Source organism: Dermacentor andersoni, chromosome 10 (genome assembly GCF_023375885.2).
Source record: "Dermacentor andersoni chromosome 10, qqDerAnde1_hic_scaffold, whole genome shotgun sequence".
NCBI lineage: Eukaryota > Metazoa > Arthropoda > Arachnida > Ixodida > Ixodidae > Dermacentor > Dermacentor andersoni.
In genome coordinates this window covers 94773737-94845825 of record NC_092823.1, presented here as the reverse complement: position 1 = coordinate 94845825, position 72089 = coordinate 94773737, and the positions used below count along the sequence as shown (strand labels likewise).

At 44.2% G+C, this 72089-nt stretch overlaps 1 long non-coding RNA gene across 1 annotated transcript; it reads right to left on the bottom strand.

The window, feature by feature from the left end:
* Positions 1-30071: 30071 nt before the first annotated feature.
* LOC129380264 (uncharacterized) lies at positions 30072-54157 on the bottom strand. Its single transcript, XR_008608284.1, has 4 exons — positions 54041-54157; positions 52439-52477; positions 37991-38185; positions 30072-30185 (listed from the first exon to the last, which is right to left on the bottom strand). It is a non-coding gene; the product is annotated as an uncharacterized lncRNA (long non-coding RNA).
* Positions 54158-72089: the final 17932 nt, after the last annotated feature.

The window sequence follows — 72089 nt, the reverse complement described above, 5'->3', positions numbered from 1 at the left end:
CTGTTCTCTCTATAGTGCGCGAATTCAAAGCGAAAATAGCTTTCCGACATAACTAGCTACTTCAATGGTCTGATGTTGATGTTGTCGAGAACGTATACATGCCGCCTGGAACCACAGTGGGACAAGGCAGATCTGCCCAAGCATCTCGTTCCTTTACTGATTTTAAAACTTTGTTAAATCAATCAGTTACTGAAGGGTGAAAAGCTGAAATTTCACGCTATTACATTATTTTGAATGTTCTATCCTAGTGAAGTAGGACCTCGAGTGCCATGGAATCTACCTTTTCCGTGAATGCAAAGAGCACCTACGCGAAGCTGTTTGCGCGAACCACTCGATGGCGTCGAACGAAGAAGATGAAACAAGAAAGTTGAATGCGCGCCAACTGGTGGAAAAGAAAACACACGCGGTTGGTAAGGCGTATAACTCGATGATTTCGTGGCACTCAGTGGCACCACACATATTTCATGTCACATATCGCATAAAATCGCATGTACAACATTTAAATACTTTAATATTATCATGGTAGCCTCCACTGTGTTTTTTGATCGCGCGAACATCGGCCGCACGGCGTGTCAGCGGCCTTGCAGCAGCATGGAGTCACTCGATCCTGAAGGGAACAGCGCCAATCCAGAGTAAATTTTCGCCGATCCCACCGCCCCTCGTTGTTACAAGTCCGCTCAAACGCCATGTACTAGACGGCGTGGCGCAAATGAATTATCTTCGATTACAGTACAGATCGGATGATTTCGCGTCGCATTGTTTGGCGCTCATTAATAAGGCTAACTCAATCGGTGCTCGAACTCCGTATAAGAAATCGTGGCTTACAACATGCCCTGTTTTTGCTGGCACCTCATAGCTGCCTTACGTCACCACAAGCGGAGTGTGAAAATGAACCAGGACAAAACGACATGTTATATGCCACAAATCTAGTGCTGTACAACCAATTCTCGCAACGGAAGGATAGTACTAGGAATGAAAACTAGAAAAGTGGCATGCGGAACAGACGTACAGGCGTTGAACGCATTTCCACGCTTTCGTTCACCACGTCGCAATGGACGAGCAAGGGGAATTCGAAACACTCACTCACCTTTGATGTTGCTGAGTCGGAGGCGATCAAGGCGATCTTCGAGGCAACAAGCCCATAACAAGTGAGCAACACGCAGGAATATTCCAAAAAGGTCACAGCGAAGCACAGAAAGAACGCAGAAAACGCAGGAAGCTCTCAAGAAAACGGTGTGCACAAATACCCGGAATGCGCCATAGCATCAACAGCGCAAATGCGCTGTTGATGCAAAAAAAGTAGACGCTTATATTATGATAAATTGTAACATTTGATAACGAATGTTCTGATATCACGTTATTGCTGAACAATTGCTGCGATTTGCAAGTGTATGAAAGTTTTCTGCTTGCGTTCTTTTATGAACTACTTTCTTTATCGCAGTAACGGAGTGCACCGGCCGGAGCTAATTGAGTGCGCGCGATATGGCGCAAAATTCAAACGTCGGAAACCCCGCGCCATGTGTTCGCGTACTGTTTTCGTCATTTGTGTTTAAAAAAAAGAAGTAATGCGTGTTGCAACCATGCGAACTGAACTATTGACCAGAAAGATACAGAAATGTCGCTCTTTGTGCTTTTTAGTTGGACGTCATGGCAAACTGCAGACGGTCTATCGTCCTATTCTTTAAACATTGGTGAATGTGCTTCTGCGCTGTGCGATTTGTCACCGGAAAAGTATAGTAGCGCAGATTGTGCTTGGTGGCCAAGCAGATTCTCAGCACATTGGCCAGCAATGTCATAGAAAAAACTTTGGCCTCTATGTAAAATATGAGCACCATATCGTAGATATCGGCCAAGCTTCTATTTCGTTCTATAGCGCGCTAAGGGGTAACATCTAAGCGAAGCGCATTCTGTAAAAACAATGTTCACAACTTTCTCGGCCACACACGCCGTGGTGCCGTAGTGGCGCAGGTGTTGCGCTACTAACCCGAGTGTCTGGGATCGGGGCGCGTGTATTTCCATGGGGATGAAATGAAAAAAAGAAACGCCCGTGTACTGTGTGTTCGTTGCAGGTTAAAGAACCCCAGGTGGTCAAAATAAAGTTTCTTACTACGGCGTGGCTCACAATCAAAGCGTGCTTTTGGCCCGTAAAACTCCAGACTTGAATTTTCTTAACTTTCTCCGCCATCTTGACCATATTTGACATGTAGGCATGCAATGCCGTTTCCTAACACACAGCCAGGGCACTGACCAATTAGAATGGACGCCTTTGGAAATGTAGGATGCGTCCAACGATCGGTTGTTGGTCACTGCTTGTAGGGACGTTTTTGTCTTCTCGAACAGCATATATATATATATATATATATATATATATATATATATATATATATATATATATATATATATATATGTATATAGGCCGAGTTTAAACTATGCACCCTGTGACGACGCGACCAAACGCATGTTGCTCACTTTGTATGAAGCGTGTCACCCTTTTTTGTATTTTGCTTAATTAGCTAATACGTCACTGATAGTTAACCAAATTCCAAAGCAAGGAAGCAAGGAAAGAAATTCCAATTAGAAAGTTGCAGAGCAGTTGGCAACACGTCCAAATAAACAGTTTCTGTCTTTTTATCTGTTAAGTATTAGTATTTTTCAGGTTGCTGCGGATGCCCGCGAAATAAAAAATAAGACCACGTGACATGCCCTCCCGCGAGTCGTGATTGCACTGCTCCGAAGCATTCCCCGCGCAAACGAACATAGCATTTACCCGTCTGAACACCCGTCTGCTTACCATCATCATGAACCGCCACGTGGGAAGCACATCGCTGGAGTCAATACCACAGCCAACGCCTTCGTCAGTGCCCTGTCGCCTTTTAAACGGCAGCGCACCGTGCTAGATGCTATCTTCGTTTTGGAGCTCTGAAAGCACGGCGCGTAAGCGGTTATGTCACGTGATAATTTTGTATTTCGCGGGCATCCGCAGTAAGCTGAAAAACACTAACACTTAATAGATAGAAAGTTCCAAATCGCCTAATAGGACGTTCTTAAAAGTGCTCTAGAACTTTCTAATTGAAATGTCTTGCCTAGTTCTGTTGCTTCAGAATGGCTCCTTTCTTGACTAATTACCTAATTAAGAAATGTACAAAAATAGCGTGACACATACAAAAGGGAGCAACATGCATTTGTTCGCATCGTCTTAGAGTGCATCGCCACATTTTTTTAATTCTTAGTAAAGTTAGCTGGAACACTCGGTGTAAGAAAGAATGTTGTTTTCCGAGAAGTGCATCAACTTTTCCGATAGAACATATCTCTATCTTTAAGTCATATAAATACGTGTCTTTGTGCGTGCGCACGCAGGGTGTTTCACGTAACATTACGTGTCAATGAGAAAATTGTAGAGCGACATGAAACACTCCCGATACAGCTTTCTGTTGCTCAATACGTGCCACATAAAGGTATTTTTCCGAGCGTGAAAGAAGCCCGTGAATACACGCAAAGTGCCTCGACCGGCCAGTCGCGTGGCAATTTTCGGTGCATTTGCAGGCTACTCTCACGCTCGGAAAAACAATTTTATGTAGCACGTGTTGAGCAACAGAAAGCTGTGTCGGAATATTTTCAGGTTGCTCAACAATTTTCTCATTGACACTTTTCATGTATATTTATTATTCGAAAAGTAAGACAATTATGAATAATTATGCAATAAGGCTGAATGAAAGAAAATGATTTGAGTATCACCAAGCGACGGCAAACAAAGATTGCCTTGGTTCTATCCAGCTACATTGAATTCCCACATTTTTAAACTCTGGCTGAAGTTAGTTGGGACACCCCGGCAAAGAAAAGGTGTGTGACTGAGGGCGAGTTTTTCAAGAAGTGCATCAACTTTTCAAAAAAACCCTTGTGGCAGCCATAGATGCCTCTATTATGAAGTCATATATATATATATATATGCGTGCAAGGCGTTTCACGTAACTGAAACCACAACCGTATCTACTGGGTGGCCAGTGGGCGCCAACCAGTGACGTGATTGGGGTCATCCCCTCCCCCGCTCCTGAAGTGGGGGATAGACCAAATCACGTAGTTTGAACTGTAGGCATAGCTACATGGTGGGCAGGGGTCACTGTCCCCATGCCCACTCGGTAGATACGTCTGCCCTTCAAGTAACGTGAAACAATACCCTGTATATATGCAATGGTGATCAAGTGATCAGTAAAACAATATATATATGAAAAAGACACGCACAAACACATGTGCATATTTTCACATATACTTCGAAACTTAATATTCCCCAAGAAGACTCAATCTTATTCAACAATAAGTTAACCACATTTAGTCAACGAGTTTATTGTTGTAAACACTTAACAATTGCTCAATAATACTCAATATATTTCAACAATATATCAAAAGAATTTAGTCAACGACTTTATTGTTGAAAACAACTCAACATTGCCTCAATAATACTCAAAGGTATTCAACAATATATCAACGGAATTTAGTCAACGTCTTTCTTGTTGGAAACTACTCAACAATGGCTTATTAATACTCAATACAACTCAACAATATATCAACAGAATTTGGACAACGATTTTTTTGTTGTAAACTACGCAACAACTTTATTGTTGAATATTTGCTCTGTGGTTTCAATAATTATTGAGGTATTGTGCAAATACTATTGAGTCAACAATTCATCAACAATGTGCCAACAACATTTCATTAGTAGTTTCATAAGGGGTTCCTTGCATAAGCTTAGGTATATTCAGGTTCTAACAAGGCATGTTAGACCTCCATTTTTTAATTTCTAAGCCAAACTACGTGACTGGAAGCGCTCACTTTAGTGAGCGCTATGGCAACAACAAAATAATTCACCAAGAGGTGTGAAAGTAGCACGCGTTGTTGACCATTGCAATTTGCACGACAAATGCGGTCATAGCGTTACTTGCTCGCCCAGAAAGCTAATCACGTGAGTCATTCCCAAGTGGTATTACTTAATTCGGTTAATATTGCTCTTTTTTGCCACTGACGCATCATTTTCTAGAGCAGGACCATAGTGCGTTGTCATGACACACGTCTAAACCAGGACGGCGGCTACATGACGTTTTCAATAACGCACAGGCTAGGGCTGCACTTTTCAGCAGTCAGATGGCTGCGTCATGACGTTTGCAATGACGCACGGACTAGGGCCGCACTTATAATCAGTCAGATGGCTGAGATATGACGTTTGCCATGACGCACGGATTAGGGCCGCACTTTTATTCAGTGAGATGGCTGCTACATGACGTTTACAATGACGCACGAACTAGGGCCACACTTTTAATCAGTGAGATGGCTGCTACATGACGTTTGCAACGACGCACCGACTAGGGCCGCACTTTTAATCAGTCCGATGGCTGCGACATGACGTTTGCGATGACACACAGACTACGGCCGCACTTTTAATAAGTCAGAGGGCTGCGACATGACGTTTGCAATGACGCACAGACTAGGGCCGCACATTTAATCAGTCAGATGGCTGAGACATGACGTTTGCCATGACGCACGAATTAGGGCCGCACTTTTAATCAGCGAGATGGCTGCTTCATGACGTTCACAATGACGCACGGACTAGGGCTGCACTTTTAGTGAGTGAGATGGCTGCTACATGACGTTTACAACGACGCACCGACTAGGGCCGCACTTTTAATCAGTGCGATGGCTGCGACATGACGTTTGCAATGACGCACGAACTACGGCCGCACTCTTAATGAGTCAGGTGGCTGGGACATGACGTTCGCAATGATGCACAGACTAGGGCCGCACTTTTAATCAGTCAGATGGCTGCGACATGACATTTGCAATGATGCACGGACTACGGCCGCACTTTTAATGAGTCAGGTGGCTGGGACATGACGTTCGCAATGATGCACAGACTAGGGCCGCACTTTTAATCAGTCAGATGGCTGAGACATGACGTTTGCCATGACGCACGAATTAGGGCCGCACTTTTAATCAGCGAGATGGCTGCTTCATGACGTTTACAATGACGCACGGACTAGGGCCGCACTTTTAGTGAGTGAGATGGCTGCTACATGACGTTTACAACGACGCACCGACTAGGGCCGCACTTTTAATCAGTGCGATGGCTGCGACATGACGTTTGCAATGACGCACGAACTACGGCCGCACTCTTAATGAGTCAGGTGGCTGGGACATGACGTTCGCAATGATGCACAGACTAGGGCCGCACTTTTAATCAGTCAGATGGCTGCGACATGACATTTGCAATGATGCACGGACTACGGCCGCACTTTTAATGAGTCAGGTGGCTGGGACATGACGTTCGCAATGATGCACAGACTAGGGCCGCACTTTTAATCAGTCAGATGGCTGAGACATGACGTTTGCCATGACGCACGAATTAGGGCCGCACTTTTAATCAGCGAGATGGCTGCTTCATGACGTTTACAATGACGCACGGACTAGGGCCGCACTTTTAGTGAGTGAGATGGCTGCTACATGACGTTTACAACGACGCACCGACTAGGGCCGCACTTTTAATCAGTGCGATGGCTGCGACATGACGTTTGCAATGACGCACGAACTACGGCCGCACTCTTAATGAGTCAGGTGGCTGGGACATGACGTTCGCAATGATGCACAGACTAGGGCCTCACTTTTAATCAGTCAGATGGCTGAGACATGACGTTTGCCATGACGCACGAATTAGGGCCGCACTTTTAATCAGCGAGATGGCTGCTTCATGACGTTTACAATGACGCACGGACTAGGGCTGCACTTTTAGTGAGTGAGATGGCTGCTACATGACGTTTACAACGACGCACCGACTAGGGCCGCACTTTTAATCAGTGCGATGGCTGCGACATGACGTTTGCAATGACGCACGAACTACGGCCGCACTCTTAATGAGTCAGGTGGCTGGGACATGACGTTCGCAATGATGCACAGACTAGGGCCGCACTTTTAATCAGTCAGATGGCTGAGACATGACGTTTGCCATGACGCACGAATTAACGCCGCACTTTTAATCAGTGAGATGGCTGCTACATGACGTTTACCATGACGCACGGACTAGGGCCGCACTTTTAATCAGTGCGATGGCTGCGACATGACGTTTGCAATGACGCACGAACTACGGCCGCACTCTTAATGAGTCAGGTGGCTGGGACATGACGTTCGCAATGATGCACAGACTAGGGCCGCACTTTTAATCAGTCAGATGGCTGCGACATGACGTTTGCCATGACGCACGGATTAGGGCCGCACTTTTATTCAGTGAGATGGCTGCTACATGACGTTTGTAATGACGCACGCACTAAGGGCGCCCTTTTAGTCTAAGAGAACCGTGACCCCGCCGTGGGGTCGGGGCGGCGTGCTTGTATCGCAACCCCGATTCTAGATTTCTAATCCCACCTGGACCGAAATTTACAAAATTGCCTTTGGAAATCCACTCATTTATTTCTTCTTTTTCAGGAACCTCCATGAGAAATTTGACGTCAATTTGTGTATTTTTGCCGCGTTTTTACAGTTTCCATCATCCGTCATTATTGGTACAATCTTTCAGTCACGCCCACGCGAACGGATTTTTGCGCAATGAAGCATAATGTGTTTTCGCCTCAAAAATATGTTTTTGTTGGAGTTTTGCAACCTTTTGTGCGTATTCCTGAAGAGGTTGCTTTGGAGTACTCAACGCCTGTTACTGCTAGCTTGACTCGGCACACACTTATTACTCAAATATATCGATCAATAAATTTACTGGCACCAATACCGTAAACAAACAAGTTATTTTTTATATTACGTTTGTAACTACACTCGTCAAACAAGAGACACCCACCAGCATTCATGACTTACATTGAGGGAAAGGGCAGGAGTATTCGGTGTGTCTTCATGTGCAATATTAAAAAAAAAGACAGGAATATAATAGCATGCGCTGATTTAGATGGTTTATTTGTAAAACTCTTACAGCAAAATTGCGAAAAAATGATCGAGCTATATGTACAGTATTGTGCAGCTATATTGCTTTGTTCATTCTTTTTACCTTCGTAATCTTTCGTTTTTTGTGTAGTCAGGTGTACAGCAATTCAAGGGTAACATTTATTTTTAAGACATTCCGCAACAATCGCGCGTTTCTTTCTTCCTTTATGAAATTATCTGATATTTCAATCTAGAACACAGGATAAAGATGCGTGGTTTTGACACGACATTTCTCGTTAGGAACCATTTTGCCTTCCTTGTTGATGTTGTTTATAGTCACATATGTAGATGTTGACACAACGATGATAAGCGAGCATATTTTTGCAACGGTGCATACTTACCTATCCTCATGCATTTGAATACTATTTTTCACGTGCAGATATATGACCGACGACAACAAGGTAATCTATTTAATTAGGCCTGTTGAATTTCATATCGTGAGATTTGTGGCAAATTATGAACAAATACTCGCACCAGCAATGAGATGATGATGATGAATGTGGTGTTTTGTGGCGCAAGGGCCAATTATGGCCAAAGAGCGCCAGGCCGGTGCTAATGAGTTAGCAATGGAGCTATGAATAACGAAAGGCAGATGCTACGGTGGCTGTATAGGGGCCTAAAACAGTTGCTCTAAAGTACATAAAACTTACAGAAGATAAAATTATGCCAATGATTAATGGGCTGCACAATGAACACGAAATTCACATTGTAAGATAATGATCAGATAGTGACATATCTCACAGAGAAACGTTTTGCAATAAGCACTACTGCCTTAACAGAGCCCTTGGGATGCAAGGGCCTGGAGGCATGTGCTTTACAATACAACCATCACAGCGGCATCCTCTAAAAAGAGGATGTGCTATGAATTTATGGGGCTAAAAACTTGCAAGTCTACATCTTTCAGGAAAGCTATGACTGCTGTGGTGTCAAAGAACGCTTCTTCCCCAAGAAACATTGCTGGATGGAGAGGGGTGTGCTGACGATATACAAGAGGAAAATGTCTCTTTCTCTCAGCTTCGGATTCCCGACACTGCAGTAGTACGTGGAGAACGGTCAGCCTCTCACCACATCTACCACACGTTGGAGGCTCATTTCCTGTCAGTAAAAAATTGTGGGTGCCATAGGTGTGTCCTATCCTGAGTCGACAGAATAGGACATCAGTACGTCGTGTTTTCGTTTTCGGGGGCCAGAAACCTAACTTTGGCTTAATCAAGTGAAGCTTATTCTTAGTTTCAATGTCCCATAAGCGTTGCCAGTGGCTTCGCAGATTCTTCCGTAAGAGAGGCTTCAGATCTGTAACAGGTACAGCAGCCGTAGGAATAATTGCTTGCGAGGTGAGTGATGTAGCCATTTCGTCAGCTAGTACATTCCCCTCGATGCCTCTATGGCCAGGTACCCAGCATATAATGACATGCTGGTCAGACATATACGCTCTACAGAGAATGGAGTATAGCTCAGTAAGTACAGGGTTTTTGTGTTTACAGAGTGACTTCAATGCTTTTACGACGCTTATTGAGTCTGTGAATATAATTGTCTTTTGAAGATTTGATTTTCTTATATGTTTCACAGCCGACAATAGTGCGTGGGCCTCAGCCGTAAATATACTTGTTTCAGTGTGCAGTACACCGGATTCAGAGAAAGATGGACCAATGGCTGCATAGGACACCCCGGCATGCGACTTAGAAGCGTCAGTGTAAAACTCTGTGCACGAGTACTTGTACTGTAGTTCTAAGAAGTGCATTTTAATATGTGTCTCTGGCGCATGTTTAGTGATCTCTACAAAGGATGTGTCACACTCTATCAGCTGCCACTGCCATGGTGGCAACAGTTTCGCTGGAGACATAAGACAATATTCAAGCACCGGAACACCCATTTCCTCACTAAGGTTCCTTGCACGCAAAGAGAACGGTCTTCTCGCTGCAGGTCTGTTATTGAAGAGCATGGCATCGGTCATATCGTTTACGCATGAATAAGAGGGGTGTTCAGGGTTTGAAATTACTTTGAGGAAATATGTAAAACTGCTATATGATCTCTGAAGATGGAGTGACCATACATTTGCTTCTGCGTAAAGGCTTTGTACGGGGCTTGTCCTGAAGGCTCCGGTCGCGAGGCGGATTCCTAAATGATGGACAGGATCCAGCATCTTTAAAGCACTTGGTGTAGCGGACTGATATACCATAGCGCCGTAGTCAAGACGTGAGCCAACAAGACACCTATACAAGTTCAAAAGACATTTCCTGTCACTGCCCCATGTTGTACTTGATAGAAGTTTCAATAGGTTCATTGTCTTGAGGCACTTAGCCTTCAAGTATTTGATATGCGGGATGAATGTCAGTTTAGAGTCTAATATAATGCCGAGAACCTTTTGCTCGGCGCGTACCGGTAATCTGCTACCAGACAGCTCAATAGCAGGACATGATACTATTCCTCGCTTATTCGTGAAAAGGACGCATGTACTTTTCTGTGGGCTCAATCTAAAACCGTTTTCTTCAGCCCATTTTGCCACTTTATTTAGGGCATGCTGGACATGTCGTTCGCAGATAGTTAAATTGCACGATTTGAAACCAAGCTGCACATCATCTACATATACAGAGTATGACATTGTTCGTGGGATAGCCATGCCCAAAGAATTTATTTTCACAATAAAGAGTGTGCAGCTTAGCACACCGCCTTGTGGAACCCCAGTTTCCTGGGTGAAAGACCTTGACAAGGCATGGCCCACCCTTACACGAAGTGTGCGGTTAGAAAGGTAACTTTCAATTATACTTAACATACTCCCGCGGATACCCATAGCGGAAAGGTCTCGAATAATGCCAAAGCGCCATGTGGTGTCGTATGCTTTCTCCAAATCAAGAAATACGGAGAGAAAAACTGTTTGTGGATGAAGGCATCCCTTATATTTGCCTCAATGCGGACAAGGTGATCTACGGTCGATCTGCCTTCCCTGAAACCACACTGGTGAGGATCTAGTAGTCCATTGCTCTCAAGGATATAGATTAGGCGTCGGTTTATCATCTTTTCAAAGAGCTTACAGAAACAGCTTGTCAAAGCGATAGGTCTATAACTACAAGGTACGGACGGGTCCTTACCTTGTTTGAGTATGGGTACTATTATAGCTTCTTTCCAAGAAGATGGAATATATCCAGCGGCCCACATGAGATTAAAAAGTGAGAGGAGTGCTTTCTGTGTTTCAGGGTGCAGATACTTGACCATTTCATTTATGATACGCTCACTACCTGGTGCTGAGCTGTTACAACAAGCAAGAGAATTTTTGAGCTCAGCTAAACTAAACGGGCGGTTGTACTCTTCATAATGGCCACATTTCCGATCAAGGGGCTGTCGCTCTGCACGTTCTTTGAACTTGAGGAATGATTGCGTGTAATGAGATGCACTGGAGATATAGGCAAAGTGTTCACCCAGGCAGTCTGCCTGGTCTTCCAGGCCATCTCCTTGGGTACTTAATAAGGGTAGGGGGTTCGTCTCCCGGCCTTTTAGTTTATTTACCCTATTCCACACCTTTGCCTCGTCTTTGTAAGAATTTATCCCTGATATGTACCGCTCCCAGCTCTCTCTCTTTGCACGTCGACGTGTTCTCCTGCCTTGTGATTTGACCTGTTTAAAGTTAATAAGATTTTCAGCTGTTGGAGAATTGCGAAGCAATCCCCAAGCTTTGTTTTGATTTTTGCGTGCTTCTCGGCATTCGTCATTCCACCAAGGGATGCGGCGTTTCTTTGCCAGTCCGTTAAATTGTTTAATGCATTTTGTTGCAGCGTCAATAATAAAACCAGTTAAGTATGCCACAGCATCGTCTATATTAAAATTAGAAATGTCATCCTCGCCTAAATATGTGAGTTCTCGAAACAGTTCCCAGTTTGCTGCTTCGACGTTCCATCGAGGGAAATGGGGCGAGCATGTATCTGGTTTTGTTAGATTTAATGTAATTGGGAAGTGGTCACTCCCATAGGGGTTCTTGAGAACAGACCACTCCAGGTACGGGAATAGTGAGCTGGAAGCTATGCTTAAGTCAATGGACGAGTACGTTTGATGTGTAACATTGTAGTACGTTGGTTCTTTTTTATTCAATAAACATGCACCTGAGGAAAATAGAAAGTTTTCTATCAGTCGTCCACGTGCATCGGAACGCGTGTCGCCCCACAGGGGGCTATGTGCATTTAAATCACCAACGACTATATATGGTGGAGGAAGTTCATCGATGAAGCTTTCAAAGTCTGTTTTAGTAAGGTGACAAGATGGGGAGACGTAAATCGAACTAACCGTTATTAGCTTACCAAATAGCACAGCTCGTACTGCAACTGCCTCGAGGGGGGTCCGGAGACTTAATTGCTTACATGCAACACCCTGATCGACTATTATGGCTACACCCCCCGAGGAGGTGAGTGCATCATCGCGGTCTTTGCGAAAAGTGGCATATTGCCTTAGAAAGTTAGCCTGCGTTAGTTTTAGGTGTGTCTCCTGAACACACAGCAACTTGGGATTGTGTTTGCGTAGGAGTTCTCTAATGTCGTCGAGGTTATGGAGAAGTCCTCTCACATTCCATTGTAGTATTTGTGTATCCATTATGCTATATGTGTAGGGTGCTGTGTGTTTAAGAGACTGAGGTTAGCTCATGGGCCTTTTTCAGGCGCCGTGACGGGAGTTTTGTCTCTTTTGGAGCGGTCGAGAGTACCTCGCCGCTCCTTAGGCGCTGGTGGCGCCGTCTGGCTGGTCGTTGTGTCCATCGCCTCTTGCGAGGCGCTGGACACGCGCTCTTCCGAGCGCTTTGTTTGACGAGAAGGCCTCGGCACGTTGGACGAGGCCTTTTGGGGCACCTGCCCGGAGGTGGATGGCCCCTTCTGCTGGGGTGACGGAGCAGCGCTAGCTGCAACCGCCGCGGGGGCAGGTGGCATAACTGCCGACTCACTGATTGTGGGTCGGACAGCTGCCGGAAGCCGTTGTGGCGCTGCCCCCTGACACACCACCTCGGCAAAGCTGTTTGGCAGGTTGGACACCCGCCTACGCGCTTCTTTGAATGAGAGGTTCTCCTTTACTTTAATTGCTACGATTTCTTTCTCTTTTTTCCAGGATGGACAAGACCGCGAGTATGCCGCGTGGTCCCCATCGCAGTTTACACAGTGTAGAGGTTTATCACAGGATTCAGTGGGGTGTTCGTGTGCACTGCACTTAGCACAGGTCAATCGGCCTCGGCAGATTTGCGAGCTGTGGCCGAATCTTTGGCACTTGAAGCAACGGAGAGGGTTAGGAATGTACTGCCTTACTCGGATCTTAATATAACCTGCTTCTATTGTTTCTGGTAATACACTGGAGCCAAACGTGAGAATTAGGTGTTTGGTATCGATTTCTTTCCCGTCGCGCCTGATTCTAATTCGTTTTACGTTGATAATATTTTGGTCCTTCCATTCTTCCAAAAGTTCAGCCTCGGTCAGGTTCATTAGGTCGTCCTCAGAGATCACACCACGGATGGTGTTCATGGTGCGGTGTGGGGTTACTGAAACAGGATTGTCCCCAATAGACACTAGGTTACTTAGTTTTTGGTACTGGTTTTTGTCATGCAGTTCTAAGAGGAGGTCGCCGCTTGCTAGCCTAGATGCATTATAGCCTGGGCCAATTGTTTGCGTTAGACATTTGGAAACCAGGAAAGGCGAGATCATTCTCGTTGTCTGTCCAGGTTTTTCAGAATGAATGACTTGATAGCGGGGAAAGTTTTCAGTGTGTCGGCCAAAAAATTTAAATACTTCTTCGGTGCGCCCTCGCTTCTGGGGGCGATCAGGGAGTTTTGGAAGGGAATAGTCCATAAGGGAATGTTCAGTTTTCGGCAGTAACGGCAGCCGCCCACCATGGAGCCCAACAAGGGGACGCCACAGGTCTTATAAAGAAACAAGTCCTGCGGACGCCAACTGTACGTTTCCGCTATAACCAGATATGTACAACCAAGGTTGATTGCAGCACACATGGTTAACCCTTGCTGCCGGGAAGAGCGGAAGTAAAAAAGAAATGAAGAGAAGACAGGAAAGATCAAAAGTTAGAGAGAAAGACGAAGATTGGAGAGAAGGACAGGAAAAGGCAACTACCGATTTCCCCCGGGTGGGTCAGTCCGGGGGTGCCGTCTACGTGAAGCAGAGGCCAAAGAGGTGTGTTGCCTCCACCGAGGGGCCTTAAAGGTCCGAACACCCGGCATTGGCTCAACCCCCAGGATCCCCCTTTCCCCGGACACGGCTAAGCCGCGCACGGTTACACGCGGGAGGGTCCGACCCTCGTGTGCTCGGGTCCGTGGTGTCGCAACACACCAAACGCCTGCTGACGCAGACGCCCCTGCGGGGACCAGCAATGAGCCATTATAAATTACGCGTATTTCTAAATCCTGATAATATACATAGGAAGGGCGCCCCAGTTCATAATTTTTATTCCAGGTTCCTCTGGCGCATGATATCTGAGCGAAATGCACATAAACATGAAAGCAAACAGACCTTGTACAGTAACTCTTTTCAGCCACCGTCTTTGTGCGCTTTCTGGTCCAACCTGTCTACAGAAACATTATAGAACTTTCATTAAGCATCCCTCAATTAGAAAGAAAGAAAGCTCATTCAAATCGCCAGGTCCTGGCAGTATACTGGTAATGGGTGCATTGTCCTTTTGTAAAAATAATCACTGTACAACCTACAACAACGGCACCAAACACATTGCTTCTATGTGAAATTCTAAACAGAGATGCAGCTTGAAACTGACCTAGCTGATACATGTTGCCCATTTCGACTAGAAGTAGGCTCAGGGTGACAGCCGAGAGAACTAAGTATTAAATTTCTGCATGTTGGTCCCGAGGTGAACGTGAGATGTGGTGTGTATTAACTTACTAGCAGTCCTTAAATGGCTTGATTATGGCACATTATAAAAAATAGCGTGATAAATTAAGCCGGACCTATCGAGTAAACAGAACAGAAGGTCTTAATGTAAACACCTGAGTAAATATCAATGCTCTGGTGAATCTTTGAAGTCTTCTTTTTTCTATTGTTTTTCAACTTCTTTTGTATAGAAGGCTGGGAATGCGCAAATTGACAGTAATGGAAACCACATAATTGTGAATCATGTGTGTTCGACATCAATAGACTAAAGTCTTTGGTTTAAAATTCCTTGCGGTGATTACTCTATCAACAGGAAGCACAGCGTGGCATTGCTAATCCTACACGTCACATAAAGAAGTTTATTGAGCTATTTACTTACTCTTTAGCTGGACCTATGAAGTATAGAGCGACGTAAAAGCAGAAGTGTGGAGAAACGTTCTCTGTGTTGAGAAACTCTTTTTTTTTAGGTGGCCTGGACTTGAAATGCTTAAACCAGTTGTCTGAAACTCCGTCTTTGAATTTTATTCTGGTCCTCTTGAGAACGCGTGCTAGTGAGAGTGATATGCAGAGCCTTCATGAACTTGAAGTGCGAACTATGTCTACGAATGTCGGTACGTTGGTCGTTTCGTTGGCTCATGTCGTATACCGGTGTCTCTGATGTGCGCTAATATTAAAAAAAACAATTTCATTTGGGGATGCGTAGAAAACGAGAGTTCCTGATCAGCAGTCGGCCAATAGAGTTTGTGCAGCGGCATGCTTATCAAGCGCTGTTGCTCGCAGGGGACTATGGTCATGAGAATGAAGCTTTCTTAAAAACAAACGTCTCTCTGAGCTCATACGACCGGCAATAGGGAATCATGAGTGGTAGATCATCATCATTCTTGGGGCGACTAGTCTAGAGTCATAGCGCAAGGCCGGTACTAATATGCAGGACGGAAACTTGGACGCCATCAAGCAAGCTTGCGAACAAGCTTGGAGCCGCGCAACCAGAGGTAGTACGTCAAATGTTAAGCACAATGGTGAGAGCTGGGAAAAGATTTGTGTCATCAGCGATGAAACCGGGATAATCAATTTTCAAGTGGACATTGTGAGAAAGAATATGGAGCTGGGCAGGAAATGTAATGCATGGTGAACTGGACAGGCGATGTAGTGGTAAGCGCCGCAAAATATATTTTTAATTAAAGGCTAAAAATTTGTGAAAAGTGGAGGAAACCCAGTGGAGAACGACACAAGACATCGTGGGGTGATGAAATTAGAGAATCGGAAGCCACGCCTTCAAGGCAGCAAGCGGAAGACAGGGGTATATGGTGATCGTTGACAGAGGCGTTCAGCCTCCGGTGAAAATAAAGGCTGATGATGATAATGATGACCTAGCATGTTCTTGAGTCTTCAGAATGAATGCAGAACTTACAAGCGCTCACGGAGAACCATCAACAACACAAAGGATTGACTAAGGAGAGGAATAGATATGGAAATGATTCCCCGGACTAAACGTCCTGCATTCTACTAAATACCTCGCTGTGGCCTACACGGAATACCGTATTTCTACTAATATTTCAAGGTTACGTAGTAATTTCTGGTGTCAAATTTAACACCAGTGCCTGTGGTTTCAATGACCATTCAATGAGGTTATTGAGTTGCCTTCAAAAGTAACGCAAATGCTCTATTCAAACAAAGACAAATTGTTCGTGGTTTTGCGAAGCACACTTCGTAAGCCTTGTATCACGGTAGCAAGAAACAACTGATCGGCTCAAGGAATGGCTCGTTCTTGTTACGAGCAGCATTACACCTGTGGCCTCGCTTAAATATGATGCGACGCTTCAAAAACACGGCTTAAATCGTCATTTCAGAATATCCCATAGGTGCACCCGCTTGGGTGATTGAAAGTGTTTTTCTGGCAGTGAGAAAGTATGGAAGCTTAGCAAAGCATATTTTTTTTGTAGGAGCCATACAATATCAGAGGACAGTAGAGATCTGGCCTCGAAAATTTCGCGCATATTAGAAAATATAGGTAACTATGATAGGTAAAAGATAGGTAACTATATTTTGTCGAAACTTCAATTGATTGACTGACTGAATCATAAGATTTACGCTTTCACAGCTGCTACAGGAGAATTATAGGGACTCTAGTGGGGGCTCCGCAATACTTTTTACCTCCTCGGGTGTATGGCTCCTCACGGCAAATAGGGAACAGTTTTTTTTTATTTCGGCTCCACTAAATGTTGCTGCTCAGGCCAGGAATGAAGCCTGCTTGACATGCTGCTTCAAACCACCGCGGTAGATCTGCGTTTCCTTAACGGGCAAATGGAAACCCGGTACGCAATATAGAGGTTTATTTCCTTCCTATTTTTGTTGCAATTACCCGTATTTGTCTAGTTGAGGAGTACTAAGACTATGTAGACTCTTAAGCCAACCCATTGAACAAAGTGTTATAGTAGATTGGGCCATTGTGTTTGTGGAAATGATTCCGCCGTTTTATTATCATTGTCTGCATTCCTGCTTCACCATTCGACTACTGGGATGCCATCGTTGTCACACCTTCTTCCTGATATAGTCTTCTTCATGGCGTTCCCGTCGCTCTTTCGTCTTCAATCTACAAACGTCATCGATTTTCGAAATGCTGTCCTCATGGGGCCGCCATACCGCTTTAATCATTTCATCGAAGTCATTCCTGCAGTACCTCGAGTGACAACAGCGAATTTGCTGGTCCTTTTCAAACATCAACATAAATTTTTGGGTATTTTTTTATTTGCGCATTCACTGGAGCATGCGCAATACATGGGGCTGAGCAATGTCCGCATTGAAATCGTCGCTACTTTCAATATTTTAAAGAAATTTCCTCTAATGTTTAAGTGCAATTCTTAAACAAAACAATACAGCTCATTTGTAGGAAATCGCATTTCACATAACAGTAGGGAGATACCACGCCATATATTTTCACAAGGCAAATTAGAAAAGAAAGAAGAGCGTATACTAAACGTAGGATTATGATTAAACGGAACTTATATGTGCCAACAAATAAAAGATCCACTACTTAAACGACAGAAGCTACTGTAACAGAATACAATACTTCTATGGAATGACCAGAAGATGAAAATATAAGAGCCGTCTTTATTATAATTTATAAATATAAAGCGATTATAATCGAAAAGTTGTTCTCACTCACAAATTTCTCAAGCGATATTAGGCAGAAGGAACAGTTATACTAAAAGCAACAAGATACGTCTTGAATCAAGGAAGTACTGAACACCACAATGTAAACAGATATCATTTCCACAATGCATGCACTAAAAAATATCCGAACCACAATTCGTTGGTTAAAAGATGGAGAATGATATAAGAAAAATTTAAGCGTCATGAAGCTTACGTTTACCTGTGTCAAAAACAATCACAAAAGTAGGGACATGAAACAGGATAATAAATATCTAAAAACTTTTCGATATATGGTACTGCTATTGATGTACTCATAGCAAGATCATTTATAAAAATGTTTAAACGAGTAGAAAATTCAAAAAGAAATACGGATGGCAAGAGGTTTACTAAGACCAAATGCAGCCGAATGGATCAGGAATGTGGAATTACAAGTAAATTGTTTTCGTTTGAGTCATTTAGCCCATAAGTCATTTCTCGGCATTGCTTCACAATAACTGAAAAGATTCGTGTTCCTGAAAAACAACTTAGTTTCTGTGGATAACAAGGGCTAAATTTTATTCAACATTTATTGACTTGCTCATAACAACAGAGGAAACAGCACAGTTGGGTCAAATATTGAAAACAATATATTTAACATAGATGGAGTTATTCCGAACAAGAAAAAATAAAATTGTTAGAAAAGATGACAGGAAACATAAGCGAGAACACTTATAACAAACGTTCATTACTGAAATAAATTAGACTAAGATGTCAGAGATCTATACATACACATGTGTGTGTTTTTTGTATCAGTGGCTCATGGAAAATCAGAATTTCTTCTCTAAATCATTGGGAACTCGCATACGAGACGAAATTTCCCTCTTCCCGCGCTTAACCTAAGCAGTTTCATCGGAGGCTTGTTGGCCTCCCTTCTGAGCGATTTTGTCTAGGAAACCAAGAATAGAAAAAATAAAGAATGAAGCAACAAAACGGAACACAGAAACACATACTCGTCTCCCCCACCCTATGTACATGAAGTAATTCCATCAAGAAAACCACAAACATATAACTAAATTTTCTATTTATTTCAGTCATCTTTCCAATTTTAAGAGCTACTCTTCAGAAATAGACAAAAAGAGTAAGGGAACTTCAACCTTATGATTTCCGAGGGTGCTTATGTACACTTCAGCTGCAGATTTGTCCCATAAAAAGATCAAAAGTTATTTTAACCAAGTGACTAAACTTTTATGCCCAGAAACAAATTTGACCAAATCCTAAACTAACCTACCGTTCAGAGGACTGAACATATGGGAAATAATCTAGCAAAATTAAATGGGACTTATACATAAAATAAAACAGTAAATCATCATCATCATCATCAGCCTGGTTACGCCCACTGCAGGGCAAAGGCCTCTCCCATACTTCTCCAACAACCCCGGTCATGTACTAATTGCGGCCATGCCGTCCCTGCAAACTTCTTAATCTCATCCGCCCACCTAACTTTCTGCCGCCCCCTGCTACGCTTCCCTTCCCTTGGGATCCAGTCCGTAACCCTTAATGACCATCGGTTATCTTCCCTCCTCATTACATGTCCTGCCCATGCCCATTTCTTTTTCTTGATTTCAACAGTAAATATGGGAACGTAAAATTTTAAAATTCTAGAATAATCGCAATGCTTCATCTTAGAAAGCTCAAATAAATACCGCTTATATCCTTCCCACTGATTTGATCATGGTTGGATGGAGAGTAGCTCTACCCTCTCCCGCTCCCAATTTTATATCTGCTTTTGTACCCTCAGGGTAGGAAAGTCTTTCTATTCTTATTAGAACATTTTTTTGGTAAGTTCCACGCAATGAATGTGTATGGGGACGAGACGCAATGACAAGAGGCTGCACATACTATTTCTCTGTTCGTTGAGCCCATCTCGATGAGAATAGAAACGCCCAAGAACTATAACCGGAAGGAAGGTGAACAATGAAAGGAATTGTGGGCTATAACTTAATTACAGTGAAAAGAGCAATCTGGAAATGAACGGGATGCTGAAGTAGGAATTACATGAGTGAACGCTTGCTGCAGCATTCTCGTTAGGAAAACACAGCCATACGCATAATAAAGCTAGCCGTGCAACAGGGTGTTGGCGCATCATATCGATATCATGATAATCAATCAATCATTTTATTTTCTTGAAAAAGGAGGAGTACAGGACTGAAAGTTCAGACGGCTTGACGAGGTCTCGACCCCTTGCAAGTTGGCACAACAGCAAGATGACGGCCAGTCATACACAAGAACAATAAAAACCATCACAAAGCAAGGGGTAATACAGGGTGAAACAAGACGGCAAGAAATAATCAACACATATAAACCACACTGGGGAATAAAAATGGGAGAATAAGAAGGCATGGTCTAGCCTTGCAAATAAATATGTTGACAAAAACGTTTAATGCGAGAGTTTCGATTTCTGGAGGGATGAAAATTTTGGCGGTGTAATAAGTTTAACAGTGAAGGTAATCTATAAGATAAAGATTGCTCATCATAGGAGGTTTTCCGGGAGGGTACGAACCACATTTCTTTATGTCGGGTCTCACGAATATTTGTATTCTCTTGCAGTTTTGTCAGATTAATTGTATCATCAATGCCAAATTTTACAAAACCTTTGTAGCACATCAACCTATAATTGGAAAAAAACGCAGGAAGAATTCCATATTTAGAAAGAAGTCGTTCGGCGGAGTACGTATAACGGACATCAGCTATGTAATGCACAACTCTTTTTTGTAGCAAATGTAGTTTCTGCAAGTTTGTCACCCCAGTTGTGCCCCTCACCATGATGCAGTACTGCATGACAGATACAACCAGAGTATTCTATAGCATTATTTTTACCTTGGTCGGGAGTAAGCGACGCAGACGGTCAATGGCACTAATGGCAGATGACTATTTTGATTGGAGATGATCAACATGCTAATTCCAGGTAAGGTGCTTGTAAAACACACCCCAAGGATATTAACGGTATCCACTATCTCTAACTGCTCACTGTACAGACACAAATTCATATTAGGTGTCAACAACTTAACTCTAGGCGTGTACAACATTAGTTTTGTTTTGTTAGGGTTGATTTTGAAGCAGTTTATGCAACGAGGACATTAATTTGGGCACTCGGCAGTTACACGCGTGAACACAAACATTTACAAAGTAATGAGACTGCCTCCAAAGTTCGCAACATGTTCAGTGTGAATGGCTGTGTTGTTTGCAGCAAGACCCTTTCTCTTGCTTCTTCTGTTGCGAAAGAACTTTCATTGAACAGCTTCCAGTACAATGACAGAGTTGTACAACAGAAAAATGCAGCCTCCACATGTGAGGCATAATGCTGCGCTCTAAGGGGCACGATCAGTTTCTCAAATATAAATTTTCTAATGTAGCGTCATCGTAATATATAGAGTATACGTATTCTGTCGCTTCTAATTATTGAATAATATTCAATTGATCTTTCTCGCTTTTCTGAAATTTCCTATTTGAGTTCCACCATCGCGTGCTTCCCTCGCTATCAAGTAAGGGATTTGCCTAATGTGTCGAACGCTTGTCCTTTCCCTCCCCTCGACGAGGGTTGTAAAAAATTTCGTAGTTTCGGCCATAGCGCGACAGAGAAAGCGATGAGAAGGCTTAGTGACACTATCGCACACCTTCAATAGTGCTTAACAACATGCGAGCGCGACGCCGTGGCCGAGTCTATTTGTATTTTACATTTAACATCAGAAGTGACGGTAGCGAGCAGCTTCAGTTTTGAGCTCTCTGCATTTTCTGCCTTATTGTCTGTAATCTCTGCAATCAGTGACAAGAAAACTGGGGGACGTCGTCCTCTGCAATGGGGGACCCAAACCCCCGCCCTGCAATTGGGTTCCTTAACGGCCAGTTTGTTATGCTGGTGACGTGAGTGACCGTTTCGATCCCAGTATGGTCCCGATTGAGTCATCTGATGGCTCTTCTACTGATGATATGGGCTCGGACAGTGATTTTACCGTTGTGTCCAGCCGACGTCTGAAGAGAAAGATACGAAGAACATCACCGACCAGTCGCCAGGCCACGAGAAAGGCATGTGGCAAGCAGTCATACACTATTGCAAATGTACCAACAACGACAACAGACAACCTCAACTCACTGAACAGGCAGAGCCTCTCGGAATATTCCGAACGAACTACCCATGGTAAAATAGAAGAAATACGTATAAACGCTCGAAAGAACATCCTCTCGGTGGAAGTCAATACACCGACAATACTGGAGACACTGAAAGAATGTCACTCAGTAGGAAAACGTCCTTGTTCGCGCATTCCCCACATACGGCAAGGAAGCGACGACAGGCGTCATCTACGTCATGGACATTGATATTACAGATACTGACCTGGCGAAACTACTATCGTCGTCGGCTCCTGTGCCCAGCTTTCACCATTTTGGACGATGCCGATGTGTGAAATTGGTGTTCCAGTCGGAAACTTTGCCAACACTCGTCAAGGTTGGATATGTGAGGCATCCATACGTCCTTACGTGCCGAGGCTTTTACAATGTCACAAGTGTATGAAACTTGGGCATGTCAGTGCAGTTTGTAAGGGTGCAGTAGCATGCAAACGATGTGGTGGACCTCACGGAGACAGCACTTACAACGTTGCTGCGAGGTGTCTAAATTGTTCTGGTGCCCAGGACGCAACGTTGAAAGAGTGCCCAAAGATCAGGAAGGAAATCGGTATTCTGAGGAAGCTGGGTAGAGATCATTCCACGCACAGGGAAGCGGCAAGGGCTATCCGCCACCGCAGACGCTGTTCATGACACCGAGATCATCGGGACCGCAGTCCTCCTCACGTAGAAGGAACGGCAGCTCAAGTGCAGCATCAACCCCCTCCACATGCCTCAAAGCCTTTGTGTGCTACGATAGTACAAGGCGACGCATCATCGGCCCCAAACACATTGGAGACTCAGTGGCCCTCGTTACCATCAAGGCCTGCAGGAACGCCCTTATGCATCGCTCCTACACGCATTGAAGAAAATGAAAAGATGGATGACACTGACGTCACGAGGATGTTGAAAATTTGATGGCCTCCATGCGCAGGATTCTTTCCGGCCTAAATACCCTGGCTGCCAAGGCTGCCGTGCAGCTACTTGAAGTGTTGGAACCACAGCTAGTGGTTCTTCACTAAGCAAGTTTGGGGATGATGTTTGAAGAACGGATGCGTCAATCGCTTGTTATGCAATGGAATGCTCGAGGTCTACATGGTCGTTTGTCGGATTGCCGACAGCGGGTATATAAGTACCAATTTCCAGTTATTGTTATCTGAGAACCTAATATGTATTATTCTTTCCGTCTTTCTGGATATGTCCAGATGTGGTCTCCTAACGAGCAAGCCTCAAGCAAAATGTTAATTTGTATTCGTCACGATCTGGTGTATTTCAGACATGACGTCCCATCGCATACTACTAATGATTACGTGTGCCTTACCATAAAACACAGATGTAGCACGGTTACAGTGATTGGAGGATACATCCACCCAAGTGCGACGATCGATTGCTCGCACCTGATGTCTCTGCTTCAAGCATCGTAAGTCCCTCATATTGTGATTGGTGACATGAACGCGCACCATCCCCTGTGGGGGAGCACTTCGATGAAATCTCGTGGCAAATGTTTGGCCGACTTCCTGTGTAGTCAGGGACTAAATGTGCTCAACGACGGGTCTCCTACATTTATTCGGCGCATGTCTTACAGCAGTTGTCTTGACCTAACGTTTGTATCGAGGAGTCTTCTGTCATCCGATGCTGGTCGATGGATCTAGAGACTCATGGTAGTGACCACCTCCCCACTTACGTTCACTTTAGGTGGATTCGTCGTTCCGCCTGACGTCGCATTCGTCAAACAATCTGGATTTTATCTAAGAGCTCTGTCGACACCGCCTGTCTGAGTATGACATCTCCATCGGAAACAGAGGACATCATTGCCTCTATCCTGCGGGACAAAACCATAGAAGTCAGCACACCGAGACACAGATCATCGGTCGACATACAATATAAGGCCCTTCGTACAATCCTTCGCCGCGTGGAATGGCGATACAGAACAACAAAGTCACCTTCAGATCTTTCGAGCAGTCGCCGAGCTCAACGACATGTTCTTCGACATCTGGAGAAGCTTGACGGACAGAGTTGGAGGACATTCTGTGGCTCCCTAGATACAAGACAGCCTATATCTAAGATCTGGCGGGTCATACGAAGTCTCCAGGACACTCCACAACAAAGAAACCCATTCCGTGCGCTGCCTGTACATCAACGTCGAACCAAGTGGAAGGTAGCACAGGACTCATGTAAACTCATTGTGGACGCATCTAATGCAGTGACTTCATCCCTTGTCACCATCGCGCCCCCATCACCTGATGAACGACTCGAAGTGCCGTTTATGATGCAAGAGCTTGACGCTACGATTTCGGTTTCTTGACGCTCATCGGCACCAGGACCAGACAGAATCACGTACGCTGCACTCTGACATCCTGGCACAGAATCACGACGTCTTCTATCTTTTTAGAATACGACGTGGGAGACAGGAAATGTTCCAGATAGTTATAAATGCAGTCGCTTTGTAGCGCTGCTTAAACCAAGGAAGTGCCCTAACGAGCTTTCCTCCTATAGACCGATCGCTTTAGCCAGTTGCGTTGGCAAAGTAATGGAAAGAAGGGTCTTGTCAAGGCTTGAATAGTTTCTAGAGAAAAATATTAGCGTTCCTAATTTTATGCACGGATTTAGAAGACACCGTTTTTCTATTAACGGTGTTATCGACTTGGTATCCACTGTTGAACAGGAAGGAAGTCGCCGTCGGTTAGTTGGAGCTGTTTTTCTGGATATTAAGGGTGCATACGACAATGTACTCTATTATGCAATCCTGTAGCCTTTCATAAGAAGTCCCAGAAAGCTAGCACGCCTCCAATGACAGTGCCAGGTAGCACTGTCATTGCTACCCCATATTGTTGGGGGTATTAATGTGAGATCTGAATATTGAGCATGCGTATTTTCTAGCTATCGTAATGGAGTTCATTGAAATTAGCAATCATGCTGACGCTCAAAGTGTCGGGGCGCTATCGTGTTAACATAGTGCCGACGATCTGTAGTTTTGAAGACCATGCAGGGCTTATCGTGCCCCTTTCTCAAGCGGCCTTTAATTCCTGGAATATTGATATTTCGAGAGAAACCTAAAAGAGTTTTGTTTTCGATAAGATATAGAGCAAGTTTGCACTATCGGATACATCCACGGAAAAAATCTCAGTTACGTAATTAGAATGCAAACTATTTTACTCACTTACTTTTCATTTCCCACGACCATATACAAGATAAAAAGTTTGCTCTAATTTTGCTTGATGCCCTATGGGGTTTGTGCTGGTAACGTTTAGTGAATCATCTTACTCCTTCATTTCTGCAGTTCAACACGTAAGAGCGCCGCTATGAAAGAAATAAAAAAATCTATTTAAAATGTAAAAAGAAAGGCCCAGCAAGTGTAACCCCTGAAGATGAGAAGGTCGCCGTACATGGTTGTTTAAATAATTCGATCAATGAGGTGCTGTAAATTTGTCTCTATTCCGCGTCTCTTTCATTCTTTGTTGTTCTTTTGTATTCTGTATTAAGCGTGTGCTGCTTGACGCTCAATTAAGTTGGTGCCCATCGGGTCTGCCTGGCCGTCTCGCAACCCAGGAGTCACTGGTTGTATTGTTCAGAAATCTCGGTAGTTACGCGTCCATGTTGGGCTACTCTGATCCACTCCAGGGCCTCTAAACATCGCTCGTGGCCCTGCCGCTATTCCCGGGAACGATACCAATCACGCTTCTGGGTGAGATGGGCATCGCGAGGTTCGGGCGTCTTTGTAACAGTCACCAGGGCCTCGTCAATGGCCGTTTTGATTACTTTTAGCCCAGCGAACTTTCCAGCGTATTGTCCGGTAAATAAACTGGATTTGAATTTGAATTTGTGTGGCATGAACGTGCTTCGGTTACACGCGCTTAACGCACGCCTGCATTTTCATGCCCCGGAGAGCACAAGGGACCTCGGCGCCAATTATAGCGTCGACAAAAAGCTGACACCATCTCTCCCAGCTGAAAGCACGCAAAAGTAATTTTTTTTACTGAACCGGGCAAAAAGCCCGAATTAGGTAACGTGAGACCAATTTCCTTGACCACTTGCTTAAGCAAAGTCATAGAGAATGTTATATTCAGAAGGCTCAGCAGCTACGCTAACACGTAGGGGTATTCCCTGACACGATGGTGGGCTTTAGGCCCAATTTTTCCGCACAGGACATAATGTGACCATTGCAACACGTCATCCTGCAGCGAGGCCCTATCAGAGCCACATGGGCCATACCTGTGCTAGACGTAAGCAAGGCAGTTTGCGGTGTTACGCACGGTTCAATCTTGTCAAATCTGAAGCAGAGTAACGTGGGTAAATGCAGTTTCCCATATATCTCATACTTCCTAAGGGAAAAAACTGCAGAAATTCCTCTCCGCGGTTTCAAGAGCGAACCCATTACCTTATGAACACGAGCAACTCCGCAAGGAGTAGTTCCCTCACTTTGCCTTTTTACCATTAGCATGAGAAACTTGCCACAGCTCCTAGGTGCAATACCTTACGTTACCCATTCAATATATCCCAATGACATAACAATCTTGACATACACTGGCTCAGCTGGCCAAATTTAGAAGGCATTCCAAACTGCTGCGGACACGGTCCAAAATTACGTTTTCCTTTAGTAGGACGTTATTGGGGGCTAGTTGGTTCATACTTGAAGGTAGTCTCAAACTATGCGAAAAACAAGGACAGCGAAAGAAACACACAACACACCCCGAGCACAGACTGCCAAATGTTTATTCATGAAATCAGGGGCCCTATAATGTAAAACTATTCCAAAATGTTGTTATTCCGTTCTTCTGACGTCAAATTTGCGCACCCGCGGACGCCAGTATCGGGCGGTCAACTACGGGGTTGTATTGAACAGACCAATGAAGCGCTCTCCTCGTTTATAGGAGGTAACTTTCTGGTGCTTGAAAAGGAATACCATTGCCTACAGCAAGCCGCTTGTCTTACCTAATTGGCTGACGAGAAGCAAGGAGCACGCTCAAGTGGAGAGGGATTCGATGGGGCCGAGCCACTTCTCTGAAAATCGACAACCGGATGAACAGAGTGGCGCCAGCTTCTGCGATTGGTCCGCTTTCCCTTACCTAGCTTTAGGTGGATGGCCGAAAATCGCTGTGGCATGCAACGGAAGGTTAAGAATGCCGCTAAAAAGGATTCTCAGCAAAGAAACCTTGGCTGAGCGAGGTCGTAAACGCGCCGAAAGTGCTCAATAACGTTACACGGCCACAGAAAAAGCTTTATTATGCGCAAATAAACGCATGCTCTCCGGCAAATGCGAATAGCCAGTGCCTGAGTGGTCGGCGGCAGCAATCTTTTATTCGTTTCGGAACGGGGCAGCCAGCGGCTATTCAGAAGAATGCCTGTTTAACGCGTACACGTCATTTTAACGTGGGGAGCTTTTGCGGCTTTGTGACGTCGCGTTACAGGCAGGTGAGGTGGGTGCGGCGCGAAAACTTTTGACCAATAGCCCAGGGCTAATGGCGAAAAGGTGTCAAATCAGAAATAACTCTTCTTTCTTTTGTTCGGTCACATCATGCATAATCAGTGTGTACACGTATCATATTGCCGTTTTCCTCACATCGCGTGACAGACGGGTGAAGTGTGGGTGGTCCAGAAGTTTTGACCAATCGCGTAGGGCTGATTGCAGAATTGGCATAGAAAAGGTTCGAATAGTTTAGCGTTACAGCACCCCAGAGTATATGCTATTTCAAGCAGGATCTCCAGCACATGACCACATCGTCCCTGACACTTGTGCAGATAAGATGAGAGAATTCCGCCGACTAACACAGTTTGCAACCAATAAACATGAGGAAAGAACCCAACCGATCTGCTGTACGCATAAACATGTAGCGATCAAGAAACGAAGACGGCAAATGTCATAACAGTAATCGAAGTGTAGGTCACTTCGGTTACGTTTATGGCATATGCTCTCATTACTGGTGCACCAAAATGTGGCGGAGCCACTTGCACGCAAAAAAGCACGGCAAAGCACAGACAGAAACTTCAAGCGCAAAAAGAAAACAGGGAGAACAGCAAAAACGCCCTCCTAAAGCATGCTCACCACGCGAAACACGTAAAAACGAAAATGAGGTGAAAGAAAGGTGAAACAAAAGACTTACAATATAGGCTGCTTGCGAAGTTTGACTTGCATGATGTAACAGTCGGTGTAACTAACGCAGCTTAGCTTTTCGACCATCTTCACGAACAGGAAGTGGCGGTGATTTTTTTCCAAGCATTTTTTTAAGACTCACAGTTTCCTGCGTTGATATTGTGCTCCGCGGTATGTTTGAGACGGCTACCTTCGTTTCAATGCAGTGCTGCATTGCGGCGTTTTTTTTTCTTTCGCCCATCATGAAGAGGTGAATGGTTCTTTTTCAGTAGTATAATAAATAAAAGAATGTACGACGTATTATTTCACTGTAAACAGTCGGTATGTCCTGTTTTAATGCGAACCCAGTACAGGTGAATATTATAAGGAATTGCGAACAGAAAAGTTCAAAGCAAACGTCCATACAGTGATAACATCCGTTACCAAACGGTCACACAGAGGTTACAGCCTAGTCATGGCAATCGGAGCAGGCGAATACGCGCGCCTTCTTCACTGCCTTTACAGTGTTTCCAAATGCCTAAGAGCCAAAAATTTACCGTTTCCCCATTCATTGCTACTGCGCATCTCACCGACGCCTCGTCATTTACCTCCAGCAGTACGAGACCTTCATTGTCGCATTTTTGCCTTCGTATGCGTTCTTGTGCGTTCAGTTCCCTTTGTTGGTGCCCCATTTTTAGGGAGGACACAATTCCTGACAGTGCCTTGGTGAGCAATAGTGTACGTGTTTCTAGCTAAAGCCGGGCTTCGTCTTCAGTCGGTAACTACTGTTGGAAGAAACGTCGTTTTATTAGGCATTCTGCGTAGCTCATACATTTGGAACTGTTGATAGAAAAGTGAACAACAATAAGAAATGACCGCACATAACCAGCACACGGCTAAGGCACAGATTTATTGAAGATCAATTGTTACATATATCCTACACCCAAAGTCGCGCACAAATGCACGCGTGACAGCCGTTAGCGCTTTCGGCCGTCGCGGTATTATTTGACGGCAATACATAAAACTTCCCACACAATTCATAAGATGCTATAAAAGGACATAGTTCACCTTTCGTCATGACGCCAGCATAGCCTTCAGGCAATTGCCAGAATTTTAGGGCGAATAGTGCAAGGCAACTACTATTCTGAGAGAAAATCAAAGAAATTTGAAAGTGGCAACGCCCTTCATTTCACTTCAGGAAGTCGTCAGTGCCAAGCAACGTGTGCGTCTGGCTTCATAATGTTATTGCACAATAGAAATAGAACATGTTGAAATTTAAGCAAGGGTATTTTCAGGACTGGCATATTAGCGCATTTTTCGGTGCGCAAATTTCACGACACCAGGGAACAGTGATTGTAAAATTGAGATTGGGAGTAATCAATTCGATTTCTTTCATGTTTCCCACAACATCTTCTATAAGCATATTTTGGACATTTGTTGCTTTCCGGCATATAAGATCGTTCGGCCTTGTGATTTAGATAAAATTGCTATAAACCCCATGCGACATTGAGGTGTTTGTAGATTATTAACCATTAAAAACAAAGCACACTCCTTGAACTGAAGGTGTACGTTTTTCATAGAGTACATCATGCGTTGATTCACCACCTTTGAGCTCTGGTGGACTCATTTGACACATTATCCGTAACATTGCTAACAATGATTAAGTTAAAAAAAATATTGTATCATCGTTCTTAGAGCTCTTTCACACCGAGTGTGTCAAGCAAAAGAAAATATATGCCTTAACGAAGAAATTCAGGGCCGAGAAGGTTAACATGAAGGATTTTAACGGAAAATTCTTGCATAAAGCGTGCTGTAATATTGTGGTGAATTGTGACAGCAATATACCATTACTTCTATAAAATAATAAGTATGCAATGCCAACACAAAAATTTAATGCAAGATTGTTTATTGAGCAAAATTTTCAGCAGAATAACCAACACCACTTTGAATAAGTCTCCCATGCTAGCTCCGCTGTGATATCCAGAATATTCTCATACAGAAACCTGCAATGAATAGTGAACAAGAACATTAGAGTAAGGAAATGTAATTGCGCGTACCTAATATAATTACACTAACCCTACACAGGTAATCAAAAGGGTTTTTGTAATCTGTTTTGTACATTTTGCAATTTGGTTCAGCACTCGTTTCATGTAAGATACTTGTATTTCACGTTAGATATAGAATACAACGTTAGCGCGCACGCCATCCGAGCGTTCACAAATGTTTTCAGTGTGCTTTGGCAGAACACAGTAATTTGGATAATATATATTGTACAATTATCGCCATCTCCCTCATTGTGTTATGTTCACTACATCAGGAAGGGCTGTCCCTAGGTTTTCCAGTTAGCTCTGTTTAGCGCTAGCTGATTCGAACTGGCGCCTCCAAACTTGCTAACTTCATCACCATGCTTAGATTTCTGCCGTCAGAAGCGCTGTCACCCCATCCTCCAACTCAAATCCCATAACTCGGCACGCATTCTGAAACTCTGATAGCTGACCGGTTATCTGGCTAATGCAGCACGCAGCCTGCCACGCTTCATTTTCTTCTCCTAATATGCACTAGAATATCGGCTAACTCTATTTGCTTCCTCATGCACACCGCTTTCTTTTTCTCTATTAACGTTACGCCTAAAATTTTAGTTTGACTGCTCCTTGCGCGCTCCTTAACTTCTCGAGCTTTTTTGTTAACCTCCAAGTTCCTGCTCTATTTGTTAGCACCGGCAGAATGCAATAATTATGCACTTTCCGTTATATCGACAGTGGTGGGCCTCCAGTCACGATTTGGTAACGCCTGCCATATATACTTTCATCTATTTTGATTCTTCGACAAATTTCCTGCTCATGAGAAATGTCCGTCTGAGTAGTTGAACCAGACAAACGTGCTCCTACATCAACTCTAGTGGCTAAGCGGCGATAATGAATTCTTGTTAAATTATAGGCTACTGAGTATTTTTGTCGTCTGCATACTATTCGTCAAACCTACTCTTACACTTATTTCGGTTATGTCACTCAATAACTTGTTGGAATTCATCCCGGGAATGCCTCAACAGGTTAAAGTTATTTGCAAACTGAGGGTGCTTGGAGATATTAGCTTTCCATCCTCACTCCTGAACCTTCCCTGTCTAATTGCTTGAGTACTTACTGTAAGCGTGCAGTGAAAAGCATTGCAGAGATTCGGTCTCTTTTTGCGACTACTTCTTGGAAGGTAATTTTCTCGTTTTCTGGAGTGGTACCAAGGTAGCTGTGGGATCTTTGAAGATATTTCGCATGATGTACGCGTATACACCCTGTACTGCTTGCTCGCGCAGTGCCTCCACGAATGCTGGTATCTCTAGTGAATTAAATGCCTTATAATCCATGAAAGCTAGGTTGAAAAGGTGAGTGTATGTACCAGCTTTCTCAATTAACCGATTCATGATATGGAAGTGATTCATTGCAGAATAATCCGTCCTGAAGCAAGCCTGCTCTCTTGGTAAGTGTAGGCCAAGTGCTGCCCTGATTCTAATGGACATTATCTTGTTCAATATTTTGTACAATGCTGAAAGCAATCTAATGGACCTATAAGACTTCCTTTCTTCAATCCTCCCTACTTATCGTTTGGTATAACGTTGGCATGCTTTCAGCTCTCTGGTACAAGCTTCAAGTAAGGCATTCCGTATAAACCACCGAAAGCATTTCAAGTAACATATCTCCTCCATCTTTGATGAAATTTTTGTTTCCTCGTCTACTTTCCCTGTAAGATGTCTTGCAGGCCACTTATAATTTCATCACTGCTCGTACAAGGAGCCTCTTTATCGTGTTCAGCTCACTTGCAATGAAGGTTGCATGGCTTTACTGTGTTTTGTACAGGTCAGTATGCTGTTTATCACCAAACAGTCTTCGGGCCTGAAAATTCATACATCAGAAAGATCCTTGACTGCTTTGGTACGGTCACTATGCTTGTATTTCTTGCGTCGTTGATCGGCGGTTTCAAATTTAATACCGCTTAGTAGCACAAGACTCTTCACTATGTGTAGAGCAAAGGTCCTGTTTTAGCGACGAACAGTTGGAATTTTCCGACGGCACTGCTACGGCGCACGTAGTGGCGCTGGTATTGCGCTGGTGTCGCCGTATTATGTAGCACCTAGCAGTGCTTCTACGCGAGCGTCTCGTCGCGGATCAACAGCGCACAAAAAATGAGGCAGACTAATAAAATAAAAGATGCAACAGGCTCGGCTATCTCTTTTTAGTCTACGTCTTTCTTGCGGTAGGTTTATCTCGCAACACGAAGTGAGTCTCTTTAGTCACGGGGTTTTCCGGGCCAAAACCACGATCTGATTCTGAGGCACGCCGTGGTGCGGCATTCCGGAAATTTCGACCACTTGGGGTTCTTTAAGATGCACTTAAATCTGAGTACAAATTTTTTTTCGCATTTCACTCCCATCTAAATGCGGCCGCCGTGGCAGGAATACGATTCCGCGACATCCTGCTTAGCAGCCCAACACCATAGGCACTCAGCAACCACGGCGGTTCGCCATGTCATTTAAAGAAAAAAATTAAACCTAATCCACCCAGATTCTTTTTGTTATTTCTTTAATAGTTGGAGCCTTCCCTCAAGGGCAGGGTGACGGAGCCGCCACGTGGCACCGGTTTGCCGTATCACCTGCCCTTCTTCATTCTCTGAGCCCCGAGATGGCGGGCGTCCACCTATCATTCGATGGAGATTACCCAAGCGGTAATGTCGATCTTGTTTTGGGTTTCGTCGGCACGGCGATGCAATGCCGGCGATAACAGGGTGTAGCGTTGCGCTTGCGCTCTCATTTGGGGCTGCTATTCTGAAATTGAGCGGCAGCAATTTGTTGTAGGGTCTATCCAAATACTCTGGTGTCTTTTCCTATTTCGTGCCCCTTTCAATGATATGTTTCTTCCTAGCTATATTTCTTATATTTCACTATTTAACTTCAGCTTTCAAACGAACTCACTCTATCGCAGTCCTGAAAGTTCTTTCGTGGTTATAACTTGGAAATTTCCACTCGTGCCTTGGCCAATCCACCATACTGGGTTCTAGCCATGAGTTGGGCCACAACAACAACGACTCCACTGATTACCTATTTCTTGGCCACTCTCTCTGTGGGGGGGGGGGAGCGGCATGATCCACGAATGGGTTGGATAACAACGACAATGATTAAAACGAGGTTGTAACTACACACCGGGCTACGCCGCACATAAGACAACTGCTGCTAGGCAGAAAGAGCAGCGCACTGGCGAGAACTCCTTACGGTTATTAATTGCCCCCCTGCTGAAAGAAACATACAGTTGGGCTTCTGGCCAAGAGGCCATATATATATAAAGGGAACCGAGGGGCCCGATTTTTATTAATCACATGTTAGGACGCCAAAAAAATAAACTGACACTAAGAACACCACACGGAAATCTATTTCTACATAGTAAGTGAATTAAAGAAATAAATTCACGGACATCGAAGTGGATCAAAACACGACTATTCGCAGGTGGTATATACAAACCCACGACTCCTTATTATGCGTGCGATGCTCTTACCAGTTCAGCTACCGGGACCACGTCTTGCCATCCACTTTCTGGGGTACTTATGTTATGTATTTACCGATAGAAGAAGGGAAACAGAGGGGCTCGATTTTCCCTAATCGTGACACTATAAAGCCAACAGACAATGACGCCAAAGAAAACATTGTGGAAAATTTGCTGTGGTTTAAATTGTAATGTAAAAACTAATAGAGAAGTGGGAGATGAAAGTTAACGAAAATTTAATTTGCCACCGTTGGGAGCCTAACCTACAACTTCGTATTACGCGATGGTCATAGCAACGACCTCCAATCAGGCAGCCTTGATGTCATGAGACAGCAGACGATGGTTGTTTAACCACGTGCCTGTTGTCCTAAGTTCCCGTGTTACGTGATCCGATCCGGCAACAAAGGCTGTTTCAGATCGTCCCACCATTGCTCTGAGTGGCATTGGCTAACATTGCCTGCACTATATCAGTTGAACATAAATACATAAGTTGGAAAACAGGTTGACAGCCCTCGCCGTAGCGCAAGTAGTAGTGCAACAAATGCCTAATGCGGAAGTTGTGCTTGCGGCTCCTACCGGCGGCAAGGAGTCTTTTCGTGCACTTCCATTTGCGTTTTTTAAAATAATTTCTTCATTTGAATTTCAACCACAGATATTTTCCCCGATGGTTTCTTTAAATTCATTGTCTGTTAGCTTTATAAGGCTTTAAGGCTATAAGGTTTATAAGGTTATAAGGCTATAAGGCCCATTTCCCTTACCAGCGTACCCTGCAAACTCATGGAACACGTCATCTACTCCAATGTCATGAGCTTCCTCGATTGTCACAACTTTTTTCATTCTGCGCAACACGGTTTTCGAAAAGGCTTCTCATGCGAAACCCAGCTGGCCATTTTTGTTCATGATTTGCATGCTAACCTTGACTCTAACCTACAGACCGATGCTATTTTTCTGGACTATGCAAAAGCGTTCGACAAGGTTCCTCACCAACGCTTACTACTAAAACTTTCATATTTTAACCTCCCCTCTAATATCTTTAAATGGATCGAAGAATTCTTGACTAACCGCTCACAGTACGTCACCTTAACAACCGCAACTCCAATCCTGTCCCAGTAATGTCAGGTGTTCCGCACGGTTCTGTCCTCGGTCCGCTTCTGTTTTCAATATATATTAACGATTTACCAACCCTCTAGTAATATTCACATGTTCGCCAATGATTGTGTAATTTATCGCAAGGTTAATAACGCTTCTGACCAAACATCTCTTCAAGAGGACCTTAACCGCATTATGGAATGGTGTGCCAATTGGTTAATGGAACTTAACCCTCAAAAATGTAAAATCTTGTCCATTACGCGTCGCCGTAACCAACTTCATTTCCCATACGTCATAGCTAACGTCCCTGTTCAACCGGTTCTATCATACAAGTACTTAGGCATTACCTTGTGTGGCGACTTGTCCTGGAGCACACACGTTACGAACATCATTTCATCCGCTAATAAAACACTTGGATTTTTAAGACGTCATCTCCGGCAAGCCCCTAAACAAGTGAAGTTATTAGCGTACAAATCCCTTGTCAGACCAAAATTATAATATGACACACCCATTTGGAACCCGCACCAAGCTTACCTTATAGATGCACTCGAATCAGTCCAAAACAGAGCAGCCACATTCATTCATTCATCATTATCTTACGACATCAGTGTTTCAGCTTTGAAAGCTGAATCTCACCTATTGCCCTTATCACTTCGTCGCCGCATTGCCAGCCTTTGCTTGTTTCATAAATTTTTCTATAGCTCACTATGCCGCGCACCCTATATCGTCCCTCCAGCCCGCATATCTCATCGCACTCGTCATACGCTTCAAGTTTCCCGACCTCGTGCCCGAACTACCACCTTTGCCGCATCATTTTTTTCCCGTACTGCAGCAGACTGGAACGACCTACCCAACGACATTGCAGCCGTCACGTGCTCATCCAACTTTGCCAATAATGTAACCAATCATGTTTCGTTGTGTTAACACTTGCTCACCAAAATATATGTACGCACCCCTTATGTAATACCCCTCGTGGGTCTTTAAGATAGTAAAATGAAATGAAATGACATATATATATATATATATATATATATATATATATATATATATATATATATATATATATATATATATATATATATATTAAAAAAATTAAATTATGGGGTTTTACGTGCCAAAACCACTTTCTGATTATGAGGCACGCCGTAGTGGAGGACTCCGGAAATTTCGACCGCCTGGGGTTCTTTAACGTGCACCTAAATCTAAGTACACGGGTGTTTCGCATTTCGCCCCCATCGAAATGCGGCCGCCTTGGCCGGGATTCGATCCCGGGACCTCGTGCTCAGCAGCCCAACACCATAGCCACTGAGCAACCACGGCGGGTCATATATATATATATATATATATATATATATGTATATATATATATATATGTATATATATATATATATATATATATATATATATATATATATATATATATATATATATATATATATATATATATATATATGATTAGTTTAGATATTGCTTACTTCCAGTTGATAAACACAAGTACCCCACAAAGTGGATGTGAAATCGGTGCTATGGTAGCTTAACTGGTAAGACTGTCGCAGGCGTAATGCGAACGAATGGGTTCATATCCCACTTGCGACCAGTTCTTTTTTCGTCAACTTCCACTGTCATTGATTTATCATTATTTTAAATCATCAGTAAAATATTCAGTATGCCGTGCTTGGTGCCTTTGTTGGCATTTTCCGATATGGTTAAATATAAACAATCTGGCCCCTCAGTCTCTCTTCAGTTCGTGTGTATTATATATATGTATATATATATATATTTGTATGTATCTATATATACATGTGTGTGTGGGGGGGTTTCCTCTAGCACATTGGTCTAATATACTACTATGAGTGGGGTTCGTCGCTCTGCTGCCTAGACCGATTTTCTGACACAACTTTTGCCGCTGATGTGCCCAGCTATGCGCTTGCCTTATGCTTTGGTGGATGATGCTGTAGTTTTCGTCAGATCTAGAACGGTGAGTGGCCTTCTCTGCTGTCCACTTTGCCGCACGGCCTCAGCTAGACAGCAACGTTGACTTCGACAGCCCTTGATTACAGTGATGCCACTCGTCAGCCAAGTCTGGCCACATTCAGCGGCACGAATGACACCAAGGTCTAAGATGGGTTGTCATCATATAAAATACAGAGCATCCACAGTAAATAACATGATGCCACAAAGTTCAGCAGTAATTGTTTTAGGTTAGAGGGTGATTTAGTGGTTTAGAAACCACTAAACCGATCTTCACACGTGAGCCGGTTTGAAATGACGCTTCACGGAACAGTTTGGCTGACCTGCCGGGCCACGTTTTGCGAACGAAAATGCTTACGAAGTTGGTCCCAGCTAACTGTTGAGACGTTCACCAACTATACAAGAATAGCAGACAGCGTCGAGCTGTATAACCTTTTGAACACAACGGCAATAGGGCGGACAAGATATGCCGAAGGAAATTTTCCGAAGAGGCATTTCGTGTGTTTCTGTCCAAGAACAAGCAAAAAACTAACGAAGTTTTGTCATGGTTTTTGACGTCATCGAGCTTTGCTTAAGCATCGACGAGATCCATAGGCAGCATCTTCTCAAGCAGGGCACATCAGTGTCTGACAAAGCATTCTCGAATAGCACCACCATGCTCGTCCTTGATCCTTTGCCTTCATAGTTAGACCACGCGGACGCCTCTTGCTAAACTTTTCCTAGTCTCTTCTGCAAGGCAGTCAACCTCGCCTATGACTGCACACTTTCAGCATGTGATAGAAAAAAATTGTGAAGCCATACGTACTTTCCACGAACTTTGGACGGTGCCGACCCCCCATTGTCCCCGGAGAGACAAATCCAACTCTCACCTACACCGAGACTGCCACACGAGCACCACCACATGCTTTTTCGTCAACATGGACAGCTTGCCTTGCTCATCCCTTTTCCCCTACATGGTGTGGCATTTTTAATAGTAATGATGACATGATAGATCCTCGCGTTGCATAGAAGTCGTTATTCTTGTGACCAACGGCATTTTCGTTATTTTTTGCTACATTCGGATTTAGGTGACGCACTGATGTAAGCACCAAAATTTGGATGGCTTTTTGCATTAGTAATGTTCAGCTATTAATGTTTAAGGAAGATGAAGTCAGTTTGCCATCGTGTTAAATCTGCCTCTTTTTTAACCAGGCTCAGGCTCTGTACTGTAAATAGTTACTCACCCGTGCGATCTGGTTTTCATTCCTCATCTGGATCAGACAACCCACAGTAGTGCTCGCACTCATCTAACGTCTGGAAACTGTTACAGCTGTTGCTTTCACCAATACTCATGTTGCAGGTGTTTGTATTATTGTCGAAGTAATATATATTGTGTCCTCTGGAACTATTCTGAATGGCGCTTGGACAGCCTTTGCACACTGCAATCAGAACACCATCGAAACTCCAAGTCAGAATATAAGCATGCAAATTGCTCTGACAATTTCTACGCCATTGTGCAGGTGAAGAATGAACCACTTGTGAGCCTGAAGTGCACATCATTTTTTTTGCACGCTTGGAACTGTAGTGCAAGAAGTGATTTAGTGAGACTGAATTAGGAAGCCACGGGTAATCTTCATCCCATCTAGTGAGAAATAATGCCGCTGCTCCACAACATTACGAACTTTGCTTTTTGTTTTCCTGAGTTAAGATCTTCCGTGAGACTATCGGTAACGGATCCCACAGCAAGAGTTCAAAGACAGGTGGTAAACAAGTATTGTAAGATTACTCTAGTCTGTCTTCAACGTTCCCCAAGTAAATTACATGTCATGACGGAGAAACATAAGGGGTATGAATGTAAATGCTTAAATTCCCGCGGTTGTCTTGTGCCTTTCCTCCATTCTGCGTATTTCCTTGATGTACATTTTCTCAAATATCTAAGAGACAAAATTAAATATTAGTCGTGGCCTCTACGCGCCACATTCGTGGTATGCTTGCAGGGTACACTTTAGTGGGGAGATCTGGAGTGTCCTTCACAACCTTGAATTTTTTTGCGTGTACCGAAGTGTTTGTGTTTGGCATGTATTTAAGTACACAAGCGTTTGCAATTCGCCACTGGGAAAACGCAGCCGCCACAGCTGTGATCAAGCCCGCGACCACAAGCTCCGCAGCGCCACGCCGCAGCAAATGGGCTATACCGCAGCGGGTACCTGCACTAGCTTGAAACCATACAATAAATGACAGGGAATAACCTGTAGACGAAGCGAACAACAGCACGTACAGAAACTTAAGATACTCCACTAAATTTTTGCTTTATAAAGACGTTTCAGCCTACAAGTGTAAAGAGCTATGGTCAAGTGATTTCTTCTTTTGAATCCCTTGGGCTTATCAAAACTAAAGTGGGCAGAAATATTTTCCATGAGTGTGCTAACAAGTTCGCCTATGCTTCTCGCTATTTAAGGTAAGATTACGGCTGCTGCTATGTGGAAAGCATGTAAAAAAAAAAGATAGAAATGTGGCTGACACTGAAGTGTGAGTCCTCGAGCGAAGGACACGCATTTATTTGTGTTGACATTTCTTAAGAATTTTAGAAAAAGACTACTATTCGTGGCTTGCTTAATTATTCGTAACAGATCGCGAAGAGGAAATATTTACTGCTATTGAAAGACACTCGCCACTTTAAGTACGTAGCTTAATTATTTATTTTTCACAAATAGTAACGGCGCAGCGATGAATAAATGAAACTGTGGTGTTTATTGGCGCAAGGGTCAGGTATGGCAAAGAGCGCCAGGTCCGTGGTGATGAGTTCGCAGTGCACTTATGAGTTGTATGAAGTTCATGTGACGCCACTGTAAAGGGGCCTTAATAAAGTCGTTATAAAGTGCGTAAAATGTATCTGTCATAAGATTACGTCGATGGAAAATGACGTGTACTATAAGCATTAAAATCCATCGCGAAAGAACGATACAATGTGCAATACATGTCAGATGCTTGAATTGGCTAGAGCACTACTGCCTCGTTAGGGCCCTTGAAGCACAAGGGCCTGGAGGCATGTGCTATGTAAAAACATTATCGCAGCGGCATCCTCTGGAAAGAGCTAGGCTGCGCTACGAATGTAATGGACTTATAAAATGTAAGATAACATCGTTCAAAAAACTGAGGACAGCTTTAGTGGTAAAGGGCAGTCCTTGGCCAAGAAACATGGCTAGGTGAAGAGGGACAGAATAGCGGTATGTCAGAGGAAAATGATTCTTTCTTTCAGCTTCGGCCTCCCGACACTCCAGGAGGACGTGAAGGATGGTCAGCCTTTCACCACATCTATCACAGGTTGGAGGTTCATTTCCAGTGAGCAGAAATTTATGAGTGCCAAATGTGTGTCCTATTCTCAAACGACAGAATAGGACATCTGATCGCGGTGATATTTTGGTGGAGGGCCAAAAACCTAATTGTGACTTTATCAAGTGCAGCTTATTATTTGTTTCTGCATCGCACATACGTTGCCAGCGGTTTAGAAGTTTCTTTCGTAAGAAAGGCTTCAGATCTGTGACAGGGACAGCAGCGGAAGGATTAACAGCGTGCGATGCAATTGACGTGGCCATCTCATCCGCCAGAACGTTGCCCTCGATGCCCCTATGGCCAGGCACCCAGCATACAATAATATGCTGATTAGATGAATAACCTTTACACAGGTAGGCATAAAGATCAGTAAGCAGTGGAATTTTGTGCTTATAGAGTGACATCAAAGCCTTCAAGACACTTAGGGAGTCTGTATATATAACTACTTTTTGGAGTTTCGATTTCCCTATATGCATCACAGCCGACAGTATTGCGTAGACTTCGGCCCTAAAGATACTTGTTTCCGGATGCAGTACATCGGATTCCGAGAAGGATGGACCGACGGCTGCGTAGGACCCTTCGACATGTGACATGGAAGCGTCTGTGTAGAACTTTGTGCAGGAGTGCTTATACACAAGTTCTAGGAAATTCATTCGCATTTCGCCCTCTGGAGCGTGCTTTGTAACTTTTAGAAAGGATCCGTCACATTTTACCACCTGCCACTCCCAAGGGGATAACAGCTTGGTTGGATTCATTAAGCGATGCTCGAGGAGTGGGACATCCATTTCAATGCTCAGCTCCCTCAGGTGCAGTGAAAAGGGCTGTCTTATGGAGGGACGATTACGAAAGAGCGTAGCATATATCATATCGTTAACGGTATTAAAACCTGGATGCTCAGGATTAGGGTGTATTCTCAGAAAATATGTGAAGCTGATGTATTTTCTCTGTAAGTAGAGTGACCACTCATTTGAATCGGGATATAAGCTTTCAATCGGGGTAGTTCTGAAAGCGCCAGTGGCTAAGCGGATACCTAGATGGTCGACAGGATCTAGCATCTTTATCATGCTCATGGCGGCAGAGTTATATACTACGGCACCATAATCCAATCGTGACCGAATTAGGCTCTTGTAAAGATTCATTAAACAATTTCTCTCACTATGCCATGTAGTCTGGAATTGAAGTTTCAATAACTTCATCGTTTTTAGGCACCTTTTTAATATATTTAATACGTGGAATAAAAGTGAGCCTATAGTTACATAAACTACCTAGAAATTTGTGCTGTTTGTTCACTGGTATTTGTTGTTCACACATTTCTAAGCAAGAATCCGGAGCCAGGCCTCTTTTTCTTGTAAAAGCGATGCGCCTCATCACAGAAGGTATGCGATGACGTTACAAAGTCCGATAATATAAGGCATGCAAAATGCACAACTTACCCCACTTATTTCAGTGTTGGGTATTCGGTTATCACGAGAATAGAAATATATACTAGCGCAAGAACATAGCTAGCGCGATCCAGATTTCCGATGACTGAGTCTCTTATCGTGACGTTGTTTAAATAACGGTATTTCAATACCTTATGGAAAGTTACAAGATATGACGGATGCCGTAGTTCGGGGCTCCGCATTATTTTCTATTATTTCCTTTAAGGTGGACGTGAAACCCGGTACTCAAGCACTTATAGATTCCGCCTAAATCGAAAGACAACCACAATTGTCGGGAAGTCATTGCCGCAAGCCCACCTCCTTTTCTTCGCCCTCCAGGTGAACATTTTCACCCTACATGGAAATATTCCTTGCTGTTTGCATCGAACGACATTCGTATGTGAAGGTTTTTTTCCTGCTTTTCAAATATATGTACGTTCTCCAGAGAACAATCGCCGAGTATAAAGCAGCTGACCAGAAAAGCAGATGCAGAAATTTCAACTCTAACCGCGTACACGCCCAACGGCATTACGATATGCCCGCCAACAGTATGAACTTGCCTTCCAGGCCCAAGGCATGATAACTTTTCGAAGATCGTCGCTAGTTTCTCCGTTTGTCCACAAGATTAAGTAGTAGTCACCACCTGTGTCCAATAACGCACTAACGGGGTGACGCCGTCCATCAGGGGTACGCCAGACGTAAGACTTCCTCTGGAGCGAGCGCCGATCCTCCATACGTTGGATCGGTTGCACTGATGGGAGTGGGACGTAAGACGTGGTGCAAGACCTGATGGGGACGAAAGGCGTCGGAGCGGGGACAGAGGCTCAAGCCAAACCTTCGGTATACGATGCAGGAAGCACCTATGCATGAAGAGGCAGCATATTCCTTCTTCGAAGGAACCCTAAATCGCTTGCTGAACTTAATTTCTCATGAAATCAGAAATGGAACCCAGCGAAGGTGAGGCCTGCACCAGAGGCATTGAAACACATCCCGTGCCACAGATTGAATAAGGTCGTCAAAACGACGTTTCCAAAGCAATGGGCTCCTTCGGTGAAGCAGCGTTCGCCTACCTGTAAATCGCAGTGTTTATCTGGCAACGCTGTCAGTTAAGCCTATGCACATAGGTGAGTTTTCTGGTATAAACGCGGCCTCTGTCGTGTACCGATCTTCTCTTATTGTTTCGCAATTTTGATATTTCAGTCTGAGAAGAATTTAACATAATAGGCATGCGCTGCCGGTGCTTTATTTCATGGCGTTTGTTTGTGGGCTGCCAGTATCAAAATTTCGAGGAGTAACTTTTGTAAAGAACGTAATACAAGATCTGAGCAACATTAATGATAGAACAACAACCTATTAGCCGAATAGAATATGCGTAGTTCGGGATGATTTTACCGCCCGCGAACACCAGCGCCTACGCTGACACCGGATTTTCAGCGAGGTGGGGCCTTTACCGCTATCTCGTTAGATCCCGGATACCGAGCGCGCAATTCAATATTTTAAGACACTGTGACGTTACGGCTCCCGAATACAGCAGCCGAAAGATATTGTCTGTTTGTAATGTTTTCAGATTTAGTTCCATGGCTGGTGTCAGGGTTCTCTTTTCCGTGATCATCATAAACCAGACGAGTTTCTTGAAACCTTCAATTTGAAATATTGATGTTGGGGGTCTGTCTTTCTTTTCTTTTTTTGGGTATCCCCAAGAAGTTCAAGGCATTGCTAAGTTTATCGGCCCCCCTGAACAACTGGTGCTCTTTCACTACCGTCGTATCGGTACTACTGTGCAGAGACGACGAACTGATCCTACTGCTCAGTGTTTCTTCTCAGTCACGAGGATTGTCTGGTAATTGTCGCTTTCTTTCGGGGAACACTGTCCCCAGTTAGACGGGAATGGAAGTGAAGCCACCCGCACTCCCACCGGATTTAGCGGCGCCCGCGTTGGCATCCTCAACAAATCGGAACTGTCTCTCGAGCGGCAACGAGGCTACCCTAGCTCCAGCAACGACTACGTAACTGCCCTGAGCCAGAAAGCAAAGCGGCAAATGCTTAGGGCCTCTGTGGACACACCTACTATGGTGAATCTGGAGAGTTCACCGGACTACACCATCCTTTTCTTACCTGTGCTACCTTCCGACAACATGAGGTTCATCAACATTCAAGTTGCATCGGTTGAACTCGAGAGACTGTTGCCAAATGGCATTGAGGACATCCGAATCAACCCTCGGATGACTGTTGTTGCAGACGTCGCTCAAGCGTCGGCGTTAGATTTTCTGCGAGCTGTCACTATCCTCGGTGGCGTGAACGTTCGTACCATCATCCCGATGGGAAAAGAGGCTACTAGAGACGTAATATATAACATCGTTGCGGCCATCTCAGGTGAGGATTTACCACTTTTTATAAAGCCTGCATTAATGGGATCCAAATACTACAGTTGGCCCGCCTCGGAAAATCCAGATGCGTATAAATTGTTTTTAAACGTGACTGCCTTCCGTCGCATGCGAAGGTAGGTCATTTCCGACATGCTGTCCGTCCCTTTGTTCCCAAGCAGCTTCAGTGCAGAAAATGCCAGAAATTCGGTCACGTGAGCGCCGTCTGCGGAAAGTGTACGATATGTTCCCGCCGTGCAACACAACACTCTGTAGTCAACTGCCAGGCTAAAACTTATAAGTGTCCAAACTCTCAAGAGCCCCACGACACCTCATCGAGGGAATGTCTAATATTTAAGAGAGAACTCTCCGCCTTGAAGAAAATGGTGAGGGACCGGTCAACTCATCGCGAAGCAGCTGGCGACGTCAGGGGACGTCGTTCTCGTCGCAGAGGCTCATCAAGGCATTCCGCTCTCCGCACACAGAACACACGTGCCACAAAGCCTCTTGCTGTTGAATCTGCTTCAGCCACAGTGCAGTATGTGTACAAACCGCGTATTGATAATGGAGCAGCTAACAAGAACGCCGTGGATGAAATCAAGGCCACCACTGCCAAGGATAAGCCCTGTGGAACAACCCCAACAAGGAGTGACACCACAATGCTCAACCCCTCACCCAGATGAGCTGACAGAGCATGAGCGCCGAATTATAAGAATGCACAAGTCTGATAAATGTGATTCGCACGCTAGTGGACAACTCTAATACGCTAACAGCTCGAAGTGCAGTGCAAGCGTTTGATGCCCTGAGCCCAGTGCTTGCAAATCTTGCGTAAGCACAATGGCTCTTTCAGTGCCTTCACTGTTTGATGAAGTCTGTAGTGCGACAATTTTACAGTAGAATGCCGGAGGATTTAAATCGCGGATTTAATGTTTACGCCAATACGTTTTTAAGAATCGATTTACTATAGTGGTAATATGTGAACCGAACGTGACAAAAATGCTAGGACTCTGGGTACGAGGCCTTCAGGCGCCGACGTGCGGGCAATCCAGCAAAGTAATTGTTTACATCCATACAGAACTAACATACAAGCCCCACTCGGTGCAGCCTCATGATGGAAACCAATGCGTGTGTCTCCGCATTAAAAAGAATAAAGTGGCCTTCACCCTTATTGGCGCCTACATCTCCCCATCTGGTCGGTTCGACGGCAACCGACTGCGAGACATCCTGGCGGTGACTTCTGGACCCTGGATTTTCACGGGTGACGTTAGCGCTCATAATTTGTTTTTGGGGACGCTCCAGAATAGATTCTAGCGGCTGGAGAATTGTGGAATTTGCTTCCGACCACGAACTCAGCATTATGAACGATGGCAGTCCAATGTACTTGCGTGGTTCGACCTATAGCAGTTGCTTAGATTTGACTTTGGTGTCACGGCATCTTGGTCAAAATGTTCGATAGTTTTCTGTCATCGAGACGCATGCTTAAGACCTACTTAAGAGTCAGTGGATTTGGAAGCTTCTCCTTTTCTACTTCCTGACAAGTAAGGTAGTCAACATGTAAGAGAAAGGTGGAAGAGGCATGCAAAGAAGGATTCACCTGCACCATTGGAAACCTTATTACAAGTGTACTGGAATCATTAAGTACACCTTTACATCCGCAAGAAAACGTACGGATTTCGACATGGAACTTAGGCGAGTTTGGACGATTCACATAAGGGCCGAGAGGCGGTACAGACGCACCAAGTCAATTCATGACCTTAGAGTCGCTCGACGTATACAGAAGAAAATCCAACGTAGCATGGACAGGCTGGAGGAACAGCAGTGGAAGAGATTCTGCAAATCACTTGACCCGCGCAAGCCACTGTCTATCATATGGAGGACGGTGCGCGGCCTTGGCTCGTCTCCACAGCAACGACACCCATTCTGCGCACTAGCCCTGCGTCAAGGCCACTCGCAGGATCATATAGCCCAAGATTTCTGTGTGAAGATTGCTGGCGGTGGGGTCACCATCAATAGCAAAATTCTGGGTGAGGTTCCTGCGACACGCTTCCCAGGATTGAATGTGTCCTTCTCATTGAGGAATTGGACGCTGCTATGGCCACATGCAGGCGCTCATCGTCGCCAGGAGCAGACGGCATCACCTACGATGCTTTATGCCACCTATATGAAGATGGCCGAGGTAGACTTCTGGAATGTTATAACTAGTCATGGAATGATGGGGTCGTTCCTGAGCGGTGGAAGTCCAGCCGCTTGATACCACTCCTGAAGACTGGAAATTCACCACTTGACATAGCGTCCTACCCTCCCATTGCGCTGTCCAGCTGTGTTAGGAATGTTATGGAAAGAATGATTCCCACACCCCTAAAGTGGTAGCTGGACCGCCACAGCGTATACCCCGAGGCCATGGCTGGCTTTAGAAGAGGCCGTTCCTCTATTGACAACGTCATCGATCTCGTGACGTCTGTAATGCAAGAAAAACACCGCAAGCGCATATCGGTCGCGCTTTTCCTCGATGTGAAATGTGCCTATGATAACGTAACACATGAAGCCATCCTTGATGCCCTGGAAAATAATGGAATTGGTGGACGTATATTTCGGTGGATTCGGAGCTATCTATTCAAAAGATCCTTCTTTGTGCGCAGAGCACATGGCCGAACCGCTGACCATTAAACTTGCTGTGGTGTCCCGCGGGGAGGGGTTCTCAGCCCGACTTTGTTCAACCTTGCAATCCTTAGACTTGACCACTTTCTGCCACATACCGTAGACTTTCCTATTTGTTGACGACATATGCATATGGGCCTCGGCAGTCACACGTCTCCAGGTGCGTGCATGGCTTCAAAAACCATGACCCTAACATCATCGTATCTGCGTGCTCAAAGCCTCAGCATTTCAACCGAGTAGTGCACCTTAGTCGCTTTTACCCACAAGCCCATGACCAGGTATCCCATTTCTATTAACCACGAAAGAATTTCATACGCAAAATCACACTGATTCCTAGGCGTTATTATCGACAGACACCTTTCACGAAGCCCCCACATCACATACTTAAAGAAGAGGCTTACTCCGGTGTACCTTGCTGTTCCAGAAATAGCGAAGAAAGCTAGCCTGACCACCGCGGCTCTCAAGCAGATCACATTGGAACTTTCGCATTGTTCACATGCTAACCGTAACCATGCTTACACGGACGCTTCCCTCTCGGAAAATTCGACGGGAGTCGTTGTTACGCCATCTTAATCGGTCGTCACCAAGTTAAAGACTTCACACGTAACTTCACAGTTCGGAACCTCTACTAGTTACGAACTGGCCGCTTTTCACGCTCCTGTCGAATACATTGAAGAAGAACGCCTAACAAATGGGCAATATATTGTGATTCGAAAGCAGCCCTCGAGAGCTTGCGAGGTTTAAGACGTGGCAATTATGAACAGCTGGTGTCTGAAATCAACGAAACTTTCCACTACGCTTCAGAACAAGGACATGATATCATCTTTCAGTGGCTGCCGGGGCATTGTTTCATCGTTGGTAATCACCTCGCGATGACGCTACCCAACGTGGCCGGGCTGGCGCACCGACACTCCTTGTACCATTATCGAGAGTAGACGCTGCAAGACAGCTTCGCAGTCTCGCTCGTACCGTCACGTTAAGTTACTGGCATACAGCACAGATCCCTAAGTGTTGTTTATACAGCCTTGATTCATTACTGAAACTTAAATTACCAGCAAAACTGTCACGACGTGACGCAACACTGCTGTGTCGGCTGTGGGTAGGAGCAGCATTCACCAACACCTACAGTTATCGTATTGGAATGGCTGACTCGCCAATGTGCGCTAAGTGCAAGTGTAAAGAGACCATCAGTCATCTTCTGTGTCACTGTGCTCGCTTTGGCAACCAACGTCAAATTCTCCAGTGTGCCTTTAATAGACTGGATGACAGGCCATTTACAGAAGCAAGGATCTTGAGAACCAGGCCTCACAGTTCATTAGCGAGAAAGCAGTTCGAGCGCTTCTTCACTGCCTGAAGGCAACAAACTTGAGTGCCCGACTGTAAACATACTACACCTAACTTAATGCATGTGAAAGGGCGGTATAGAATTATGTTTTCTCACTCTCTTTCACTCCCCATTCCCCTCCCCACGTGTAGGGTAGCAAACTGGACTCAGTCTGGTTAACCTCCCTGCATTTCCTTCTCCCCCTCTCTCTCTCAGCGTTATTTGAGCGCAAGGTCATGTGAATCCCTGACATCAAATTGTCTAGTAAGCAACTTGTTTGTTTGGAAGCGCGTGCTCTAGAATCTATCGGCGGGACGTTTAATGTGCATAGCAATTGCGATATTATTAGATTCAGCTAAATGTGCGTTAAGTGAGGCAAAACTTTAGTATGGCAATCGTGTTCCAAACTTCGTGAGTGCATTTATTGTCGAAAATCTTATGAAGTCAAACGTTTCATAAGGGACAGCTTGCACGTTGAAGTAATACCAGCTCAATTTAATGTGCACAATAACAGAACGTAACAGTGTTTAGTGATGGGTAGCCGAATACGTTAATTTAAAAAAAGAACAATATACATGCAATTATGTACTTAACGAAAGGCACGTGAACTGAGCTATCGCCAAGAAAAGCCAAGAATTTCACCTAATTAATACGTGTCGCGGACCGATGGGCCCTTAATGACGTTGTTAAGTGCTCCTTAAGAGGAAACGAAAAGAAGGTGTCGATTCAGAGCGCATTTGTGAGAGGATTGTCAAATTTAGGCTATACTAAGAGCCCCTCTAACACCTACACAAACGTCAGCTGTTGAAGCTATGCGTTGGCCGGGCATGCGCTGTCTGGCTTTCTAGAACGCAGCGTTACGGCACGATTGATTCTGCAGATAGAGCAGCGATGCATCTTGGTCTATGCTCGCGCGTTTGGGGCACTTTTGTCGTCGGTAGTACACACTAGCAATACCTTTTAAAGTATGGTGCTGACGTCGATAATGTTATTGATATTTAATATTAATAATGATATTTAACGATGGCGACACACATTATCGTCGACAGGTGCTGGTAGACGGCATGACAGCGTGACGACGCCGAACCTACGACATTGCAATGATGATAGAGAGAGAGAGAGAGAAAACAAGGGTAGGAAAGGCAGTGAGGTCAACCAGAAGTGCATCCGGTTTGGTTCCCTACACTGGGTGTGGGGGAAAGGGGAATAGAAAGAGGAGAAAAGGGAGAGAGTAAGCACTGAGTACGTGTGGGAGGGACAGCATAAACAAGAACGCTATAAAAGGTCTGTTAAGCCCGTGCACTTCAAGTACCGCACTAGTGCACGAATCGCTTTTCGAGCCAGTGACGGGTGTGGCCACGGTCCGAGTATCTTTGACTGGGTGAACGGTCTCGAGTCCAGTCTGCGTAAAGTTGCCCGCAGAGAGAGGCGTTGGACATCGTAGCGAGGGCAGGTACACAATAGGTGCTCGATGGTCTCCTCGCACCCACAGGAGTCGCACATCGGGCTCTCGGACATTCCCATACGGTAGGAGTTTGCGTTCGTGAACGCCACACCCAGCCACAAGCGACACAACAAGGTTGCTTCGCCGCGGGAAAGGCTAGATGGCAGTTGTAGCCGTAGCGTGTGGTCCAGTTTACGTTATCTGCAATTGAAGCCACATGAAATCCAGAGATCGTAAGACTTCTTGCGCGCATGGAGGCGAAGTTCTCTGGCAGCGTCCGACCTCGCCAAAGGTGTTGGACGCGTCTTGGTATCTTCGTGGGCACACCGGGCAGCCTTGTCAGCTATGTTGTTGCCGACGATGCCACAGTGAGCAGGAATCCACTGAAATATAATGTGGTGTCCTCTTTCCAGAGCATGGTGGCGCAGTTCCCTGATTTCAGACGTCATTTGCTCGTAAGTTCTGTGACGTAATGCGGACTTGATGCTGTGATGGGCTGCCTTAAAGTCACAAAATACGACCCATTTCTCTGTTGGCTCTTCGCTGATGTACATCATAGCGGCATGGAGAGCTGCAAGTTCTGCCGATGTAGATGTAGTCGTGTGCGACAATTTGAATTTAACTGTAACGTTCTTGGCTGGAACGACGAATGCGGCAGTTGAGCTGGTAGGTGAGGTCGAACCATCGGTATATATACGTATGCGGTCATGATACGTCTGGTGCAGTAATAGGAGCGTAAGTTGCTTCAGAGCCGGCGATGGATGATTGGACTTTTTTGTAATTCCAGGAAAAGCAAAGTTCACTTGAGGCTGTCGCAGGCACCACAGGGGAGAGGAAGGCTTCGCCGCCGGTGTAAAAGATGCCGGTATGTACTCTTGATGAGCGCTAATCACTCGTAATAAGGTCGCTTGAGGTCTCTCGGCTGGTAGGGAGGCCAAATGATGGTTGGGGACCTTTGACAGATGGCGAATGTGCGCTCTGTGAGAGTTGACAGCTACATGTGTCTGGATTGTATGGTCTCCTGCGATGGCAATTGTTGCTGCTGTTGAGGTGCACCGAGGCAGCCCTAAACACGTGTGTAGGGCTTGACCTTGTATGCTCTCCAAGGCGGGAAAGTTCGTCTTGCATGCATTCGGCAACACTGGTAGGCTGTAACGTAGGAGTCCGAGAAACAAAACCCTGTACAGCTGCAACATAGAATGTACTGGTGTACCCCAGTTTTTCCCGCATAGAAATTTGAAGACATGAGCAATGGCGACTAGCTTCTTCTTCAGATAGACGCAGTGAGGGCTCCACGAAAGGTTGCGGTCAATGATGACGCCCAGAAAGCGATGCGTCTTAACATACAATACAGCTTGACCATTGATGGTAACAGGATACGATGACATTTGTTTCCGCGTAAAACCAAGTAATGCGCACTTTTCAGTAGACCCACTGAGGCCTTGCAATGATGAGAATACATTAAATGCCGCCACGATGCCAGCAGCAGCAGGATCAAGACGGCATGACGGTAACGGAACCATGACAGCGTGACCACTATCGTGCACAACGGCAGCGTACCCTTGCTTTCTTCTGCGTTGTTTTACTTCATTCAGGCGTGACAATTTTCAGAGCGTTCGCCTTCGTATTTGGCAAATCACTCGCCATGCGCTAGTTCATATATGTTAAGGTATGGCGAACTGGCAAGACGAAACAATGTATTTTCATAACGGTAGCACACGAGGCGAACGCATCCCGCAACGGCCCGCACATGCGGCGATAATACGTGATTAAGCACCCGTACTAGACACAGCATGTAGATTTTAAGACGCCACAAGGCTATCTCGCCAAAGCACGTGCATTTCTAAGCAATAGTTCTGTCATGAATGCTGTCATGAATGCAACTTCGGCCGCTATAACGTAAAGTTATTCCAAACTTTTCTATTCCAATTCTGCAATCAGCCCTCCACGATTGGTAAATAAATTTTGGAGCCACCACCCATGCGCCTGTCTGTCATACGACGTCACGAAAACCGCAGAAACACCCCATATAATGTGATATGGGCACGCTGGTAATGCATGATTAGACCGAACAAAAGAAAAATAATAATTTCTGACTCGACTCGTTTCTCGCTATTACAGAAAAAGGCGTTTAGTAATTTGCTACTGGTCAATCTTTTTCAGCCTACCCCCATTTTGCCTGTATGTCACGCGACTTCACGAAACCGCGAGAACTCACCGCGTCAAAGTGACGTGTATGCGTTAAAGACGTATTATTATGCCCAACAAAACTAAAAGTTTTTCTGAATGGCCAGGCATTGCCCTGTTCCGAAAGGAATAGAAGATGGCTGCGTGCCGATCAGTGTAGCACTGGCTACTCGGAACTGCCGAGGAGTATGGATTCATTTGCCTATAATAAAAGATTTTGCGTTGCCGTATAAGGTTACCCAGATCTTTAAGCCCGTATACCGCACTGCTCGGTCAACTCTAGCTTGCTGAGCATTCATTTGAGCGGAATTTCTAAGCTGCCGTTGCACGCCTCCGCGATTTTCGACCAGCCACTGCAAGCATAGTAAGGGAAGCGGACCAATAGCAGATGTCGGCCCCACCCTCCTCATCCGGTTATGTACTTTCACTGTGTTAGCTCAGCCCGTCGAAACTCTCTCCACTTGAACGTGCTATTCGCCCCTTCTCAGCCAGTTAGATAAGAAAAAAAATGCGCAATGTGGGCAATGCTATTGGCTTTGAAAGCAAAAGAAAGTGACACCCTATAAACTAGAAGGGCGTTTGATTGGGCTTGTCAAGCAATGCTGCTGGTTACCGACCGATGCTTGCGTAAGTGGTTACGTAAATTTGACGTCAGGAAATTGCAAGAAAAACAGAATAGATTAGTTTTACGTTATAGGGCCCCTCCTTCATCGAAACCACGTGTCCTTTGCATAGGCTTCTTCCCATCGAAAAATTGCGGCAACCTACCATGAAAATCACCGGAAAAGACAAGGAAAGCTATCCTCTTTGGAATGTCCATAGGCCAGAGGTATGCGATTGCCATTACCCGGTGCACAGAACCCCCATCGGTGAAAAATCAATATGTTTTAAAAATATCGTTGCAGTCTACCGTACACAAAGTTTGAGGCTATAAAGAATATTTAGATATGAATATAACTTACTCTCAGGGTACCAGCAAGTGTGGTTTCGCCTATCACACACTGAAAGAGAAGAAAAGTGAATTAGTATATACATTTGCAGAAATTGCTTTGACAACTGCTTCACTTAGCGATTTTTCAGTTTTAGCAATTACCGCAGCAGTTAGAGCGATGTGCTTAGACGGTTTATATGGGAATAGGTTGGGCTTTAGCGTTACCATTTTATGTAAATCTCGCGGGGCACAACCTTGCGTAAAATGCAAAATGTGTAATATATCCTAAATGCTTTAAATACGAATACCGTAGTGTGGCATTGTCTTTCAATAACGCTAAGTATAACATCGTTCTCTACAATCAGAAACATGTCGCGTTGTCTACGCGTATATTGCTTCAGGTGGTTGAAGAAAAATTCCTTCTGACTCCTTCTTCTGAGAATTCCTGCTGAGAAGAGATGACTCTTCTCTCGCAGCGAGAAGCGTCATCTACTATTGTGGAAGCCAAATTCACCAATACTTATTCACTTCGCGATTTCTTTAGTGTCGCAATGCTGTTCTTGGAAGGAGCACAGTTTCTATCAGTCATCGTGTTATCTGGTTGCAGGGATTGTTCTGAATAAAAAGAATAAAACAAATATATTGAGGCGATAGATGAGCCGTTAGTAGGCGTGGTAGGAACCCGAGTATCTTGATGTTTTACTTGCATAGCACATTACCATGGACGCATTCAGGATTTGCGAATCTGCATCAAAGGGTGTCTTTTGGTACATACTGGTGGAAGAGCCATGTTTCTCAGCCGGTACAGGAGAGGGCCAATCCCATCCCCTACTGCATGCTTGTGTGCGCTACAGTGCTGTGTACTGTTATGATCGCTTGGTACATGAGAATAGATATCGCAAAATTCTGCCTAAATTTATGCTCAAGACATGCTGTACATTATGCATGAATGCAAGGCTGCATTGCAAGGGGTAATAAGCGGGAATGGCAGCATCCGATGGAAGTGTAAATGCGAACTTGGCTAAATTGAGTGCAACTCAAAACCATTAACGCAGTGGGAATTCGTGTTGATTCGCGTAGTTAGACTACGTTTAAAAAAAAATCAGAGGTGCTGTGGTGATGTGGGCATATATGGGGTAGCATAAATGAAGTGCCGGAATTTGTCGCCTTCTTCACCTCACAATGCAAAGCATATGGGGTGGACCGACAAAGCCTCAATTTTCTATTCCGATCATGAAAAGATACCACCGCATAGCGCTTAAGAGTGGCATCTTCAATGGGGAATGAGAGCTCGAATTGATTAGGCATGGCTGTAAATGCAGCCACTATGGTCAATGTTCCAAATTTTAAAGAGCTGTTCCCTTAGAAATTAAATTCAAATTAAGAAAAGTTATCTCTTTTTAAATCCTTATATTTCTAAGAAAGCTCTCGCTAAGCTATAACATAGTCTAATACATAAAAGAACGTAAAACAGCTTTTTTAATGTACAATGTTTCGAAAACTAACTGAAATTATAGGGCTTGCCCTCACGACAGGGCAAATAAATTACAAAGAGTGCTGCTACTAGACACATGCGTTTCTTCATGCATCCTTCCGAATAGTATTCCAAGAAAAATCATGCTTAGGAACATACCATCGTCTTCTTGTGCAGCTTTTCGCTTAGCATCAGTCACGATTAACAGTGCGATGCACACGAAAGCGAGAACTGCGATGACAGTTGGTTTGTTCATGCTGTCTTAGCGTTCAACCCGACCTCAATGGGAAATATTGATTTGGGTATGTATGGTGCTCCTTAAATATGCTGAAGCTGCCAGTGGTATTTAAAATTAATTTCCGTTTGCTGACATCAGACCTCCTGGAAGGAACCGGAACAGAAAGAAAGGTCTTGGTAGAAGATACTGATGAAATTTAGTTTCCCCTTTTATTTTATTAAGAACGCGCTATAGCATTTACCTTGTGCGTCAAAGTAATGGCAATGACTTCCCTAGAAATAGTTCACATTATTATCGCGCATGTTCTGGGCGAAGACCTGCAAAGAGCACCTTTTGATCGTTGGAATACGTATATTGGAAACGAACTTTCTAAAGATCGTCCAACGCCCACACGAACGCATATTGAAGACGCGTCCGACGGATTCCTTAATATATATTTTTTCCAGGTATGATCTTCGTATCCAGTGGATTCTAATGATGGGGCGCATTAATCATACACTCTTCAAAAAGCCTAAATCCAGCGAAGCTTCACACATTTTTCAGAGTGGTTAAAATACGTACAACACTGTTCATCATAAACGCATACGTTGTTGCTATCACATTTGCTTGATGGAATTCTGCAAGAACATGATGGAGAATCAACATGCAGTAGCTCGCTTCGATGGCAGTGAGGGCCAGCCCGACCGAGGGGTCGATTTCTTGCAAACTTGGCGCCTTGAAGTGGCTGCAGTGATTAAGTATGCCGTAGATAACACGTTTAGTAGAGTGTACGTAAAGTGGGAACGAATTGTTCTTCGGACACACGGGAATCTAGAAAAACATGTGGAGGAAAGCTTCAATGTTTGCAGCGCGTGCCTAATATTGCTAGTACAGTAGTTCCTACACGCATCTGGCTGCACATATTGCGTAGAATCTCTGAAACTAATCTGGGGTACCCGTCTACGATACCGTGTAGCACTTTTATCTTTTTGTCTGCGACAAAGGGTAACACGTGGTTAGAATCTTTCCGGTAACTTACATATGAAAATCACAAGATGAGAACAACCAGTGTGTCCTAACTACCACTCGTAGGCCACATCTAATGGACCGTCAGGGGATGTGTTTCAGCGCGTCTCTAGCACTGTTTTACATGTGTTGAAGAGCACATTTAAAGCAGCACGCACAATAAACTTATCTGAAAGCGTCACCTGCGGGTGCTGTTGACTTAAGACGATACGCGGAATATGCGTATTTAAAAACATAACACGACGGTTTGATGGATGTATGTGTCAGGCAGCGTTGAAGACGCACTGCTTGCCCTTATCCCGCCTTTACAAACTTAAGTTACCAAAATGGTTTTCGCCACGCCAGAGAAGCTGCCATAAACGCACAACAACGCAAAAAAGAACTTTACTTTGACCCGCTGTACCGTGCGTAGCAACTGGAGATAACAGCACAATTTTATGAATGGGCAAGTTGCAACTATTTCTGTACTTGTAATAATAACTACCCAGTGCAACCTGTTGAGTTATGTGCGCCTAATATTTCTTTGGTTTTGTCGTTTCTGAAGGCAAATTCATGTGCACTCTAATTGCATTCTTCTCGAACCTTTGGTCCAGACCGTACTGAATGCCTACAACCAGTTCTAAGCGTTCGTTTTAGTAGAAAAGAGAGCATTTGGGCTTGTTGGCCATTATTGCCATCACATTGAAATACTGCAAGAACATCTGCTGTTTAGCAAGAACGCAATCTACAGCATTCACTCTTTTAACTAGAATAAGTAGATCAATGTATAAGTGTGTATCCACATGGCTGAGTGCGCTCCTAAATGTATGAAGATGCACGATGCACGTCTCATACGACGCAGAATGCCCGCGCGTCGAATGGAATGACTTGAACATTTGTTGAGTATCGGAATTGCAACACATCAGACATGCCCGAGAAGAAACTGGATTCGCAAGCACACTGCGACATAGGTGTTAGAGTATTATAGAAGGTGTTTTTTTTATTGTTCACGGGATTATTACGAAATCCCGCGCAATTGTTATATATTTTTTACTTATTATTTTATATATTGGGTAAAAGTCATTGCAGAATAAATCTGGTGTTATTTTTACTGAATCGGCTCGTTTCCTGTCCGACTACCGGTTATTAATAATGACGTGTGCATATCTTTATTCAGGAACAGTGAATGCATTTCCTTGCAAATGCAGGACTGATCTACTCTTTGCTTAGCATGAGTCGTTTTCATTTGGACTGAAGTGAAGGTGAACGATGTGTACCAATGTTCTGGCTCACCGTTATGGAATCTCAGGTCGCACTATCTTGCTCGAGTGGCTCATTCAGTCGTCACTCAGATACAAATAAAATAGCTTGGGGCGAGGGAAGTGTCCTTTCTCATGCAAAAAAAGAAGGCGTGCAGACAGGACACAAGAGTAGAGAAGTGGACAACAAGAACGCCGACTATTGCTTTCACTGCTCCCAATAAGCTAGGTAAGATATGTGCTGCCGTACAGAAAAAAAGGAGCGGGTAAAAGGCAAGAAACGAACAGGTATTTGTCCAGTGAAGCACAATAAGAACATCAGGTTTACTGACTGTCGTATGGGTGTGGTTTATAAAATTCCCCTTAGCTGTGGCCAGTTCTACGTAGGGCAAACGGGACGGTGTATCTATCAGAGGTTAATGGAACATAAAAGGTCCGTAATCGGTGGATCGCTTTCTAATCTTTCGCTAAATTGCCGAGATTGTAACTGCACGCCTGAGTCAGATGAATGCGCGATATTGTACAGGCATAAGAATAAAGATACGCGTCTTATGGTAAAGGCATGGCATATATAAAATGGTAGAAATGCGTGCGTGAGTCAGCCTTCGATTACTTTACATAAGGAAGAGATTAAGTCCCTTAACAGTCATCTCTCACGTAGACTGGCACGTGTACCCGACTGACACGTGGTGTTACCATTCCTGAGCATGCGCAGATGAGTTTTGTGTCTTCTTCCTTTTTTCGCCTCAGTGCTCCCTTCAGTTGATAGCCGGCGTTCGTGTTGTCCGCTTCTCTATTCTAGTGCCCTGTCTGCACGCCTCACTTCTTTTTTGCATAATGAATCCTTACCAACTCAGCTTTCTGTAGTTCTGTCCTTTCTCCATGTTATAATAATAGGCCTCACTCATAAAAATTTGTGGGGCCACCACATTCATATGGGGACTGATTACCAGCGAAGCTGTTTACGCTGTATACATTGGCGGCATACTTTATGAAATCATAAATTTTTCTTCGATACGGCACCAAAATATGGCGACTCAAGCACCGCCGCGGTCAACGCACCTCTCATGCATCTGCCGCAACCGCTTCCGCAGCCGCGCCAGTATCTGTGACGTGCAACGTCATACCCACGGAAGCGCAGGCCATGCGCACAGGCGCCGGCACCACACACTATTCCTCCCTTCCATGATTCGTCAAACAGTTTTTCAAACATATAGAGCGCATAAAGCCAACTTTCAACATTAGGTGCATTTTCATTACAAGTATGCAGGTCGGCCCGGTGTAGCACCATTTTCGGCATCGGCCAACGCATGCCTGTCCGTGCGCTGTGATATGGAGGAAAGCCAGCCAAGGTAATCCCCACCCTGCACATACATGGAGGGGGATGACAACGGCGGCTAGAGCTAAACCGCATTGCGGTAAAACGGGGCAATTAATCTTTGTTGCGAATAACCACATCAAACCAGCTGATAGTTAAGTACAGAATCAATGCAGGGGTGTAGCTAATCCTTAAGTACCAATTAAAATAAAAGTGAAATTAAAGCAGAAGAAATGGAAGTTCATGCTGGTGATAGCCAAACCAGTAGACTCCGCATGGTCACAACGATGCTCTTCAGTTCAGGCAAGACGCGGTACTCCTCTATACATTTACTGTTTGTGTATTTGGGCTGAGCAAAAACTTTTCAACAAGTAGCATTACGCTACGCCACGACGTGGGTTTGGTTGCAGGCTACTTGCCTAAATGACCTGAGTAAAATTTCCCGATCCCGTAACATGTACTGAAACGTGCTGTCTTGATCATAAAACACTTTTACGGCGCAGGATGCATGCCTTCAGAAAAGTTTTAACGTTATTTTTACTGCGGATTAATATTATATATAGTTCAATAAAGTCGTTAATGCGCTAATCTTGATGTTGCTATCGTAGTAGAGGTGCTAATCCGATTGCAACACTAGAAGTGCCTCGAGAAGCCCGTAGCTCGGCAATCTTGCGTGAGTTCGCGGGCTTCTTTCACGCTCGGAAGCACACCTTTGTCTAACACGTATTGAGCAACAGAAGGCTTTGTCGGGAGTTTCTCTTGTTGCTCCATAATTTTCTCAGTGACACTTTTCATGTGATTTTAGTACATGAGATGGTAAATAAATAATTTGAACTAATTATATAACTATGCTAATTGCGAGAAATAGTCTGACTACATCCGAGCCACGGCAAACAACATTACCTTGGTTCTATCCAACTAGCTAACACGGGCATATATTTCAATCTTGTTCCTTGATAGTTTGGACACTTAGTATAAATGTTTTCCCAGCAACCTTAATTTTCCATAAGAAAATAAAAAAATAGCGATCAACAATGAGGTCAGGCAAGGAGGTTCAGTTTTAGGAGGTTCATACATTCTTTATTTTACACTCTGGCTTCTTTACTTGTGTTCTTCCTGCGTTTCTTTCCAGCGCAAGTCCATTTGACGTAGTTCCTTGTTTGGCAAGTAAAGGAGAGGTGTATCGCACAGGGCGTACCTGTAACATGCACCTTATTTTATTTTTCTTTTGTAGGTTTACGCATTTTTCTGGTGATTGGTGGACATTATTTACATTTGTACTAGTAAAGTACCTCCCCCTAATCCCCTAATTTCTATAGAAGTTACCTTGGGTTGCCCCCCACCCCACCCCGAAAAAAATTCTGCCTACGTGCCTGGTTCTTTTCCTTTTCCTCCTCTACCAGATTGAAATGTGAAATGGGGTGTAATTTGTAGGATAAACTCTTGCATAAACTTCATAAGCATTTCTCCTTATCTGTGCGACAGATCGTTGTTGCTACGACTGTAAAAGCAGAGTGCCTGGTTACAGCACGCATCTGTAATTTAATCTTTAATCTTTAATTACCAGTAAGCATAATGAATAACCGAATATTTTTGTAATTTTCAACAAATTCAGCACTTTTGGCATTATTCTGTGGTGTTTTTCAAACTCTAATGTTCGCCCAAGGGTTGACTGCAGGATGTCATTTTGTAGGAAAGAGTGCACTTGTGCGCATAACACCTCATCAGCAACGTTCGGCTGCACAGAATGTCATGAGCATTCGCATGCATTGGTCACTATCTCACAAACCGTCTGCTCCTTTGTTAGTAGGAATGTAGCATTATTGTAAAGCACATTTGATGTTTTAAGAAAAAGAATTGTGCGTCTTATCCCCTCATTCTCCTCACTTGATGCCTAGTGTTATAACAGCATGGTTGACACCATGAGAGTCAGTGTGGTGTAAAATTGTGTGTATGGTGGGGTGGTGGGTATACAATAACTTGAGCAACTTTTTCAGATGACTTTTATCAGTATTGTGGAATGCTGTTTGTTTCTTTCACTCACCGTTTCCAAGCTTCACTTTGGTGGTGACAACAAGTATAATGTAGTTCGCTAGCGCTCGTGTCAACATATATAAAATGTAGGCATCTGTGTTGAGAAAAAAAACAGCTAATGGAATGCCAGGAGCTAAGGTCCATTTAGACCGTTAAATTTTGAGCTTATACGGGAGAAAATGATTGGTGAATGAAAGCCCACCCCGGAGAAGTGCCCATGATATTTTCTTTCATTAAAATAATGTTGAAGCCTTGAGCAGCAGTTGAACTTAGACTTGTTTAAAATGAACCATTTCCTTTTTCAAGTAAGACAAAGGTTCCACCGCAATAAAGAAACTTGAAGCCATCAACAGCAGCATGAATATGAACAGCGCTCAACGTTTCGCAATATTTCACCTGGTTATCATATTGCCCATTCGAATTTTTCCGCATGCTGTTCTTTACTGTTTTATGGTCATACCCAGTTTAATTTTAATTTCCTTATTTTTATTATTTGCTGAATACATTTTTTCTTCGTCGGCTTTCAACAAATGGTGTATTCATAATGTGGCTACATTTACCATTTACACTGATCTTAACCCGACGCATCTTGAAATGAAATTTATTTCCCTTAATTCTTCGTTGCCTTTTTGCAAATTTGCGAACAGTTTATCTTAATACCTATTTTTACTTCTGGGAAGAATAAAACTGCTGGATTGGATTAATGAGTGCTTACATGTGTACCTCGTTTTCTGTTTTGGTGACCCCTTTTCTTTGCAAGAATTGACAGCAGTGCTCATACCTGCTCCATCACCATCGCCACTACTAACCAGACCCTTCCTGCCTTTACTTTAACAATTTGGCTTCTCTTGACCTATTTTATGCATCAGCTTCTTCTCCCCCAATGAGGCTAATGGTGAGTGAGCTATGCACAAAAAACCCTGCGAAGGAAAACATTCGCTACCCTGATAACAAGCACCTATGTTAAAATGTTGGCTACAGCAACATCTCTTGTTCCGACTATGTTGGCCTCCGTACATGTTTTTCTAACACAGAAGTTACTGCTTTGTTGTGTGCTGTGATTATCCTTTCTTGCCGCTTTCTTTAGGATGGAAATTTACGAATACTATTTCTTTCTCCTAACAGCAGCAAGTTTATCCTTGCAAGGCGTTTGGGGTCAAGAACAACTTTCAGCAGGGAAAAGTGCAAGACGAGTGAAAGAAGACAATAAAGTTGCTTCTGTGATCTAAGAACATGAGGACTGAAATGTTGCAGCTTTTGTATATGTGCTATCCAATGCATTGATATCACAAAGTGCAAAGTGTTTGATCTCTGCAGCCATGTCAACGTGTTGGAAGGACAATTTTCTCAACGGTGACCTGCTGCTTCGGCTATGAGCTACCTTCATGACATTTGCATTGAAGGAGATGTACTATTGTGTACAAAAGTACCCTCGAAGTGCGAGGGTCGACCAAATTGCATCTCTGTGTTCAAGCCCGCAGGAACCAGTGGGTCACGAATGCACATTCCGAATGCATATGCATATATTAGCGCAGCTGATCCCAGCAGATAGCGCACCAATAAAATTTGGTTGACTCTCGCACGTCCTGGGTAATTTCGTCCCAGATGGTACATTCTGCAAACAATGAGTATGCTCTGCAAGACGAAATACGGGAAGCACCTGTACTTTACCGGTTATAGTACAGATTTAGCATACAGAGTCTTTCGTTTTCTGAATATGGGAAGCACCTGTATTTTAACGATTATAGTACAGATTCAGCATACAGAGTCTTCCATTTTCTAGATAAAAAGCACTCGTATCTTGTATTACAGACTGTCTGTTACAGCTGTCCGTTCTAGCGAAATGATCGTTCTTTATTTACTGAAAAACCTTCGGTCATACTTTACCAGCAGATTGTCTGTAAAGTAAGGCGAATTTTTTTACAGTGTATATTTATACGATCGGTTATTGCAGCACTTGGCGGAAGGCTAGCTATCACATTTTGTACGCGTCTTCATAATCCCCACAGTTTGCGTGTTCAATACAATATTGTTAGATGAAACTTTGTGAGTACAAGCGCTCATACAGACAGCGTGCTTAGTATTCCTCGCAAGAATACGAATACTGGCAAAACAAAAATACGGAACTCTGTCTGTTTCGTGCAATACAGTGTAGCCATTGTATTAGTGAATATGCCCATAAGAATGAAAACGAGGAGCATTTCCTTATATTAACAGAAGCTTTTGCCGCATGTTGAAATACTACATACTTTCCGTATTTTTACCTGCAATTCCTTCGTATACTGGCGAAAATCCTTCCTATACTGACAGAAATTTTCCACAGCGTAAGCAAAAAATAACGCTTTCGTAAAAAAACTGCTTACTGCAGTTAAGACTGGCATTTTCTTTTTACTATGAAAGGTCAGATCCGGCAGGCGTCGCACAGCTGGCGGTAAGTGCGTCAGCACTCTACCTTCGTCATTCTCAAAAAAGGTGGAACGTCCTCAGAAAGCACAACGAAAATGTGTCCTTTAGAAGGCAGCTTGCTAGACTTCACACGTCCATTTTATTTATCCGCTTCAATCTAGCACATTTCTTTGTAGTTTGTTTAGAGCATGACGCTGGTATGTTTATGTTGGCACTGAGGAGTGCTCCTGAGGAGTCGCAGCTTGGAAGGTCCAGGGTGTTATCTTTGATTCTGAAACTTTCTTATATGAGAGAGCAAAGAATTTTATACGCAGAAGGCGAGCCTAATTGTCCAAACATAAGTTACCTCAGTCGGACCAATTTCAAACTTTTACTCATTCATCATCTGGACCGCACGGCTTTGAGTTACAAGTCACCTTGCACACTGATTCATGAAAGTGGTCTTCAAATGCCTTGTACCGCTTACAAACTTTCAATATTGCTCGCACTGTGAGGCGCTTGTTTAAGCTCAGAAACCTTAAATGTTTCGTCGCACTGATAGCTTCAAGGTCTATGAAATACGCGTATAATGCTGTCGCACAAAAAAGCCTTAGAGCGTTGCGCACACAAATGGTGTGCACAGTCGAATGAAAATAAATTACGCAACGATCAAAATGTTGTACTAAGCCCATAAGAAGCTAGTAAGAATTACGATTCGCAAGTACTACCCACTAGGTGGAACCATCTACGATCTAGAGAAGCTCTAACCTTTACATCATTTCGTATAACAAACTCTAATAAAAACAACAAATATTTGCGCTAAATTTCATTTCTGGAAGCACAGAAGAGAAGAGCAAAAGCGTATGAAGATAATTATGTCAGCCCATGTGTCTGCACGCATGAGAAGGATTCTATTTCCAGTTCGATTAAGGCTATTGACGGCATAGTACGCAGGAGCGGCCCCTCTTGCGTACATCAACAGTTTACGATGGCAGTCACGGCTCCGCCTATTTTGTTGCTGATATTCAAGCATATTAGAAGGTAACAGGAGAATGGTTATTTGAAAGGATCCACAGGATTTGAAAAAGGTATATCTCCTCACCTATTTTATCTACAAATCGATCATTTTTCTTGCGCCACAATGGCTTTTTCTGACAGCTCATGACATAGCTCATTATCTCCCGTGCTAATGGGAAACAAGAATAAGCGAGCACGGCGACTACCGTTAAAGAAGTGAATATTTTTGTTGCAGAAGGAGGGGTTTACTTCTGATAGCCAGGGAACTGGGACGAAGAGGCGCCTTATTCTTCCAACAAGTAGAGTTAAAAGCGAAAAAGCATGTTCTTGGTAGAATGATCGCTCTGTCATAAAAAATAAACCGTCAGAACAGAGGAGTATATGAAGGTTATATTCGATACGCTCCATACGCCCACAGCCAACGAACTTCCTAAAACAGTGCCTGAACAACTTACTTCAAGAAATCACAATCCTTAATGATTTTTTCTGCGCGTTGTAAACTCATAGCAAAATTTCTCCTTAGGTAGAAAATGCAATACTGTTTCATTCACAGGTTAGACACACTGCAAAAAGAACTTACGGTAATGTTTTAAAAAGTAGTCTCGCAACTGTTCTAATAATCGGGACATTGAAAACTTCATCACGCGGATTTAGCGGTAAGACAATTATTTAGCAAACGCGTCTTATGACTCATTGTTTTAGCCGATTCTTCTGCAGACCGTTTCTTACTAATTTGTTTTTAGTAAATATTTAAGCAAAAACCTAGCTTTATTTATGTGTTTCTGCTTGAAATCATTTGCACACCGGGCCTTCTCTTCATTTTAAGAGCTACTTGGTCTTCTTGCTGTACACTACTGAGTCACAACTAAATCTTCATTCGCTACAGTATTCTGTGATGGGCCATCCGGTGTACGTCAAAACACATTGCCACGTGGAGAGCCTGTGTGGCGCACAGAACGCCGACGTAATGGCCAAGGGCACACACAGCGCGAAATTTCAGTGGTTAAGGCTGCGCGGTTCCCAACTGCATCTTGCTTTTGCTTTCGTCATTTCGGCAGTCTGAGCTTGAGGGTATAGAATTCGTCTGATGAGGACATAAATTGGTGACGACAGTGGCGGCCAGGTTAACGGCATAGGGAACCCAGCTTGAGGCGTTTCTTAGGTGACACAGGAAAACTGATAGAATATTAATATTGGTAGGCAGTGAACAAAACGTGCACGTTGCGAAACACATGCTGTGCGTCATCTCGCTTTTCTATGTGGAACCGGAAAATTAAAATAATGATATTAAGCAAAGCAGAAACCTCAAACGAAACTCGTCGTCTAGCTGACGCCAGCGGTGACGTATATGCGCACGCGAGAAACATCTACGTTGTATAGCATTCCAATCGAGTGTCTTGATGGGTTATGCAGGGGCGATGGCCCAAATCACTTCTCTGGAAACAGTGACGTGCGATATCAGAAGGCCGTGAGTGAATTAAGGGCATTGTCCGTACCCTTCAAGCCGTGCAAACAAGGATTCGTTCCAGCCCCTATTTCAAAGGTCACTTGTTCCGAAGAAGAAAAGCCTTTCAAACTACAGGTGCAGATGTTCCATTTGCGCAGCCGAGAGAGCGCTACGCTTGATATTCTCAACTCCCGGGCGGGGCTTCTCTGTGTACGAGTTAACTTTCGTCTTTGTCTCTGATTCTTGCCGCCTCACAATAGATTGTTTCTCAGGCCACGTTAAATTGCAATCAAATGTTCAGAGTGCACTCGACCTGAAATAATATAGAGTCCGTGTGCGGGCATACTTCCAACCGCATTCATTAGCATAAATACTGAGCTGTGCCCAACAACGGAGGAAAGTCTTACTGCAATGAACAAATAATTTCATGAGCGATTCGCATTACCCGTCCATCGAGAAGTCGAAAGGAATACCGAAATTATTCAATGTCACTATTTAACACGACGACAACAAAAACACCCTCATTTGTCTGCGGAATACTCGCGCAAGAACAACAGAGCCTCGAGTCTCAAGTACTAATTGCACAAGACGCAAGCATGTTGGTAGAATATAGCTCAGCACGCAAATTGAATAACTGCAAAGTGGCAAGGGTGACACGTAACCTTAAGGAAAGTGGGCGACGGGCCCCTTTGTTACAAGGGTTGAAACAGTTAATAAAGTGTGTTACATCCTTGAAGCAATGTAAAACATGTGCGATGAATTTTTCTTGCATCCGGTGTACTGATGTACCAAAAAACAGGTAGATGGCTTCCAGGCCATTTGCACTAAAGCGCGTATACATGCGAGGCTAATTTTCAATGCGTGAGCATTGATGGGTATGCCTTCCCAACGGAGAAACCTGCACTTCCATCCATCACGATATACGAATTTCTATAAAGAAATTTATGTACAAAACAAAATAATTTCGAAAGGAAAAACATTGGCGGTAGTGAGTTTCCAACCTACGACCCCACGCTCAGAAGTCGAATGTCTTATCCACTGTGCAAGACATCCATGCTTGAAGAAGGTGAATATAGTTGAACTATAGGAATGTGTTGTGCAGGTAGCATAAAGAAAATATGAAAAGAGAACACTTTCTATCAAGGCTTTGTTCAAAGATTTCGTAACAGTGAAATAAAAGACATATATAGGACAACATTTGGAGTCAACTGGGAGCATTGCAGACATTAAAAAGAATCAGATTACGGGGAAATTTAAGGTCAAAGATGCCACACCCCCGACGCCTTTCGATGGCCGTGGGTTGTACCTTCCGTTGTGGCGTTACTTCACCGATTAAAATGCGCTTCACGCTCGCAACACCTATAGTTAAACAGACAGCGAGTTGATGAGGAATGATGAGGGGTTAAATGGGTTTGATCACGGCTGGTAATGGTTTAATGGGGATAGATGAATGGCTAAAGAGCGTGAAGGACCTGTACTGGTAGGAGCAATTCTGATAAGGTTAATAAGTGCCGATAAGGTTGATTAGGTCTTGTAAGAGTTTATAAGTGTGGGATCATGCCCCATAATGTTGATAAAGTCAGGTAAGTGCTGACAAGGCTCGTACGGAGTGCGATAAAGTTTATAACAACCGATAAGGATTGACCAAACATTGTACTGGTCGGATCAAGTTTCATAACATTGACAATAACACGGGGCTCAGTATTTCGGCAGCAAGGTTCTCACTCAATTGTTTTTGGAAGTGGGCAAGAATTCCACTCCATTTTAGAAGTGAGTGCTGTGGATTGCCTGCACCGCAGGAAATGACTTTATTCACGTGTTTGGGCTGTACACAACTAAGGCTTCTTTCGCTACAGCATGTTTTGAAGCTCCATCCAATGTCTATTAAAGCACATCGCCACCTTCAGAGCCTGTGTGGCGCACAAAGTGAACACATAATGGCCGAGTGAATTGATGGATATTGTTTCTTGACGCAAGGGCCAGAAATGGCCAAAGAGCACCATGACATTTGATGATGAATGGAAATGAGTATCGTTGAATATGGCATAAATTGAGTGGCTGTATATTGGCCTAAAATATTCGCTATATATGGTGTAAAATTTATATATATTAAAATAATGCCAATGAAAAGTGAGTTCTATGGTTGTAAAAGTACATTGTGAATGAGTAGATACTAAAACGTGTTAATGTATAGCAGCACCAGAGCCTCTGCGGAGCCCTTCAGTTCAAGGGCTGCGAGGCATGTGCTCTGTAAGTAATTTCATTGCAGCTACAGCCTCTAGGCAGAGGCTGTGCTACAAATAGCCTGGTAAAATAATGGCTATTGTACTTGTTTCTTCTAAGAACTTGAGTACTAATTTAAAATTAAATAGAAGGTCATTGTCTAAAAAAAAAGACTGGGTGTAAAGGTACATTATGACGGTATAAGAATGGGAAGAACGTTTTTCTCTCCCTTTCTAATAATGGGCACTGAACGAGAACATGAAGGACTGTAAGTCTACTGCCACACCTAGTGCATGTTGGAGGGTTAGTTCTAGTTCGAATATACGAGTGAGTGCTATAGGTATGCCCAATTATTAATCTACAGAGTAGTGCTTCCTGATGTCTTGTTGTTTTCTCAGGAATCCTGTTCCCTATCTTTGGTTTGATTAGATGCGGTTTGTTGGAAAGCTGGGTGTCCCATTGTCCTTGCCAATATTTCTGTAGTTTATATTGTAAAAAAAGGCTTAAGATCTGTGTAGGGTACAGGTATATTGAAGTTTGCATCCCAAAAAGCTACAGATGTAGCCCTTTCGTCAGCAGCTACATTGCCCTCTATGCCTCTATGGCCAGGCACCCAACAAAGAACAATTATTTGGTTCGACATGTATGCGGAGCATAGAAGGCTGTAGACTTCATGAAGGATAGGGTTTTTGTGTTTTCGCAGACTTGATATGCCACTAACAACGCTTAATGAATCTGTGAATATGACAGCCTTTATTATACCTGTTTGTTTTATATGTTTCACAGCAGCGAGGATCGCGTATGCCTCCGCTGTGAAAATGCTGGTGTTTGGATTTAATGCACCGGAAGTTGAGAATGACGGTCCGAGAGCTGCATAAGCTAAACCATAAGTTGACTGAAGCATCTGTATAAAACTCCGCGCAGGAGTACTTCGCCTGGAGTTTGAGGAAGTGTGAATGTATGTGTACCTCAGGCGCATGTTTTGTTAATGCGACGAAAGACATATCACACTCCATATTCTGCCATTCCGAAGGTGGTGCAATGTTAGTGGGAGTCATTAGGACTGTTTCGCGATGTTGAATACCAGTTTCATGAGCCAGTTGTTCTAAGCGCACAGACAGACAAGCTCGAACAGATGGGCGGTTATGGTGAAGTCTTGCAGAAGACAAGTCAAGTACAGTTGAATAACACGGATATTCGTGATTCGATTTACATTTTAAATAGTAGGAGAAGCTTAGATACGTTCTGCGCAGATGTAACGACCATTCGTTTGCCTCCACATACAGACTTTCTACAGGACTTGTCCTAAATGCGCTTGTTTCCAGCCGTATGCCTAGATTGAGGACTGGGTCGAGAATTCTGAGAGCACTATCCGATGCGGATTGATACACCACGGCTCCGTAGTCGAGGCGTGATCGTACAAGACTCCTATATAGGCTAAGCAAACACCTCCTGTCACTGCCCCAGTTTGTTCGAGAAAGTAGCTTCAGTAGGTTCATTGTCTTCAGGCACTTCGCTTTGAGATATTTCAAATGTGGAATAAAATTAAGTTTTGTGTCCAAGGTAATACCTAAAAGTTTGTGGTCAAAGTTGACCGACAGTCGTTCTCCATTACGGTGAATAATGGGTCCTGGTAATATGCGTCTCTTGTTTGAGAAGAGAACACATGTGCTTTTTTGAGGGTTAAATTTAAAAACATTTTTTTCTGACCACTTTGAGAGTTTGTTTAGGCCAAGCTGTAGCTGTCTCTCGCAAAGGCTAAGATTGCACAATCTAAAAGCTATCTGTACATCGTCCTCATAAACCGAGTAAAAGAGTGTGCGGCGTATGATGGTATGTAAGGAGTTCATTTTCACAATAAAGAGTGTACAGCTCAGCACTCCACCCTGCGGTACACCTGCCTCCTGTACGAATGATCGTGACGACACATTGCCAACTCTAACACGAAACGTTCTGTCAGACAGGTAGCTTTCAATAATGGCCAGCAGGTTGCCACGTATGCCCATTCCAGAAAGATCCCGAAGGATCCCAAAGCGCCACGTAGTGTCATACGCATTTTCCATATCAAGGAATACAGATACGGCAAGCTGTTTGTGGATAAAGGCTTCACGGATGTACATTCCCATGCGGACAAGCTGCTCTGTCGTCGACCTACCTTCCCAGAATTCGACCTACCTTTCCCGCATTGGTATGGGTCTAATATTTTGTTCTTTTCAAGATAGTGGAGCAAGCGTTTATTCACCATCCTTTCAAAGAGTTTGCATAGGCAGCTTGTCAACGCTATCGGTCTATAACTGTTTGCCAAGGAAGGGTCCTTACCCTGTTTCAAAATGGGAATTATAAAGGCCTCTTTCCAGACAGAGGGAATCTGGCCGGAAGACTATATACCATTGTAAAAAAAAAAGAAGGGTTTTTTGTGTTTCAGATGGCAAGTGCTTTAACATTTCATATATTATGCGCTCAGAGCCTGGGGCAGATTTGTTGCAGCCGTTTAGTGCTGCTTGAAGCTCTACTATGCCAAATGGTCTATTATATACCTCGCATTTTGCAGTATTTCGTACTAATGGCTGCCGTTCTATTCGTGTTTTATGTCTTTGAAATGTGTCCGAGTAGCGCGAGGAACTGGATATGCGTTCAAAGTGTGCGCCAAGAAAGTTCGCCTCGTCTTCCATACAATTTCCCTGTGTATTTACTAAGGGTAGCGAGTAAGGTTGTTGCCCTTTTATTCTGTGCACTCTATTCCAGACCTTTGCCTCATCCGTGTAAGAGTTAATTCCTGATATATAATTTTGCCAACTCTCTCTTATAGCTTGTCGGCGCGTTCTCCTTCCCTGAGATTTGACATGCTTGAAATTAACAAGGTTTTCTGCAGTCGGAGAATCGCGGAGCAACCCCCATGCTTTGTTCTGCTTTTTACGCGCGTTACGACGCTCCTCGTTCCACCACGGAACACGGCGCTTGTTAGATGATCCCTTTGTTTCTGGGATACATTTGGTTGCGGCATCAATCAGAAAAAAGGTGAAATATTCAACCGCAGCTTCCAGGCTTACAGCAGAGATGTCAGTCCACGATATGAGAATAATCTTTGAGAACTGTTCCCAGTCAGCTGAATTGGTTTTCCACCGAGGAAACTGTGGGGGACATTCATTCATCTTCGGTGTAGACAGAACTACCGGGAAATGGTCGCTCCCGTACGGATTTCTAGTAACATTCCATTTAAGATCACGTAAAAGGGTGGGAGATGCAATACGGAGGTCTATAGAGGAATAGGTTTTATGTGCAGTATTGAAATATGTAGGTGCCTTACTATTCAAAAGGCATGTACCAGATGAAAAGAGAAACTGTTCAATCAGTCGACCTTGCACATCGCAATGGGAGTCGCCCCATAGGTTGCTGTGTGCATTTAAATCTCCTAGAACCAAATAGGGTTGGGGTAATGGATCTATTAATGTATGGAATTCATGTTTATAGAGCTGATAATGCGGGGGTATATACAGAGAGCAGACGGTAATAAGTGTGTTTAGAAGTATGGCTCGAACGGCCACTGCCTTTAGGGGCTTTTGTAGTTGTAGATGTTGACACGCTATACCTTTGTCGAGTATAATGGCTACACCGCCAGATGATGCGATGGCATCATCACGATCTTTACGAAAAATAACATAATGACGAAGAAAGTTAGTGTGTTTAGATGTAAGATGAGTTTCCTGTACACACCGCACTTTTGGATTGAGTTCGTAGAGAAGTTCTTGAACATCATCAAGGTGTCTGAGGAGACCTTTCACGTTCCACTGCATAATTAGCCTGTCCAAAATGAAGGTAATTTGGTGCTGTGTGTACGGAAATAGAAGTTATGCCTTAGATTGCAGAGCTCTTTCGAGGCCCTGTAATTGGGGTTTTGCCCTTTCTGGAGCGTTCGAGGGAGCCTCGCCACTCCTTAGGCGTTTGGTGCGCCTTCAGGACAGGTGTAGTGTCCATTGCCTCTAGTGAGGCTCCGGACACGTGATCTTGCGAGCGAGAGGTTACCAGAGAGAGTCCCGCCTTGGAGGGCAAGACCCCTGCGCCCACCAGCCCGGAGGTCGATGGGCCTCCCTGAGGGATTTGGCTGCGCCGGCTGTTGCCAGCGCTGGAAGGGGCTGGGGAGGTTGGGGCAGCCTCGGCTGCGCCCACCTTCGGGCTCAACGGTTGCTTCTGCTGGGTTGGCGGAGCAGCGTCAGCTGCAACCACCTCGGGGGCAGATGGCGTAACTGCCGGCTCACTGTCTGTGGGTCGATCAGCCGCCGGAAGCCTTTGTGTCGCTGCCTCCTGACGCGTCACAAAAGAGTTCCTGGCAAAAGAGTTCTTGGGCAGGTGGGATACCTGCTTGCGTGCCTCCTTGAAACTTATATTTTGCTTTACTTTAATTGTAACAATTTCCTTTTCTTTTTTCCACGTTAGGCAGAACCGCGAGTAGGCAGCGTGCTCCCCATCAGAGTTCACACAGTGACGAGAGTTTTGACATGTTTCAGATAGGTGTTCGTAGGCACTCCATTTCGCACAGGTCTGGCAGCCTCGGCAGTTCTGTGAGCTGTTGCCGAATCGCTGGCACTTAAAACATTGTAGGGGATTTGGGGTGTACGGTCTCACTGGGATTTTCACATACCCTGTCTCGATAGTGTCGGGTAGGTTCCTTGAGCCAAATGTAAGTATTAGGTGCATGGTATTGATTTCTTTTCCTTCACGTCTTATTTTAATTCTCTTAACATTGATCACGTTTTGACCATTCCAACCCTCTAGAAGTTCAGCTTCAGACAATTCTAGCAGATCAGCATCCGATACAAAGCCAGGGGTAATATTCATGATATGGTGTGGGGTCACTGTGACTGGAACACCACCAAAAGATACAAGTTTGGCCAGTTTTTCATATTGTTTCTGATCACGGAGCTCTAGGAGAAGATCACCACTAGCCATTTTTGATGCTTTGTATCCGGGACCGAAAATTTCCGTCAGAGATTTCGAGACAACGAAAGGTGAGATCATTCTTACCGTCTTCTCAGGCTTATCAGAGTGGATGACATGAAAGCGGGGAAAGTTCTGTGTCCGATTGCCAAAAAACTTAAAGACATCTTCGGTGCGCCCTCATTTCAGAGGGCGATCAGGAAGTTTGGGGAAAGCAGTTTCCATGAAAATATATAAAAATTCGGCAACAGCACCTACCGCCCACCACGGAGCCCAACGAGGGGACGCGGCAGAGCTTGCATACAAGTCTGCACGACGCCAGTCGTACGCCGCCACTATAACCAAATATGGTGTACCCAAGGTTGGAT